At 34.0% G+C, this 71,119-nt stretch overlaps 7 protein-coding genes and 1 pseudogene across 14 annotated transcripts; 5 read left to right on the forward strand and 3 right to left on the reverse strand.

The window, feature by feature from the left end:
* LOC109344052 (endoglucanase 24-like) lies at positions 1,316 to 4,677 on the forward strand. Its single transcript, XM_019582651.1, has 4 exons — positions 1,316 to 1,772; positions 3,042 to 3,341; positions 3,488 to 3,649; positions 3,751 to 4,677. The coding sequence occupies exons 1-4, from the start codon at positions 1,356 to 1,358 to the stop codon at positions 4,354 to 4,356; spliced, it is 1,485 nt and encodes a 494-aa protein (XP_019438196.1). The 5' UTR covers positions 1,316 to 1,355; the 3' UTR covers positions 4,357 to 4,677.
* On the forward strand, positions 8,938 to 17,875 carry LOC109344053 (kinesin-like protein KIN-7E). 3 transcript variants are annotated; one of them, XM_019582654.1, is made up of 15 exons: positions 8,938 to 8,952; positions 9,113 to 9,350; positions 9,559 to 9,648; positions 9,753 to 9,853; positions 9,939 to 10,052; positions 10,138 to 10,219; positions 10,292 to 10,359; positions 10,443 to 10,508; positions 10,598 to 10,722; positions 10,809 to 11,145; positions 11,463 to 11,564; positions 11,683 to 11,824; positions 15,702 to 16,330; positions 16,769 to 17,070; positions 17,270 to 17,875. In XM_019582654.1, the coding sequence occupies exons 2-15, from the start codon at positions 9,131 to 9,133 to the stop codon at positions 17,586 to 17,588; spliced, it is 2,697 nt and encodes an 898-aa protein (XP_019438199.1). In that variant the 5' UTR covers positions 8,938 to 8,952; positions 9,113 to 9,130; the 3' UTR covers positions 17,589 to 17,875. The 3 variants fall into 3 exon arrangements, with proteins under 3 accessions (XP_019438199.1, XP_019438197.1, XP_019438198.1); XM_019582652.1 differs by lacking the exons at positions 8,938 to 8,952; positions 9,113 to 9,350; positions 9,559 to 9,648; ... (7 more) ...; positions 11,463 to 11,564; positions 11,683 to 11,824 and adding exons at positions 12,268 to 12,283; positions 12,444 to 12,681; positions 12,890 to 12,979; ... (7 more) ...; positions 14,794 to 14,895; positions 15,014 to 15,155 and having other exon boundaries at positions 17,270 to 17,588; XM_019582653.1 differs by lacking the exons at positions 8,938 to 8,952; positions 9,113 to 9,350; positions 9,559 to 9,648; ... (7 more) ...; positions 11,463 to 11,564; positions 11,683 to 11,824 and adding exons at positions 12,462 to 12,681; positions 12,890 to 12,979; positions 13,084 to 13,184; ... (6 more) ...; positions 14,794 to 14,895; positions 15,014 to 15,155.
* LOC109344054 (V-type proton ATPase 16 kDa proteolipid subunit-like) lies at positions 21,044 to 22,184 on the reverse strand. Its single transcript, XM_019582655.1, has 2 exons — positions 21,901 to 22,184; positions 21,044 to 21,528 (listed from the first exon to the last, which is right to left on the reverse strand). Exons 1-2 carry the CDS (start codon positions 22,182 to 22,184, stop codon positions 21,396 to 21,398), a joined length of 417 nt encoding a protein of 138 aa, XP_019438200.1. The 3' UTR covers positions 21,044 to 21,395.
* On the reverse strand, positions 29,898 to 38,841 carry LOC109344057 (vacuolar protein sorting-associated protein 51 homolog). 3 transcript variants are annotated; one of them, XR_002107285.1, is made up of 21 exons: positions 38,441 to 38,838; positions 37,932 to 38,071; positions 37,416 to 37,470; positions 37,043 to 37,150; positions 36,318 to 36,416; positions 36,095 to 36,172; positions 35,897 to 35,974; positions 35,350 to 35,454; positions 34,455 to 34,555; positions 34,296 to 34,363; positions 33,796 to 33,869; positions 33,576 to 33,642; positions 33,288 to 33,397; positions 32,866 to 33,135; positions 32,632 to 32,748; positions 32,047 to 32,118; positions 31,899 to 31,949; positions 30,849 to 31,076; positions 30,580 to 30,756; positions 30,081 to 30,262; positions 29,898 to 30,038 (listed from the first exon to the last, which is right to left on the reverse strand). XR_002107285.1 is itself a non-coding variant. In XM_019582659.1 (20 exons), exons 1-20 carry the CDS (start codon positions 38,618 to 38,620, stop codon positions 30,143 to 30,145), a joined length of 2,298 nt encoding a protein of 765 aa, XP_019438204.1. In that variant the 5' UTR covers positions 38,621 to 38,838; the 3' UTR covers positions 29,962 to 30,142. The 3 variants fall into 3 exon arrangements, 2 of the variants coding, with proteins under 2 accessions (XP_019438204.1, XP_019438205.1); XM_019582659.1 differs by having other exon boundaries at positions 29,962 to 30,262; XM_019582660.1 differs by lacking the exons at positions 31,899 to 31,949; positions 32,047 to 32,118 and having other exon boundaries at positions 29,962 to 30,262; positions 38,441 to 38,841.
* Positions 30,523 to 53,331, forward strand: LOC109344058 (protein trichome birefringence-like 6). 2 transcript variants are annotated; one of them, XM_019582663.1, is made up of 8 exons: positions 30,523 to 30,533; positions 31,348 to 31,352; positions 50,350 to 50,700; positions 50,779 to 51,049; positions 51,545 to 51,737; positions 51,834 to 52,024; positions 52,357 to 52,515; positions 53,020 to 53,331. In XM_019582663.1, the coding sequence occupies exons 3-8, from the start codon at positions 50,358 to 50,360 to the stop codon at positions 53,315 to 53,317; spliced, it is 1,455 nt and encodes a 484-aa protein (XP_019438208.1). In that variant the 5' UTR covers positions 30,523 to 30,533; positions 31,348 to 31,352; positions 50,350 to 50,357; the 3' UTR covers positions 53,318 to 53,331. The 2 variants fall into 2 exon arrangements, with proteins under 2 accessions (XP_019438208.1, XP_019438206.1); XM_019582661.1 differs by having other exon boundaries at positions 50,350 to 51,049.
* On the forward strand, positions 41,080 to 47,678 carry LOC109344055 (probable glutamyl endopeptidase, chloroplastic). 3 transcript variants are annotated; one of them, XM_019582656.1, is made up of 11 exons: positions 41,080 to 41,286; positions 42,058 to 43,045; positions 43,879 to 44,007; positions 44,570 to 44,869; positions 44,959 to 45,417; positions 45,559 to 45,624; positions 45,896 to 45,956; positions 46,046 to 46,195; positions 46,350 to 46,487; positions 46,641 to 46,960; positions 47,279 to 47,678. In XM_019582656.1, coding segments are annotated over exons 1-11 (2,727 nt in total). In that variant the 5' UTR covers positions 41,080 to 41,171; the 3' UTR covers positions 47,280 to 47,678. The 3 variants fall into 3 exon arrangements, with proteins under 3 accessions (XP_019438201.1, XP_019438203.1, XP_019438202.1); XM_019582658.1 differs by having other exon boundaries at positions 47,282 to 47,678; XM_019582657.1 differs by having other exon boundaries at positions 47,373 to 47,678.
* On the forward strand, positions 55,221 to 57,123 carry LOC109344059 (annotated as a pseudogene).
* LOC109344060 lies at positions 59,680 to 60,618 on the reverse strand. Its single transcript, XM_019582664.1, has one exon. The coding sequence runs from the start codon at positions 60,548 to 60,550 to the stop codon at positions 59,888 to 59,890; it is 663 nt and encodes a 220-aa protein (XP_019438209.1). The 5' UTR covers positions 60,551 to 60,618; the 3' UTR covers positions 59,680 to 59,887.

The following is a 71,119-nucleotide window of genomic DNA, read 5'->3' on the forward strand; positions in this document are numbered from 1 at the left end:
CAAAAGAAAATACCAACAAGTTTACCTTAATTGAGTTGTTTAAGCCTTTAAACTACTCAACCATATTGTTGATACATTAACTCAGGCTTTCACAGTCATTATGCAGGTCATCAAGGTAAATCATATTTGCCTTTATATTGTGTCATTGGTAATGCAAACTTTTTTTTAAATGTTCCACAAATAAGTAAAGTGTAATGATTTATTACTTATCCTTTGGTTCATATTGTCATAAACTTCTAATTTAATCGGTTAGCATAGAAGTTAACCTTAATCTTTCAATATCTAAATTTTGTAGTTGGTAGCTAAAATTTCAATCTTGCCTCACTTTTAGTCATTTTTGCTATTTCATTCGGCTCATTTCATATCTTTTAATGTTTTAGTTTTTTCATATTACTCAATATTTTAATATTTTTGAAAACTTATACCAATATTTATTGCTTATCTTTTCGTTATGTATTTCTTGATTTCTTTTTAATTTAGTTTTCGATATAAATTAATGAAATTATTTTAATCAAATTTTACGCAAATGATTTGTTAAACAATGTACATAACCTTGAAATGAAGAGTATATTATATAATGATGTGAAAGCATGATATTATCAAATAGAAAAAATCAAACTCAGTTGGATTATCTCTTTCTATATAAAGATACTAATTATAAACACTAAAATACTTGGTGAAGATAAAAGAAAACTTGTATCACACATCACTTGTTTTCAACGATATCTTATTCTTTATCTTGAGTCAATCACATATTTTCATATAAATAAAAAATTTAAAAATAAAACAAAATAAAATATAACAATTTGATTAGTTCAAAAAAAAATAAAAAAAAAATGAAATAATGGTTATAAAACTTTGTTGGGTGACGCAAACACAAGCATGGTGTACTCTCCCCCTTCGTACATGTGACTTCACTGACACTCACTCAATTTAACTGTCGGCGCTTTGAACAAACTCACACATACATACATACTTACATGCTTCCCTCCAAATCTATTCCCTTTTCCTTTTTTAACATCAACTCACATAAATGATTTCATATTATCTAAACAGTGAACTACGTATAGAGACTCATAATTAAAATCTAACTTTAATTTATTAGAATAATTAATGAGGAGGATAATTAAATTAAACTCCACGTTGATACTTGTATGAAGAAACTGAGTTAAGAAATAACTTTTAGAAAAATAAAGTTAGATATTATTTGATATTATTGTCTCATATGTTAGTACTGTGTTTGTTTTATCTCTCAAACTTGGCTTTCAAGTCTCTTAGCCCGTGACACACTCTCTTTATAAATAAATCCTCAATATACAAACCACTCCTCACAGGTAATAATAATAATAATAGTAATGGCATTTCCCAAATTCAATTTAATCTTTTTTTTCTTCTTCTTCTTCCTTTCTATGTTGCTGGTTTCAGCAACCGCACATGATTACAATGAGGCATTGTCGAAGGCGATTCTATTCTTCGAGGGGCAACGTTCGGGTTTTCTACCAGAGGAACAGAGGCAGAAATGGCGACGAAATTCTGGTCTTAGTGATGGTTGGACCTATAACATGGACCTCACCGGCGGTTACTATGACGCCGGAGATAACGTCAAATTCGGTTTTCCGATGGCATTCACGACCACAATGTTGGCGTGGAGTGTGATTGAATTTGGAGATATGATGCCTTCTCAAGAACTTAGGAACACGTTGGTTGCAATTCGTTGGAGTTCTGATTATTTGCTCAAAACCATTTCTCAACCTAACCGCATTTACGTTCAGGTTACTCTTCTTTTTCATTCACTCCTATTCTTTATTAATGGAACACTCTAATTAACAATATGATGAAGTGAGACATCATTTGGGAGAGAGTGATTCTCCTACTCATTTTGATACCAATTTATTTTCAGGTCTCTTGGTTTTCCTTTTATATGCATATTTTTAAAGTGTGATGTCTATTAATTGATTCGATTTACAATCTTTTTTGTATTAATTGAAAGTGAATAATATAATAATTGTATATAAATCTTTGCCCTTGTAATATATAAATATTACATTCATAAATCGGTTGGGATAAATATAGTTATGATGATGGGTTGTATGGAAAAATAAAAGAGAGGAATGGATAGCATGCTTAAACTTTGGACTCGTGTTTTGACTGGTAAACAAAGTCACATGCTCACTCTCTCTTTCGTGACTCTCTTCAATGTTCCCCCTTTTTTTATTACTAGCCTTCAAATACAATACCATCAATAAAATGTAATTTTGCTACATCACGTTCTTTACTTGCTACTTTAATTATTAACATGATGTCATTTCACATTTTCGTTACAAAATAATAATCATCATTCTGATCCAGACATGAAACGCATTTTAATGGTTTTCCTTGAATTTATGCTAACGCATTTTTATGAGTTTGCTTGAAATTAAGTAAATTCCTTTACTCCTTCTGATAACTTGTTTTTATTTTTGAGATTAATGGACCACTACGACATTATCCACACATACATGTATTATATCTGATGAGACCTATCATTGTTCATTGATTAGTTTGTATATCTATATTTATTATTATTCTTTTCCGTAAACTAAAAAATATAGTCAAAATTCGTGACCATGGAGTGAATATAACAGAAGCATGTGATACTTTTTGTTAACTCGTGTCCCATCGATACTGATATTTTTAACAATTTCATGATTTAGTTATTTAATTATGCACTGACAGTCCGTGATTTTCATAAGCATATAATATGTCCTTAATCCGAATGAATATACGTTACAAACGCTCCAAGGATGGCAGTGTATTCACCTTCCACTTAATAAAATGTACTATTTTATTCACACAAAAAAACATTTTGTTCTTATCTAGTACTTGTTTTTACCCCTTCTATTTTCAGTGGTATTTATTATTATTTCTTTATATATGAAAGGAGAAAAATATAATTTTTGTTTGTTTTTATTTTGTAATACTTAACATTTTAGTATTGGAGAGAATTTGTGTGATATCTAATAAATGCAATGGAGGGTGTATAACTGTATATATATATATAGGTGGGTGATCCAATCTCAGACCACAACTGTTGGGAGAGGCCAGAAGACATGGACACAAGCAGGAAAGTGTACGCTGTTGATGCACCAAACCCAGCTTCTGATGTCGCGGGTGAAACCGCGGCGGCTCTAGCAGCTTCATCCATGGCATTCCGGTCATCAGACCCTGGCTATTCAGAGACATTGCTACGAAATGCAGTTAAAGCATTTCAATTTGCTGATAGCTACAGAGGTGCCTATAGCGACAATGCTGATGTTAGAGATGGTGTCTGCCCATTTTATTGTGATTTTGATGGCTATCAGGTATTTATTTGTCAACAACCAAAGCTGCTATATAATATATATACAATAGTAATAGTAATAGTAATATATAGAATCAAGGATAGTTATGCAATTAATGTCTTATTAGATTTTGAAATATAATGTCCATTGTTGCCATATTATTATAGGATGAATTGTTATGGGGAGCTGCATGGCTAAGGAGGGCGACGCATGGTGATGATTTTCTTGATTACATTCAAAGCAATGGTAAAACGTTGGGTGCTGATGACAACATCAATGAATTTGGTTGGGACAACAAGCATGCTGGCCTTAATGTTCTTGTCTCCAAGGTCACTCTCACCATTTAATTTTGTTCATCAATATATATACACATCATCAGCAGAATGGTGCATATTTTTATTTTTCTAACAAAATTTACCAATGATTTTAGGAAGTCTTAGAAGGAAATATAGACTCTCTTGAATCGTACAAGTCCTCAGCAGAGAGCTTCCTATGCACACTTATACCCGAAACATCAAGTTCACACATAGAATACACTCCTGGTGGACTCATATACAGGCCTGGTGGAAGCAATTTACAACATGCAACTGTCATCACTTTCCTTCAGTTGGTGTATGCTAATTACTTGTCTCGCACGTCACAAACCATCAATTGTGGTAATGTCTATGTTAGCGCACAAACACTTCGCCAACGTGCTAAGAAGCAAGTTGATTATATTCTGGGGGATAACCCATTGAATTTATCCTACATGGTTGGCTATGGTAACAATTATCCGCAACGTATTCATCACCGTGGCTCCTCTTTACCTTCCATCAAAGATCATCCTCAGTTTATTGCGTGCAAAGAAGGTTCAGTTTACTTCAATTCGACCGATCCTAATCCTAATGTTCTTGTAGGAGCAATTGTTGGAGGACCCGGAGAAGATGATGTTTATGAGGATGATAGAGCTGATTTTAGAAAGTCTGAGCCTACCACATATATTAATGCACCATTTGTTGGGGTTTTAGCATACTTTGTTGCTAATCCTAATCCTTAACAAGATACTATGCATAAGTATGAAAATATCCGTGTTCCCCTTTTCCTTTGTAAATAAAAGGATATACGAGAAATTAAGTCTCTCATCTTGAGAAAAACAAGAGGGAAGAGGCTTGGTTGTGTTTGAATATATAGGAATACTATTAGAGTCTGGAGTCACCAACACTGCTCCTGAGACTTCAATTACATTATCACTACAACTACAAGGTGTATGTTTATTTCTCGATTTTGTCAAGAAAAGGAGTGAGATTGTCTTGTTGTGATGTTTGTTAACTATCTTACAGTTAGTAATAAAATCTAATTTTGTTGTGTGTTTTCAATTATACTACATTTGTTCAAACATCTCTCAACACGTTGTGTGTCATCATGTAATGTATTCTGACTAAGAGTGGAGGAGCTTTGTGAATTTAAGTATAAAATGAGTAAGAGTACTTCTATATTTGATTACTTAAAGTGTGTTAAGATCTTAATTCAAGATATTTCTTATCCTTCTTATCAGTCAATTGATTTAACTATCCACAATATATAACTAATAATTAGAAGGGAAAAATGATTTTACAGATTGTTCACATATTATACAACAAATATTATGATAAATACAGAGTGGTTCTCAAGTGACATTTCCACACAATTGTACCCTTTTGTTCAATTAAATTAAACATACAGCGAGTTTGGTTTCAGGTCTGGAACTCAGGAACCATGATTTGGGCAAAGCTAGATGATTGAAAACGTTGTCTTCCTTCTTAAAAATCAGACAAAGTGGGTGAGCCTAATGCAAGGTTGATGCATGGTGACCGAGAGGTTATGAGATTAAATTCTGAAAATCGTCTCTTTTCTTATTGGGTAAGGTTATGTAGTCTATCCTCTACATTCCCCATTAGACACTGGGGTGCCTTTCTGCTCATCACTTAAATGAATTAAGATTTAATTGTTATTATTATCTTAAAAAATTGAACCAATTATATATAATACATTATGTTACACCAAAATCTCAATTGATGCACTGGTTTGTTGATAAACACACCTAAGTACAGTGTTGCTTGAACTTATAAACTGTAATAGATCAGATGTACGAGGTACTGAGGTAGCATAATAATGTGCTATAGGTGATTTAATTTAATATTGGCGTAAATGGAAAATGTAGGAAGGATTTATGTAAAAAAGTAGATAGCATTTACTCCTCCTAGTTATATGAGACAATTTGTGTAGCAGTTGGAGAGTGATTAGTATTTCAACCACCAAAAGCCCAACTTTATTTTTCTACCAACTCATATTAATTGGTATCATGAACTTTGACAATATATATATATAGAGATCTGAAATATTTGTTAGCTTCCCTTGGTTGGTGAATGCTGTAGTCATTAATTATGACACTTTATAAAGCATTCTTTGTTATTGTTGTTGAATTAATAGAAACATGTGTTCCCCTTCCCCTCCAAGGTGAGAGGAGTACCAGGCTTGAGCCTAACCTCTTTCCATATCCATCTATTTACCATTACCGCATGTGAAGTGAGGATCCAGCTTCTGTTGTGAGATGCAACATAACCCCACCATAGAGTAATGTCATATCCTCCTACCCACAAGAATACAAGAAAGTGACACATGTAACTTGTAAATCAATCATTAATAGATAAAGGCTGGGCTGCTCTAAGTCTAACATAAGATAATGATACTTTTGAGTTGAGGAACAGAGAAATCCATAAGACCAGGGTATATGGACATTAGCAGTTAACAGTTTCCTACGGAATGGGCTTATGGAAATTTAAAGGCCCAATTAAGACCTACCAAAGACCCAACTTGTTTTTATAATTTTTTTGATCAAACCCATAGTAGTTAAATATTTTCTTCTTTCTTTTTTTGGTAAAATAGGAGGCAAGTCTTTTCTCTTCTTGTGCATTTCACCATTGACACTAGAGAGTAGAGATTCCTTTCTTCTACCTTTAATTGTTATTCCTCTCCTTTTCTTTTCTTTACGAGAAGACTCAAGTTTGAATCATTGAAAAATACAATTGTATTTTGCAGAGTACATGTGTTTTGCAAAGGAAAAAAAGGACAATAACCAAAATCAGAGTTTGTTGGAGGAATTAGTTGATGTCTCCAAATGTGACTATGAGAATCAAACATAATAGTTTAATTGAAAAGCAATCCTTACTTATGTTAGTGTATAAATAAAGGCCAAAAGGGTAATTAATTAAACCACACAAATTAACTTATTACAATGTCTCTAATAAGATATAAGGGAGCATGTAGGCCAAAAAGACTGCAACACCCAATTCACATGGCATTTCAGAAAAAGCATCAAGATATAACATAATTTACCCAAACAAACTTGGAACTCATCTTTTATCAAAGTCTCTTTACTCTCACTATGTCTAACTTTTACTTTTTCTTCAGCATCTCCCAACACTTTTGCATGTGCTATTGTAAGGGTGTTCAATCATTCAATTTTTTTTAATGAGCAGCTTCCACTTTAGAATTTACTATGGATGAATCTAATCCAAATTAATTCTAACAGAGATTTATTTGAATGAGTTTAATAATCTCAACCATTTATTATATCCAATAATCTAATATTAGAGGGGTGAACCCCATCAATCATGGACCCAAACTTAATTGGTAATTAAACTTTGCATTAACATGTTGTTGGAATATATGGTTGCTGGTAGAAGGTCAATTCTTTAAATTACTACACCAACTGAATGAACTATTCGTGCAAAGCGACTAGAAACAAGAACAGCTACAAAATTTATGATAGTATTAAATTTGAAAGTAACTAATGCAACATAATTGGAATATTTTATTAATCTTTTGTACAACATAATTTGAATATTTTATGAATAAACTTTTTCTTCAACGTTTAATCCTTAAAATAGCATTTTAAATAATGATTGAGATGCTATATATGCAGTGAAATTATGAGTATAGTGAATTCTAACCCCAAAATTGATTTGAAGGATTCTCGTATCAACTGTTTGACCTTTTGCATTCTCATATTTTACATTTGTCGGCAGCTACTATCACTTAAATCATGCCACCAATTAGGGATGCCTTCTTTTATTTTCTATATATTGATAGTATAAAAATGAATGATAAATAATATATTGAATGTACTAGTTACAAAAATGAAATATATCGACAATTCTTATAATTCAAATATTTTTCTAGAAGCTAAATTTCAAACCTATCCTTCCATATTTTTATTTAAATTTCACTTTATTAAATGGTAAGAGGATAATTAGGAAGATATAAGATAGAGAATACGAAACTGTGTCTAAATTGGACAGTAATTGACAAAGAGTGAAGAAAAAAAAATTAAACATAATGACAACTCATAAGAAATATTAATTGTGAAAACAATAATAAAAGAGGTGTCTGTATAATGTATATATAGCATTGAATCTTGATTCAACAAAACCAATGAGTTGACAGATGACGAGGCTCTTCACAAAAACTGCAGTACATTTTTATTTATAAATAAAGTAGTTAAGTTAATTTATGTTTTGTTACACTGTTGCTAAGTTATTAAGATGTGATATACGACTTAATTCAATGCCCTGATTACATCTCTATAACACTACTATGCATAAGGCAAACATGAATAATCATATACTCATGGCATATGGAGTAACACAATGTGTGAAATAGCAAATATGTACCCGATAAATAAAGGCGCTTTTGTAATTAGTATCTAATTAATTAATTGCTGCACTGTAAACTGTACTGCACAAGTCTTTTGTAAAAGGAAAAAGACATATTAATGACATTTTTTAGAAAGGGACTGCATTGTTTCCTTAGCTTGATGAGTATATTTGTTAATGATCTTATTTTGTGGACGTAATTAATATTTGCGGTAAGAGATATTATATTGTTCTTGTCCATTTGATGAAGTGGAAGAAAGTTGTTAATAGAATAAGTTTCGGTTTTATATTATATATAGTTTTAGTATGATACAAAAACAAGCGAGTTGTGATGCGTGAGATAATATGTAAAAGAGTTATGTAAATTTGGACGGCAACATTGAACTGTGATTAATTCCAAAGGTTGGTAGATAAGGTGAGAGACCAAAAAGAGGAGCAGATAAATACTCTTTCTTTCTTTCTTTCTTTCTTTCTTTCTTTCTTTCTTTCTTTCCATCTTCCATCTTCCATCTTCCATCACGTGATTCACACCTTTCTTCTTTTCCCTATTTTAACATTCATAGAAATGATTAGCTTTTTTGATGTAAAATTGATAAGGAATTGGCTTAATGCTTATGAGTTCAAATATGAATACAGATGTTAAGGTCTCATTTGTATTAGATAAGAATGGGTTAAATGGTTATAGGAAGTTGAGCATGTGGGGCATACCGCATACCTAAGTTTTTGAATGATTATTTTCAAAGTAAAAAAAGGTATTATTAATGGACTTCAAAAAGAGTGCAAGTTAATTTCAGAGACTCTCATAAGAGGGGCTAGCCGTTGCAACTACCCCAAGGCCCAGACTCAAGGATCTCACAACACACAACACACAACACAAATCTCTCTCTCTCTCTCTCTCTCTCTCTCTCTCTCTCTCACACACACACACACAGTAACCGTAAGATCTATTCTCTTTCAAGGTTAATTCCTTCTTCTTTCTCTTATTGCATATCTATTCATTAATGGATTGTTGTTTTTTAAGGGCTTAGTAATTTTATTTCCTTAACTGCCACGTATTTTACTTTAACTATATATTCCATTCTTAGGAAAGCATTAAATAACATTGTTTTGAAGTTATAGGATATTGAGTTGGAAAAAATGGGTGCTATTGCGGGGGAAGAGGTAGTGAAATGGGAGAAGATGCAAGGAGTGAGTGGTCGTGAAGAGAATATTTTAGTGTTGCTAAGGCTCAGACCTTTGAATGACAAAGAAATCAGTGTCAATGAAGTTCCAGCTTGGGAATGCATCAATCAAACTACAATCTTGTACCGCAACACGCTTCGTGAAGGTTCCACATTTCCAAGTGCTTACACTTTTGGTATGAACATGTTTATGTTTAATTGATCAATTATATTCACAACAATTTGGATCTCCAAATATGGGTTATGGTTTAGTTGATCCATATCATACAGATCTTAACATCAACAAGTTTCAAGTGTAGAAAAGATGGTAGAATTATGCTTTTATCAATGAACATGATTTAAGATAGATCATTACGATATCATTGCTCTGAATTGTGGTTGTAGACAGAGTATTCCGGGGTGACTGTTGCACAAAGCAGGTATATGATGAAGGACCCAAAGAAATTGCTCTTTCAGTTGTTGGTGGAATTAACTGTAAGTACATATTTCAATGTGGGCGATCTCTTATGATCCACATTCCAGTTTCACTCATTCTCCTTAAGGCTTTTACTGATATAAGCATGTATAAATTCTTTCAGCAAGTATTTTCGCTTACGGGCAAACAAGTAGTGGAAAGACATACACAATGAATGGAATAACTGAGTATGCAGCAGCAGATATTTTTGACTATATAAATAGGGTAATTGGACTACGAAATTATTGATTGAACTCTTGTTTATAATTTTACAAGTCTTGCTAATACAAGGTTACTGTTACTTTTTTAGCATGAAGAAAGAGCATTTGTATTGAAGTTCTCGGCAATTGAAATTTACAACGAAATTATTCGGGACCTCCTCAGCTCTGAGAACACTCCACTGAGGCTTCGTGATGATCCTGAGGTGAATGCCTTATATATATACATATATGTGTGTGTATATATATGTGTGTATATTGAATTGTTTCATGATATCTCATCACCGCCAGAAAGGACCTATTTTGGAGAAACTTACGGAGGAGACCCTACGGGACTGGGAGCATTTGAAAGAGCTCATATCTTTTTGTGAAGGTAAAGGAATTTGCGTAATTTTCTTGACATAGGTTGGTGTGTATGCTTACATTGCCTACGATATTCCTGCAGCACAAAGACAGGTAGGAGAGACATACCTTAATGACAGGAGTTCTAGATCTCACCAAATTATCAGACTGGTATTTGTCTTCTCCTTTTTGGCTTAGACCATTGTTAATATATTTTACTTGTAGACTTTGTTAATGGAGTTGTAAGGTTGCAGACAATCGAAAGTTCTGCCAGAGAATTCTTAGGTAAAAGCAATTCAACCACCCTGGCAGCTAGTGTGGTATGTTTACATGTTAAAATTCTTCTTCTTGTTCAGGACATTAAAATTTTAGTAGATTTTATAACAATTTTTGTATTATCTCTCTGCAGAACTTTGTTGATTTGGCTGGGAGTGAGCGTGCATCTCAGGCATTATCAGCTGGGTCCAGATTGAAAGAAGGTTGTCACATAAACCGGAGTTTACTCACTCTTAGCACAGTCATCCGTAAGCTTAGGTAAAAATACATGGGGATTAGACTTAAGCTGTACATGTGTAAAACTAATCAGTTTTTGTTTACTGACATCATGTTCTTGAAAGCAGTAAGGGAAGACAAGGACACATCAATTACAGAGATTCTAAGTTGACACGCATACTGCAGCCGTCCTTAGGTGGCAATGCTAGAACAGCTATCATTTGCACTTTGAGCCCTGCACAAAGTCATGTTGAGCAAACTAGAAATACACTTCTTTTTGCTTGCTGTGCGAAAGAAGTGACCACTAAAGCACAGGTTAATGTAGTGATGTCTGATAAGGCCTTGGTCAATAAACTGCAAAAGGAGGTGGAAAGATTAGAGAGTGAGCTGAGAACTCCTGGCCCTCCTTCCAACAATGGTGATTATGCATCAATGTTGAGAAAGAAAGATCACCAAATAGAAAAGGTCAAAATCTGCTGTTTGAATTCATATGATATTCACTTTGTGTTGATTGTTGTAGACATGTTTAGATAGATTTGGATCTTCAAAGATATTTAGGAATTTTTTATATATTAAACTCTCTTCCTGGTTACTCTGTTAATGAAAATACTTATGCCCAAGCCAGTTTATACATCCAAATAGCTAAGAACGGTAGCGTCTTATTTGGCATTAGATTTCTCATTTCATGTCTTAGTTATAGCTGTATTGTTGTATGCCTTTCAAGCTTGTGCATGTCACCTTTTTGTAATCCTTAGATAATCACACAAGTTTTGATTATTTAGATGGAGAAGGAGATCAGGGAGCTAATCAAGGAACGCGATCTTGCTCAATCCCGGGTTGAGGATTTACTGCTCATGGTTGGAAATTATCAGAAGTCTGGAAAGGTAGCTTATTTTTACTAATTACTGAAAATTCTATAATGTACATAAGACTCTGCCCCTAAATTTTGCGTCCTCTCCGATTACTGTTGTGCCTGCCATTAAGAATCATGTTAATTTGCAGGAAAAGGATGATACCTGGGAAGATGATAATTCAGTGTCAGAATCATCAAGCACTTATCATCCTGGTCATTCTGATGTCCGCATTAGACAATTCAACAATCCTCATTATAATGAAGAAGAAGATAGTGAAAGTACTCCTGAGGGTAAGTCGTTTCACCTCTGCCAATACTAAACTGTTAAGAATCTGAACAACAGAACAAAGTAGAAAAGAAATAGGGAAACATAATTGTGAAGGAAAGGCAGGGAATTATGTATTATTGCAGGAAAACTGAGAAAGATTTACAATAGAAGGTTCTATTGCCACAGAGCAATGCTCCTAATAGAAAGAGATACTCTCTATCCATTCTTAACAGAATTAGCTATTTCACCAAAAGATATCCCCCTCCTTCTCTCTCTTGCCTTTACATAACCGAAAAGGTGTGCATCACATTATCCTCCCTCATTTTGTCTTTTCCTCTCCCCGACCTCAGCATTTGCACATGCCCCCTTTCCCCCCTTCTAGTATAGACTTTCCACACCTTGCTCTCTCTCTCTCTCTCTCTCTCTCTCTCTCTCTCTCACACACACACACACAGTAACCGTAAGATCTATTCTCTTTCAAGGTTAATTCCTTCTTCTTTCTCTTATTGCATATCTATTCATTAATGGATTGTTGTTTTTTAAGGGCTTAGTAATTTTATTTCCTTAACTGCCACGTATTTTACTTTAACTATATATTCCATTCTTAGGAAAGCATTAAATAACATTGTTTTGAAGTTATAGGATATTGAGTTGGAAAAAATGGGTGCTATTGCGGGGGAAGAGGTAGTGAAATGGGAGAAGATGCAAGGAGTGAGTGGTCGTGAAGAGAATATTTTAGTGTTGCTAAGGCTCAGACCTTTGAATGACAAAGAAATCAGTGTCAATGAAGTTCCAGCTTGGGAATGCATCAATCAAACTACAATCTTGTACCGCAACACGCTTCGTGAAGGTTCCACATTTCCAAGTGCTTACACTTTTGGTATGAACATGTTTATGTTTAATTGATCAATTATATTCACAACAATTTGGATCTCCAAATATGGGTTATGGTTTAGTTGATCCATATCATACAGATCTTAACATCAACAAGTTTCAAGTGTAGAAAAGATGGTAGAATTATGCTTTTATCAATGAACATGATTTAAGATAGATCATTACGATATCATTGCTCTGAATTGTGGTTGTAGACAGAGTATTCCGGGGTGACTGTTGCACAAAGCAGGTATATGATGAAGGACCCAAAGAAATTGCTCTTTCAGTTGTTGGTGGAATTAACTGTAAGTACATATTTCAATGTGGGCGATCTCTTATGATCCACATTCCAGTTTCACTCATTCTCCTTAAGGCTTTTACTGATATAAGCATGTATAAATTCTTTCAGCAAGTATTTTCGCTTACGGGCAAACAAGTAGTGGAAAGACATACACAATGAATGGAATAACTGAGTATGCAGCAGCAGATATTTTTGACTATATAAATAGGGTAATTGGACTACGAAATTATTGATTGAACTCTTGTTTATAATTTTACAAGTCTTGCTAATACAAGGTTACTGTTACTTTTTTAGCATGAAGAAAGAGCATTTGTATTGAAGTTCTCGGCAATTGAAATTTACAACGAAATTATTCGGGACCTCCTCAGCTCTGAGAACACTCCACTGAGGCTTCGTGATGATCCTGAGGTGAATGCCTTATATATATACATATATGTGTGTGTATATATATGTGTGTATATTGAATTGTTTCATGATATCTCATCACCGCCAGAAAGGACCTATTTTGGAGAAACTTACGGAGGAGACCCTACGGGACTGGGAGCATTTGAAAGAGCTCATATCTTTTTGTGAAGGTAAAGGAATTTGCGTAATTTTCTTGACATAGGTTGGTGTGTATGCTTACATTGCCTACGATATTCCTGCAGCACAAAGACAGGTAGGAGAGACATACCTTAATGACAGGAGTTCTAGATCTCACCAAATTATCAGACTGGTATTTGTCTTCTCCTTTTTGGCTTAGACCATTGTTAATATATTTTACTTGTAGACTTTGTTAATGGAGTTGTAAGGTTGCAGACAATCGAAAGTTCTGCCAGAGAATTCTTAGGTAAAAGCAATTCAACCACCCTGGCAGCTAGTGTGGTATGTTTACATGTTAAAATTCTTCTTCTTGTTCAGGACATTAAAATTTTAGTAGATTTTATAACAATTTTTGTATTATCTCTCTGCAGAACTTTGTTGATTTGGCTGGGAGTGAGCGTGCATCTCAGGCATTATCAGCTGGGTCCAGATTGAAAGAAGGTTGTCACATAAACCGGAGTTTACTCACTCTTAGCACAGTCATCCGTAAGCTTAGGTAAAAATACATGGGGATTAGACTTAAGCTGTACATGTGTAAAACTAATCAGTTTTTGTTTACTGACATCATGTTCTTGAAAGCAGTAAGGGAAGACAAGGACACATCAATTACAGAGATTCTAAGTTGACACGCATACTGCAGCCGTCCTTAGGTGGCAATGCTAGAACAGCTATCATTTGCACTTTGAGCCCTGCACAAAGTCATGTTGAGCAAACTAGAAATACACTTCTTTTTGCTTGCTGTGCGAAAGAAGTGACCACTAAAGCACAGGTTAATGTAGTGATGTCTGATAAGGCCTTGGTCAATAAACTGCAAAAGGAGGTGGAAAGATTAGAGAGTGAGCTGAGAACTCCTGGCCCTCCTTCCAACAATGGTGATTATGCATCAATGTTGAGAAAGAAAGATCACCAAATAGAAAAGGTCAAAATCTGCTGTTTGAATTCATATGATATTCACTTTGTGTTGATTGTTGTAGACATGTTTAGATAGATTTGGATCTTCAAAGATATTTAGGAATTTTTTATATATTAAACTCTCTTCCTGGTTACTCTGTTAATGAAAATACTTATGCCCAAGCCAGTTTATACATCCAAATAGCTAAGAACGGTAGCGTCTTATTTGGCATTAGATTTCTCATTTCATGTCTTAGTTATAGCTGTATTGTTGTATGCCTTTCAAGCTTGTGCATGTCACCTTTTTGTAATCCTTAGATAATCACACAAGTTTTGATTATTTAGATGGAGAAGGAGATCAGGGAGCTAATCAAGGAACGCGATCTTGCTCAATCCCGGGTTGAGGATTTACTGCTCATGGTTGGAAATTATCAGAAGTCTGGAAAGGTAGCTTATTTTTACTAATTACTGAAAATTCTATAATGTACATAAGACTCTGCCCCTAAATTTTGCGTCCTCTCCGATTACTGTTGTGCCTGCCATTAAGAATCATGTTAATTTGCAGGAAAAGGATGATACCTGGGAAGATGATAATTCAGTGTCAGAATCATCAAGCACTTATCATCCTGGTCATTCTGATGTCCGCATTAGACAATTCAACAATCCTCATTATAATGAAGAAGAAGATAGTGAAAGTACTCCTGAGGGTAAGTCGTTTCACCTCTGCCAATACTAAACTGTTAAGAATCTGAACAACAGAACAAAGTAGAAAAGAAATAGGGAAACATAATTGTGAAGGAAAGGCAGGGAATTATGTATTATTGCAGGAAAACTGAGAAAGATTTACAATAGAAGGTTCTATTGCCACAGAGCAATGCTCCTAATAGAAAGAGATACTCTCTATCCATTCTTAACAGAATTAGCTATTTCACCAAAAGATATCCCCCTCCTTCTCTCTCTTGCCTTTACATAACCGAAAAGGTGTGCATCACATTATCCTCCCTCATTTTGTCTTTTCCTCTCCCCGACCTCAGCATTTGCACATGCCCCCTTTCCCCCCTTCTAGTATAGACTTTCCACACCTTGGGCCTATTTGCATCATGTAGCAATCTGTTTTGGGTGTCACTTGTGCCCACTCCTATGTTTGCAGATCCAACATAAACATTATGATACTCTGATAAAAATAATGCCACTATACAGTAAAACAGCACTGGATCTAGTCATTATTCACCTGTTAACCTTTGCTTGTGCAGAATACCCAGAGGAATACTGCAAAGAAGTTCAATGTGTTGAATTGGAGGAATCTAGTAGAGATGAGTTAGAATATCCTGTTCCATCAACAAGTGACAATGGGGTGTTGGTATTACCATTATCTGGAGAAGAAAATGTAACAAGTCAGGAAATATTGACTCCTGTGGATGAAGAAATGGAAGACAGGCAATTCCAAGCCAATTCAACATACAGTGTGCTGGAGCAGAGACTCAATGATGTACAATTGAGTATTGATTCCTCTGTAGGTTCTTACCCTGATGAGCAATCTCCACAGGCCATATCATCAACAATGTCAAATTTTAGGAATCTTAAATTAACAAGGAGCTGGAGCTGTAGGGAACATTACATGACTGGTTTCAGTACTCCACCCAATGGTTTTGGACAAGGCTTCCTTGGAAAACAGGACAGTTTCCAGAGAAAGTTCCTTCCATTAACTGTTGGTGCTTCGTCAAGATTGTCAATGAATGGTTCTGCATCTTCTGTGGATGATTCAAAATCCAGCAGTATTAGAACATCTGCTAATGAAGACATTACTAGCATCCAAACTTTTGTTGCTGGGATGAAGGAAATGGTCAAACATGAGTATGAGAAGCAGCTCGTTGATGGTCAGGTGCGAATGAATGAATCATTTCAACTGCCTTCTTGAATCTTAAATTTTAAGCAATAAAATGATAGGTCTGTTAATTTTATCTGAAGTCTTAAATTATTCGTATGCTGCTTACTGTTTTCTGAAAAGGGCTAATTATTCAACACTGACCATTTGTCTATACAAATGTGATTATGTTATATTGGGCTACTGTTTACAATTATGGCTTCAGAGTAGGTAGTTTTATTGTGGTCATTTTTGTTATTTTACCCCTTCTCGATATCTTGCATGAAGTTCTTCCTTGTCATTAGCAATAGTGGGAGAATGTTGAACTTCTACTGTATCAAGACATAGTGATACTTGTAGCTACATGAATAAGGTGTAACCTGTAGTTTGTGTTTACTATTCAAGTAATGTTTCATTATAAAACTTGACACGTGATGCTTTTGGCCAAACTTGTAGGATCAGCATATGTTTGGAAAGAATGTAAGAGATGTTGGTGTAAATCCGATGTTAGAGTTAGAGGCACCTCCCATAGAATGGCCTTTGCAATTCAAAAAGTTGCAGGAAGAGATATTTGAACTATGGCAAACCTGCAGTGTATCATTGGTCCACAGAACCTACTTCTTTCTTTTGTTCAGTGGTGATCCAACAGACTCTATTTACATGGAAGTGGAGCTTAGAAGACTATCTTTCCTCAAAGAAACCTTTCTCAATGGAAATCACTCAATGGAGGATGGTCAGATAGTCCCATTAACTTCAAGGTTCTCTCTTTTCTCTGTTACTTGTGTATTTACTACAATAACAACAAAAACAAACGAATCTTTTCTCACTAGGTGTAGTGAGCTACATGGATTAAATGTTGTCACAATCATGTCATTTCATTGCTTGTGCATTATTTTGAGATATGCTATTTGGTCATGTATACCTGATTTTGACATACGATTTTTATGGGGGAAACAGTGTGAAGGCTCTTCGCCGGGAGAGGGAGACACTTATTAAGCTTATGCAGAAAAGGCTATCTAGTGAAGAGAGGAAAAGTGTGTTCAAGAAGTGGGACATTCCATTGGATTCGAAGCGTCGAAGGATGCAGCTGGCTTACCGGCTATGGAGTAACACAGATATGAACCACATCACCGAGAGTGCTGCAATCGTGGCAAAGTTAGTAAAGTTTTCAGAGCAGGGTAAGGCTCTAAAGGGAATGTTTGGGCTTAGTTTCACACCTCAGTGTTCACAAGGGAGATCATATTCTTGGAGAAGTAGAAGAGCGTCTCTCTATTAGGCCCCTACATTTATTATGTACAGAGCTAGCACTAATTTATAGCATGAAATGATTTTCCTGATTTTGTTGTCCCATTAAACACGTCATTATCCATATTATTGAGATTTGATAAAGTTTTACTTTAGTCATCGACTACCTAAACTCCGACCTCATGTAGTTGGACTAAAGAATGATTTTTGTTGTACCACCAAAAAATGTTATTATGTAAGTAGAGTGGTTTGTTCATTTTGACTTGAATTTGTTGGCAGTTCTCGTCACCTAATGAAACAGAGTTGTATACCTTTTTATACTACAGAGTTCAACCGGACTGTGGCATTATTCATTATAACATATGCATATAAAAAATCATTGTTTATTGTCTAGGAATAATTTCAAACTAGTTTAATCCTTGGTCATAATTATATGGGCATTTTTTTCCTTCTTTCTCTATGTAATGCATATGCTGTCTTTTTTGTTTTTATACAATTCCATCTTATAAATTGAATGTATGTTTCTTCTTACACTTCATTGATTATTACATTTTTATCTCACTTTCTAGGTGCTAGAAAAGTATTCAAGTGTATTTCGAAAGGATGAAAATTATAATTTATTTATTTTAAATAACTTTGATACTCTATAAACATGTAACAATAAAATATCGGATATTAACAATAATAAATACAAATACATGAAAATATTGAAGTATCAATGCTTCATTGTTCACAAACAATCAAAAGACTAATTTGATTAGGGATTGAATTCTTAAGAAAGAATGGGTGACTGTACTTTCATTGATCAAATGCAAGGTCTTATATTTCATTGATCAAATGCATGGTCTTATATTTCATTGATCAAATGCAAGGTCTTATATTTAAGTGATCAAATGCAAGGTCTTTTTAATATGGAATTATTAGCAGTTAAGTTAAATCTTAAATCAACACACTTTTAAAATATTAAATATCAACTTTAAGTCGAAGCTTTTAAACAAATTATGTGATAATTTCATACCTATGATTTTTTTAACATGTCAAAAAAAACATCAAGTTTGATTTGTTTAAATAAAATATCAAAGTTGGAGTAGTCATTCTTTTCCTAAGTCAATCATAGGCTTTAATTGCTCGGCTCCTGTCGTCTCATTTATTTTTTATATGTATTTTCAGGGGGAAATATGTATATAAAAAAGATAAAAATAAATAATACAATATATAATATTGAAATTTTAATGTATAAATAACGGAGTTTAACACAAAAAATGGCATCAGTGGGATATCATTGTTCATGATTTAGTGAAGAAGAACCGAATAGGTGAATTAAAAAAATGTCTTGAGTGAATTCAACGGAGTTTAATACAAAAAGTCCCCCTGTTAATTTGCAGCTACGTTATTCAATTGGTTCTGATTACCCAAAATACATTTAGAGCAGAATCAACAACTAATCCTAGCAGAGAAAGCAATCATTGATTTGAATATATCTATGCTATTTTACATAAACTAGCATTCAGGAATGAGGACATAAATAAGTCCAACTTCAAACACTTAAATTTCACATCTAATATTTTCTTCAATGAAGTATTACTATTATTATTGAATGCGAGTAGCTAAATGAAAAGCGCATAAAGTTGAAGGAAATGGAATTGAAAGAGAAGAAGATATAAAATCAAATGAGTTTGAAAGGAAGAGGCCAAGGAGTAGATCTAGGAACTTCAACCTTATCCTTGATGCGTTCAATCATCTTCTCTCTCTTAGGTCGTGAGTTTCCGTATGATCCTTTGAATCTCTTCCCTTTCTTTGTCTTCTTGTCTCCACGTCCGCACAATATTGGTACCGATCCTATTTCAGATGGCGCCGCCACCAACCACCGAGCCGCTACACCACACCGCTGAATCAATCCACCACTCGCCATTCTCTTCGATTCTCTTCTCAACACACTCTCTCTCTCTCTCTCTCTCTCTTAATGACCCGCTTTATTCAAATCCATTTCTTTGGGCCTAACCCAACTTCACTTTTTCCATCCACTAAACTTGCAACTTTATACTTTATATATACCCATCAAAATAAAAACAATATTATTTACTCCAAAATACTCATCAACAAAGCTTATAAAAAATTTATCATAGCAAGAGATGTTTTAATTTGTTATAATTATTTTTATTAATTTAGTGTATTTTGATAAAGGTATTTAATTTCTTATTATACTTTCATTATGTTGGATGCCTCAAATTATATCTAATGCTTTTTTTTTGTTTCAATCATGATAGTAAATTCTCACAATTTAGATAATAGAAAGAAAAAAAGGTGACACATGAGGATATGATTTTTTCTATTTAATTTATAGTTAAGAATATAATGGTTCAATTTAGTTTGATTCAATTTTAGAGATAGATTGCTAGCTCAACCAAATAAAATAATTTGGTTGGTTCCACCACCACTATTGATCTTTCATGGCACAAAAAATAAATTGAATCAAACATGTTCACTTAGTTTGGTTACTAACTTAACTTACGAGAAATTAAACGTCAATAAAATGATTTTTACAAAAATCTAGAAAAGTATATAAGTATAATTTAAAAATCCACTCAATTTAGTGTCATTATGCATAAATTTTAAGAAAATGAAGTTAATTCATTTAATATACATACATATGAAAAATATAATAATCTCTTATATCAAATATTATAAAGTTGTATTTTATTTCTCCTCTTTTTCTCCACTCTCTTATTCACTTCTTTCTCTCTTCTTGTTTTTTTTTTGTCTCTAACCAAATAAAGCATAAATTGTTTGGAGAAGCATGAGGTATTTTTACCTAAATTTATATGTGAATACTTGTTTGTTTTCTTCCATTTTTTTGTTAGTAGTGTTAGTTTTCCATAACAAAATACGAGATAAACAATTCCTACGGCTGTTTGGGAAGAGCCAATGAAGTTTGTAGAGAGCTTGAAAAGGGTTTGAAATGGTTTGATGGGTGAGTCATTGGTTTATTTGATATGTGCATCGCTGGAATATGTAGATATCCCCTCTCTTTTCCTACTTTCTTAATGTCATACTCAACTCCATTCTACTCTCACTCATCGCTGGAATATGACTATTGTTTTTTTGGGAAAGAAAAAAATGATACCTTCCTACAATTATGCGGGAATGTATGCTCTGCAAAACAGGGTGGCTCAATTGAATGAAGCAAAACAGAGAAAATAAACTAACTTGACATTGTGTTTACGTTTAGTGTGTTGAATTTACAACATTGTTTGTGTAGTCACTCTATGAAATACAGAGAGATTGGTGTTTCAATAGATTAAAGAGACAACTATTAAACATATTATTTTAACCTGGTATTCTTCAAAAATTTACATTCTTTTAACTTGGTGGGCCGGATATGTTTTAATTATAAATGAAGTGCCTAAATGGTTTTATTGCCACCCCTAACTGAAACAAATTAAGAAGCTACAAGGTAAGAAGGTAGATAGATGTGGCAAAAAGCTCTCACAGCACAAAAAAGCATCTGTTATCAATATCCAATACGGAAAAAACCCATGATTGCATGTTTTCATTGCTAGCCAAATGTACCAGTTTCAGCATCCAAATAAATAAATAAGCTCAGATGATATGGCAAGATACATTAAATGAGGAAAAAAGAGGAAGCTTAAGTAACTTTATTTCGCAAACAAAAACCTACTTATACAAACAAACACCAGAAATTGACGGATGGAACTATCACACATGTGTTTGTGTTTGTTAAATTCTGCATATGCTGTTCGAACATCACTAACCTCGCAACAACTAAAACAGATTGATGGTCAAAGAATATTTTTGCAGCACCACTCCTATTCCTATCTTAGTCAGCTCTAGATTGACCAGCGCGAGAAGATAGGATAATACCAACAATGAGACCATAAAGGGCAAGAGCTTCAGCAAAGATGAGAATGAGAATCATTCCGACAAAAAGTTTGGGCTGCTGTGCGTTGGCTCTGCAGAAGGACATTCATTCAATACATATTATTGTAACAAGTAAATCCATACATCAAAGCTACAACAAATGCAGGCTTCCAATTAGAACAGTTATGCAATGTAAAGTTGTACTCATTACTCAACAACCAATATATTTATTAATCCACTGAACACCAATAATGAATAACTATAGGTACACCGTCTTCATGCACAAGACATTATAAGTTAGAATGTCATGATGCAATTCAATAGACTATAGAATAAGAGAAAAGAAGAATAATTTTTCTATTGGACCAACAAAAACTATAAACTAAGTTCATGAAAAGTTAGTTTAAAAATATTAGTTCATATGAATAATTCGTCATATATTTACAAAGGTAGAGGGTTTATACCTAACACCAGCATCACCAACAATACCAATAGCCATGCCAGCAGAGAGGCCAGCCAAGCCACAAGCAAGACCAGAGGAGAGATGTGCATAACCATCAAAGAGGTAATAAGATTTGGCCTTTGGGTTGATTCCGGTACTGATAATAACAGCAATAATAAGGCCATAAATACCCAAAACTCCAGCCATAACAACTGGAACAATAGACTTCATCACCAGTTCAGGTCTCATCACACCCATGGAAGCCACACCCACGCCACTCTTTGCGGTGCCATATGCAGCTCCCATACCTACCACCAATTCACGAGATTATTAATGTTAGAAAAGCTAGTAATTCAAAAGTTAGTTGGAACTTACTATAATTAGAAGGTTGTTAAAGTTAGTTAGACAAAAATAGTAAGGTGTATAAATAACTCTCTTTGGTTATTGTTTTAATGAGTTGAATACATATAGTTAAATCTCTCTCTTGTTAATCTCTCTAAAACTTCTTCTCTTAATCCTCTTCATTCCTTTTTCCATTTTCTTGCTGTTTTCTTTCTCTGCTTTAACATTTGGTATCAAGAGCTTTGGTTTGGAGGACAAATCATCACTCTATTCTTTCGCTGCAAACATGGCACAATCAATTGCCAATTTCTCAACAAATTTGCCCGTGCTTGATGGATCGAATTGGTCAAGATGGTGTATCCAGATGAAAGCCATCTTTGGCTACCAAGATGTAGCTGAGATAGTTGAAGATGGTCTCCCAATTCTGGAGGAAGGAGCCACTGAAATTCAGAAGAGTGAATACAAGCAGAACAAGAGGAAAGATTGTAAGGCATTATGCATTATTCACCAAGCAGTAGATAATGCACACTTTGAGAAAATTGCAGGTTCTGCAACTTCTAAAGAAGCCTGGGAAACACTTGAGAAGCACTATGCAGGTGCTGCTCAATTAAAGAAGATAAGGTTACAGACAATGAGGAGAAGGTATGAGCTTATGCAAATGGAGGAAAGTGAGAAAATCTCTGAATTTTTCACAAGAGTGATTACTCACACTAATAGCATGAAATCGTGTGGAGAAATGATGGATGATGCCACAATAGTGGAGAAGATTCTTAGAACAGTGACACCAAGGTTTGATCATGTTGTGGTGGCCATTGAGGAGTCAGGGAAGGTTGAAAGAATGAAGATTGAGGAGCTTCAAGGGTCACTTGAGGCTCATGAACAGAGGATGAATGAAAGAGGAGCAGATAGATCTCCTCACCAAGCCTTGCAGGCTCACACATTCAAGAAGGGACCTCAGTTTGCAAAGAATTTCAACAAGAATCGAGGGAAAGGCTTTGAACAGAGAAATGGCACAAGGAGAACACAGTCTGGTAATGACACCAACACTGAACATGGAGAGTCTTTCAACAGAAGAGATGGAGGAAAACAGGTCAAATCTTGGAAGAAAAAGTTTGACAGAAAAAGAGTTAGGTGCTTCAACTGTGACAAGCTTGGACACTTCTCATCTGAGTGTCAAGCACCTAACAAGAATAATCACTATGGAAGGCAAGAATCAGAAGCAAACCTTGTCAAGGAAGATGATGAGGATTCAGGTGAAATTGCTGTTCAGCTAATGATGACAACAAGCAATTTAAATGCAGGCAGTGATACTTGGTATTTGGATTCTGGATGCTCCAACCATATGACTAGAAATAGAGAATGGTTAGTAAACTTTGATGCAGCAAGAAAAAGTAAGGTGAAATTTGCTGATCACAGAATCATCACTGCTGAAGGAACAGGTGATATCCCTCTTATCATGGCTAATGGCAAGAAAGCATATATCAGTGATGTGCTATATGTACCTAATATGAAGACCAACCTGATAAGTATTGGTCAATTGCATGAAAAGGGCCTCACAATGAAACTCTTGAATGGTTTCATGACAATCTATGATAACCATAAGAGGCAAATCCTGAATGCTCCATTATCTAACAATAGAACATTTCAGGTCAAGCTAGGAGCAAGGAACACTCAATGCCTAAATGCAACAACCAAGGATGATGAAACTTGGTTGTGGCATCTGAGATATGGTCACCTCAACTTCAGAGATCTTGGACTATTGAGGTCAAGGGATATGGTGAGTGGTTTGCCAGAAATCAAGGCTAAGCAACCTGATTGTGAAAACTGCATCACAAGTAAACTGACTAGGACCTCATTCAGCAATTACTCACAAGCAAGAGCCTTAGATATACTTCATGTGGTGTACTCAGATGTGTGTGGGCCTATGGAAGTACCTACCTTGGGAGGAAACAAGTACTTTCTCTCCTTCATAGATGAATTCAGTAGGAAGATGTGGATCTATCTACTTAAGGCAAAAAGTGAGGTGTTCCATCACATGTTCAAATACAAAGTCATGGCAGAAAGACAGTCTGGCAAACAAATCAAGATTCTCAGGACAGATGGGGGGGGTGAATTCACTTCTAGAGAGGTTGAACAACTCTGTGAAGACAGTGGGATAATTCATGAAGTAACCTCTCCATATACTCCACAACACAATGGCTTGGCTGAAAGAAGAAACAGAACTGTGATGAATATGGTAAGGTGCATGCTCAAGTGTAAAGGACTTCCTCACAACCTATGGGGTGAAGCAGTAACAACAGCAACATATGTCCTCAACAGATGTCCTACACAAAGGCTCAACAACATGGTTCCAGAAGAGGTATGGACAGGGAAGAAACCTTCAGTGAAACACTTCAGAGTGTTTGGATCTATATGCTATAGACACATTCCAGATCAGATCAGAAGGAAACTAGATGATAAAGGTGAATTGATGATCTTTATTGGTTACAACTCAACTGGATCCTACAAACTACTCAATCCTGTGACAAAGCAAATAGCTTTCAGCAGGGATGTCAAGTTTGATGAGATGAGCACCTGGAATGACACTCTTAAGAAGATTGAACATAAAGAAGCAGTGATCACAGTGCCTATAGAAGAAGAACATGAGAGCATACAGGCAACAAATACAACCTCAGGTGCAGAAAGTGGTGAATCTAGACCTACAAGAACAAGAAGCAGACCAGCAAGACTCAGTGAATTTGAGTTGCTTGCAGATGATGCAGTTACAGAAGAAGGTGATTTAATCCATTTTGCACTCATGGCTGAAGCTGAACCAATCACCTTCAATCAAGCAATCACAGAAAGTGTCTGGATCAGGGCAATGGAGGAGGAGATCAAGTCCATTGAGAAGAATGAAACATGGGAATTAGCTGACCTACCATCAGATAAGACACCAATTGCAGTGAGGTGGGTGTACAAGGTCAAATATAGGCCTGATGGAAGCATATCCAAACATAAAGCCAGATTGGTAGCAAAAGGGTATATGCAAAGAAAAGGTCAGGATTACTCAGAGGTGTTTGCTCCTGTAGCCAGATTTGAAACTGTGAGATTAATTGTTGCCTTAGCCAGCAGGAACAATTGGAAGTTATGGCAACTTGATGTTAAGAGTGCCTTCCTAAATGGTCCTTTAGAAGAGGTAGTGTATATTACACAACCTCCTGGATTTGAGATACAAGGAAGTGAAGACAAAGTACTAAGGCTGAGAAGAGCATTGTATGGGTTGAAACAGGCACCAAGAGCCTGGAACAAAAGAATTGATTCATTCCTAGTATCAATTGGCTTCATCAAGTGCACTACTGAACATGGAGTCTATGTACATGTGACCACCACAAATGCAGTAATTTTGCTCTGCCTTTATGTAGATGACCTGGTCATTACAGGGAGTTGTGAGAATGAAATTCTCAAACTAAAAGGCAAACTCAAATCTGAATTCGATATGACAGATTTGGGTGAATTAACATACTTTCTGGGCATTGAATTCCTCAAGACAGATAAAGGAATCATCATGCATCAAAGAAGATACATCACAGAAGTCCTAGAGAGGTTCAAAATGCAGAATTGTAATCCAGCAATGACTCCAGTCGAAGGTTCAAGGGTCACTTGAGGCTCATGAACAGAGGATGAATGAAAGAGGAGCAGATAGATCTCCTCACCAAGCCTTGCAGGCTCACACATTCAAGAAGGGACCTCAGTTTGCAAAGAATTTCAACAAGAATCGAGGGAAAGGCTTTGAACAGAGAAATGGCACAAGGAGAACACAGTCTGGTAATGACACCAACACTGAACATGGAGAGTCTTTCAACAGAAGAGATGGAGGAAAACAGGTCAAATCTTGGAAGAAAAAGTTTGACAGAAAAAGAGTTAGGTGCTTCAACTGTGACAAGCTTGGACACTTCTCATCTGAGTGTCAAGCACCTAACAAGAATAATCACTATGGAAGGCAAGAATCAGAAGCAAACCTTGTCAAGGAAGATGATGAGGATTCAGGTGAAATTGCTGTTCAGCTAATGATGACAACAAGCAATTTAAATGCAGGCAGTGATACTTGGTATTTGGATTCTGGATGCTCCAACCATATGACTGGAAATAGAGAATGGTTAGTAAACTTTGATGCAGCAAGAAAAAGTAAGGTGAAATTTGCTGATCACAGAATCATCACTGCTGAAGGAACAGGTGATATCCCTCTTATCATGGCTAATGGCAAGAAAGCATATATCAGTGATGTGCTATATGTACCTAATATGAAGACCAACCTGATAAGTATTGGTCAATTGCATGAAAAGGGCCTCACAATGAAACTCTTGAATGGTTTCATGACAATCTATGATAACCATAAGAGGCAAATCCTGAATGCTCCATTATCTAACAATAGAACATTTCAGGTCAAGCTAGGAGCAAGGAACACTCAATGCCTAAATGCAACAACCAAGGATGATGAAACTTGGTTGTGGCATCTGAGATATGGTCACCTCAACTTCAGAGATCTTGGACTATTGAGGTCAAGGGATATGGTGAGTGGTTTGCCAGAAATCAAGGCTAAGCAACCTGATTGTGAAAACTGCATCACAAGTAAACTGACTAGGACCTCATTCAGCAATTACTCACAAGCAAGAGCCTTAGATATACTTCATGTGGTGTACTCAGATGTGTGTGGGCCTATGGAAGTACCTACCTTGGGAGGAAACAAGTACTTTCTCTCCTTCATAGATGAATTCAGTAGGAAGATGTGGATCTATCTACTTAAGGCAAAAAGTGAGGTGTTCCATCACATGATCAAATACAAAGTCATGGCAGAAAGACAGTCTGGCAAACAAATCAAGATTCTCAGGACAGATGGGGGGGGTGAATTCACTTCTAGAGAGGTTGAACAACTCTGTGAAGACAGTGGGATAATTCATGAAGTAACCTCTCCATATACTCCACAACACAATGGCTTGGCTGAAAGAAGAAACAGAACTGTGATGAATATGGTAAGGTGCATGCTCAAGTGTAAAGGACTTCCTCACAACCTATGGGGTGAAGCAGTAACAACAGCAACATATGTCCTCAACAGATGTCCTACACAAAGGCTCAACAACATGGTTCCAGAAGAGGTATGGACAGGGAAGAAACCTTCAGTGAAACACTTCAGAGTGTTTGGATCTATATGCTATAGACACATTCCAGATCAGATCAGAAGGAAACTAGATGATAAAGGTGAATTGATGATCTTTATTGGTTACAACTCAACTGGATCCTACAAACTACTCAATCCTGTGACAAAGCAAATAGCTTTCAGCAGGGATGTCAAGTTTGATGAGATGAGCACCTGGAATGACACTCTTAAGAAGATTGAACATAAAGAAGCAGTGATCACAGTGCCTATAGAAGAAGAACATGAGAGCATACAGGCAACAAATACAACCTCAGGTGCAGAAAGTGGTGAATCTAGACCTACAAGAACAAGAAGCAGACCAGCAAGACTCAGTGAATTTGAGTTGCTTGCAGATGATGCAGTTACAGAAGAAGGTGATTTAATCCATTTTGCACTCATGGCTGAAGCTGAACCAATCACTTTCAATCAAGCAATCACAGAAAGTGTCTGGATCAGGGCAATGGAGGAGGAGATCAAGTCCATTGAGAAGAATGAAACATGGGAATTAGCTGACCTACCATCAGATAAGACACCAATTGCAGTGAGGTGGGTGTACAAGGTCAAATATAGGCCTGATGGAAGCATATCCAAACATAAAGCCAGATTGGTAGCAAAAGGGTATATGCAAAGAAAAGGTCAGGATTACTCAGAGGTGTTTGCTCCTGTAGCCAGATTTGAAACTGTGAGATTAATTGTTGCCTTAGCCAGCAGGAACAATTGGAAGTTATGGCAACTTGATGTTAAGAGTGCCTTCCTAAATGGTCCTTTAGAAGAGGTAGTGTATATTACACAACCTCCTGGATTTGAGATACAAGGAAGTGAAGACAAAGTACTAAGGCTGAGAAGAGCATTGTATGGGTTGAAACAGGCACCAAGAGCCTGGAACAAAAGAATTGATTCATTCCTAGTATCAATTGGCTTCATCAAGTGCACTACTGAACATGGAGTCTATGTACATGTGACCACCACAAATGCAGTAATTTTGCTCTGCCTTTATGTAGATGACCTGGTCATTACAGGGAGTTGTGAGAATGAAATTCTCAAACTAAAAGGCAAACTCAAATCTGAATTCGATATGACAGATTTGGGTGAATTAGCATACTTTCTGGGCATTGAATTCCTCAAGACAGATAAAGGAATCATCATGCATCAAAGAAGAAACATCACAGAAGTCCTAGAGAGGTTCAAAATGCAGAATTGTAATCCAGCAATGACTCCAGTCGAAGACAACACTGCATCAAATCCTTTACACACCAAGCAACCAGCAGATGCAACAGTTTTCAGACAAATGGTAGGATGCCTCAGGTTTGTATCTCATAGCAGGCCTGATATAGCTTATGGTGCAGGAGTTATAAGCAGAAGTATGGCTAATCCAAATCAAACACACATGACAGCAGCTAAGAGAGTCATGAGGTATCTGAAAGGGACACTCCAATATGGCATTCTGTTTCCCAATGAGGAGGAGAGTAAGCTTCAATTGGTTGGTTTTTCAGACTCTGATTGGTGTGGAGATAAAGAAGATAGGAGGAGCACTTCAGGGTACACATTCTTTGTTCATGGTGCTCCAATCTCATGGAGTTCAAAGAAGCAAGAAGTGGTAGCTTTATCAACATGTGAAGCTGAATACATTGCAGCTTGCAATGCTACCTGTCAAGGTCTATGGCTAACATCACTAATGGCCGAATTGAAGTGTGGTGAAGATCTAAAGATTGAACTAAGAGTAGATAACAAGTCTGCTATAAACTTAGCAAAAAATCCTGTTAATCATGGAAGAAGCAAGCATATTGAAACAAAATTCCACTTCTTAAGGGATCAAGTGAGCAAGAAGAAGGTTGAGTTAATTCATTGCAAAACAGAATTGCAAATTGCAGATGCTATGACAAAACCACTCAAGGGAGAAAGGTTTGCAATGTTGAGATCAATGTTAGGTGTGGTGAAAGTTGGAAGCATTTTGGCTTAAGGAAGGATGCAATATTTCGTGATTTCCATTGATGTATTGTCGAATCAACTTGCAGATTACTTTTGAATGTTTTTGAATTAAGGAAGGATGTTAGAAAAGCTAGTAATTCAAAAGTTAGTTGGAACTTACTATAATTAGAAGGTTGTTAAAGTTAGTTAGACAAAAATAGTAAGGTGTATAAATAACTCTCTTTGGTTATTGTTTTAATGAGTTGAATACATATAGTTAAATCTCTCTCTTGTTAATCTCTCTAAAACCCGATTGGTTATCATACTTGATTTTTTAAGGACTTGTCTCTTCCTAAGCCTGAATCTTATTATGTGGTGGTCTAAGAAATAGAATATTATCTCTCGGTCCAGCACTGAAGCTTAATACAGAAGTTTGGCTAAGAGTTGTTGTGGGCAGAATTCTCTCAGCCTATATCATCCTCAAAGCCAATGGTCCCAGATTGTTATTTGGTAATCTTTTATAAAAGGGTCAATTAGTGATAGAATCTTGTGAGCATGTGATTGATTCTCCTTGTGGTTTTCTATATACAAACAATTAGCATGTATGACCCATTTGACATATGCTGCAAGGGATTTACAAAGTTAAAAAAGTAACTTGTATGCCAAATCCAAAAGTACAAAATGACATACTAAAAAAGAATGCAAGTAGAGTAGAAAAATGTACCAAATGCATGTTTCTCTTTCTGGACAGAAATTTATTTTCAAAAACATAGGAAAATATGGTCACTGAAATCAGATATGAAAGTTCAACATGATCATAGCCTCCACTTCCACAAAATGTTTATGAAGAGATTGCATTTTGTTCCCTAGTTTTTGCCAGCTTTGCTTGAATAAGTTTGTCTAGTATGGGAGGCTCCAATGGAATTGGATCTAGGCACCTCTCTGCAACAGCAACAATCACCTGTGCCAAAAAAATACAAAAAGTTAAAGATGCATGGTACATAGATAATAATGGTCTATGATGGGAAAATCTAGAAATATTTTTTCCACAAAACAATAAAAGTATAACAATATGAATTAGTTTGTGGAGCCTTGGCACAACTCTTGCCGTTATTGTCATGTGACATGGAGATCACAAGTTTGAGTCGTGAAATCGGGCTCTTTTAAATGTCAGATAAGATTGCCTACTATAGATCACATAGTGGGTTCAACGCGAACCCTATACATAGTAGGTTACCCTTTATAAAAACCTTGAACCACAAAGACTATTTTTCCAACCTCATCAAGTAAGAAGTCCATTGCAGCTTCATCTTCAACTATTTCCCTCAATGGAGTCCTCAAGAACTGAATATCCAACTGAAGTTGTTGTAATCCACTCCTATTGAAAGTTTGAAGTCTTACAAATTCTTGTAAACTTTTAAGGCACAATTTAACTATGGTTGTAACCACTGATCCCTGCAATTTGCAAGCAAGTACTTATAAACATTGTTTGCAACCAATTATATAACTTTTAAATCAGCAAAGCAATATGATTTAACTATAAATACCTGTGTATGTTCAACTTTTGTGAAAATTTCAACTTTTTGCTTAAACAATTTGGCTAGATGTGTTTCCAAGAGTTGGCTCCTTGCTTTTTGAGTATTGGATCTACCCATTTTCTCTTCTCTTAAAGAGTTGCTTATTGATGAAGCAGTACTTCCAGTACTAGCAGCCCTGCGGTGCTTTTGTATACCTTGTGGCAAAATCTGCCTCACTTCATTACCAATAACTTCCAGCTAGAACATAAAAAATGATTACTATATTTGCTTCGATTCATATAACGCACGTATTTAAGTTGTCACATGACATTTAATTAACTTTTAATCTTAGTTATCCATATATGGTTTTAGATTTATTCATTCATCTCAGTATCTCACTCTCACACACGTGGGTGGAAGGAGGTGGTGGGGAACCATTCCGGGGGTGTGGGGGTGCGGGGGCATGCCCCTGCGAAACAGTGCGGTGTAGTTGTTAACTGCGCTATGGTTTTTCTAAGTAGAACTAAAGGTATCGTGATGTCCAAGTCACAGTTAGCAGTAGTTTATATAGTTAGAAATTACATCACCCGAAGTGCTAGGTGAAGGCCATGACACATGCCTATAGAAAGGGTGGCCCAGTTCACAAGGCTCCCACATAGTGGGGTCTAGAAAAGATAGATGTACATAGCCTTACCCGCAAGTAGAGAGACATTTAAAGTAGTTACATGACATTTAAGTAACTTTTAATCTTGGTTATCCATATACGGGGTTTTACGTCAATATTCATTCATCTCATTATCTCACTGTCACACACGTGACATGCCTATAAAGAGGGCGATCCAGTTCACGAGACTCCCACTTAATGGAGTCTGGGAAAGGTAGATGTACACAACCTTATCCGCAAGTGGAGAGACTGTTTCCAGGATTTGAACTTATCCTTGATGTATATATAATGCTTTATGGTCATAATATACCAAATAATAAAAGTTAGCTAAAACTAGCTATTCAAGTACAATCATGAAACTATTTAATCCAGTTTCATATGCATAAAGAAAACTGATTCAAAATACAGATACCAACCTCTTGAAGAAATAAGTCAACAAACATATGAACTTCTCTTGGCTCTTTATGCTGTGCAAAGCAAATAAACAACTTCATACTTGAGCTCTTTCAAAGATAAACAAAGAAGTATTTCTATTTTTGAAACAAAGGCACATAATAGAGTTACCTTAACCCAATTAGGTGTGGTAAATCTCTTCTTCAGGAGAAGTGATACTCGCTGAGTTTTCATACTTATGTACTGAAAAGAATCAAATAAAGAATATGTAAATGCTGCTTCACTTATACATTATTTTTTCATAAAAGAAACATTCTTAAACAAAGAGTAAACACAGTGTGTATAGCCCAATCCTGACATACGACATCCCCATCCCATGAATATATTGAGCGTGACACCCATAAGCTTAAATACCCCTGTAGTAGTTTATTCCCCATAAAGGGGAGCCTCCTACGACTCGAACGCATGACCTCAGGGACAAGTAGTCATTATTCCCATGAACCAGCCGTATATTCATGGGTCGGGGGTCGCGTGTCAGGGCTGGAGTGTTATACAGTGGGATTCTTTTCCTTATAGATATTAATATTATGCAGGGAAATATTGTTAAAGCCAATGTACAAAACACAGTGGGATTCTATATAACATACTTTACTACAGGAATAGAGGAATAAGAATAAGAATGAAGAGTAAATTACACACACTGCCTCATACAGTTTGCAATTATAATGAAAAGAAATTATGAACTTCAAAACTTACCTGCTGCAAGAATTTTTCACCAGCTGATCTAAATTTCCAAGAGATCTCTCTAGGAATGAAGGCAGGTCCATATTCATAGCCTATAACACTATCACCAGAAAACGACATTGCGGATTCCTAAACACATTACAAGCAAATTTTTAAGGAACAACTTGGTGATATGAAAAGGAAAAGTAACTAAAGTTTTTAATATGTTCCATGAATCATATCTAACTCTGTCAAGTGGATCACTACCTCAGTGATTTTCGGGATGGCGATTTTCTCTATAAAACTAGACAGTTGTGCCAGCACCAGGACAAGTCCAGCCAAAGCTTTGTCATCTTGCGCTTCTTCCGGAAAACCGTGATTCTGAGTAGATGAAGAACTATTTCTTCCTGAAAGCAAAAGGAACGGATCCTCAAGTTGTCTCAGAAATTCTTGAAACCCTTCTTGAACCCAATCAATAATCAACTCTCTTAGTTTGTCTAGAATCCCTGAGTTGTCATCTAGAATTTTGTGGACATCCTAAAGTGGTAAATAAAAAGAGAGAGATATGTTAAATCTAAATGATACAACATTAACCAGAAACATTAGAAAACTTTAGCAATGACATTTTATGGATTTACATGCATATATATAATCTTATATCCATAGTCTAGTTACTAAAATGTTCATACCACCAAGAAGTTCTTGCCACCTTGGAGAATTGCTTTTGTGCAGGCATCCAAAGAAACTCCCAGTGAGTACTTCTCCACTCCATCCCTTTTCACAACTTTTAAGAGGGAATCTACCAAATAGAAGCTAACTCATACCACAATTGTTAAGATAACTTCATTTAACAATTTCTGTACCAAACTCAAATACGGCGAATATATATTCCGCGCAGTGTAAAGTGTAATCATTCAAGCTTTTAAGATGAAACTAAAAATCAGAAGCATTTCTGCATAGAAAGTCATTTAACTAACCTGAGATATCTTGTAGAAGATAAGAAAATGTACTTGTAATATACAGCTTGATAACAACCTTGGCAGCCTGGAAAATATTTCGGTTTATTTGACGATAATCAATTTTTAAACATGAACTTCATAAGGATTATATTCTGACGAAGAAAAAAGGAAGACAAGAACTTGGAAAGCTACATATACAGGGTAAAATCAAATTGGAGCAGTAACTTCAATGTATGACCTCAAGAGAATGATCGTAGAGAGCAGCTTCACCCGAGACTTTATCCATCAGGAGAACATCATTCCATATAACTCCTGTGCCCATATTAAGTGTGATTACATGTTTAAAGAAACCAAAACTAGATCCAAAATAATTCCACAAACACAAAACAAAACCAAAGGCATGCATTCAATCATCATATACAAGAGATGGAAGACACTGCATACATTCATAAAAGTAAAGACTGATACATAAAATCATGCCTATAACAATCAAAACAGGTTCATCGGATGGTTATCGAAAACATCTAACATCTATATAAAATAATTAATTTCTTTCAGTTAATTTAAGAAACTCAATTAGCAAAAATGCCATGATTGTTCATATGAAAATTAATTTGATATCACACCAGAGGCATAGAAGTCAAAGATCAAAGGTCACATATATGAAGTAGACCAAAAGATAAAAGTTTCGCGATGTCCATAAAATGAGTGGAGTACTAGAAGAACCATACTACTTACGAAGAACACCAAGTAAATCTGCTCCAGAAATCCGTGTCTTTACATACTCCTCAGTAATTACAAAGTGCCTAAAAACAGTTAAAATGTTCGCATATAATGAAAATTTCATGTGTTGGGATGAATTATCAGTACTTCTTGTTGTAGCATGAAGATACTGACTTGGTAACTAAGTCTCTAGCAAGTTTAACTAATTGCTCTTCTGAATCAGGGAATATTACTCGAAATGCACGAATCGCCTCCACAAACTCACAAATGGCTGCCTGTGTTAAGAAATGGAAACAGAAACATATGCTCAATTCATCAGCCTCTTAACCATAAAGGTCAATCAAAATATATGATATATGTAATGTAAAAACTGAAAGCAAAATAATAGCATGAAACAAATAAAAAAAAGAGAAGAAATATTGAGTTGAATTGGAATAGAACATCAAACAAGTATTATACCACTATCCATCTCATAATAATAGATATTTCATTCATCACAACAGCCTAATATCTTGCAAATTATTTGACATAATTAATCACGGATATTAGTGCCCTATCAATCCATTTTCGCAAATAGTATGACAGATTATCTTCTACAAGAATGAATCACCCAACATAGCTATCTCACATTTGTCATAATCAGTGTCATTCATTACTTCACAAAACCATCTATATATTTAGAGACTCATGATTTTAGTTTTGTTCATTGTTTCAGATTGCTAACCGCGTCTAATGGGGCCGCAATATTGTGGTAGTCGCTGCAACCGCATCATATTGCAATAGCGCTGTGACATTGAATCACTGCAATAACTATAATGATCATAACCGCAATTTAAAACACTGATTCTGTTTGTCACCAGTAGGTTTTTTATTGACAGAAATCAGACTTTAGGGAAGAGAAAACTTAGGAGCAAGAGTTGTGTATGTATATATCAAAGTCAGACACACAAGAGTTGTGGTAATTGAACAAACTCCTTAGCCATCAAGGATAAGGTGGTAGAGAAAAAGCATATACTCTCTTTTTGGAAGAGGAAATTAAACAAAAAAATCCTACCCTGACATTACTTACCTCATGATTAGAGGGAGAGGCATTCCCTATTTCTTCAGGGATCAACTGAACATCTTTAAGAGAATGTTCTAACTTCTCCAGTAGCTTTGCTTTCAGATTGTCTACCTGCCAATAAATACAAAACTTCTATCATATATCCATAACTAATAACACCAAAGATGATATAATATTATTTCTTTCCATGGAAAGGGGGAGGCGGAGATAATTAGTCTTGTCAATCCAATAATAACAAGAATCAAGCCTTTATCTTACTAGATAGGGTCGACCGAAAAGACATCACTCGGATTTGAAGCCAGAAATATGTAGTGAAAGGATGCAACCTTACCACCAGGCTATCAGAGCAACATTTTTAGTTGCCAAACAATTTCTAATATCTAGAAACTCCATCAATCAACAATTAGAACAAAATGTTGTTAGGAGTAATGTGTTCATTATTATTGCCGATTGAAAAATGAATCAATGAACAAAACAAAAAAGAGTCTTTTTTATTTACTTGAATCTTTTCCTTAGACTTTATACTATAGAGAAAAATGAAATCAGTACAAACCGGAAAGTTCAACTGCTTGAGTTGGACTGCAGATTCAGCTCTCACTTGCATTGATTCAGAATCTGAAAATACCTTCTCCTGGTTAGAGGAAAACAACGTTAAATTATGATGACAATCTTCTTATCACTGAAACAGGAACTATCAACAAGATTCTGACATCAATGATAAAAAAAACACGAAATCATGAAAGAACCATACCTGTAAGTTTTTAATTATGACCGCTATTGCTTCTTCGGATGCACGCTTACAATCCTGAAATGATGAGTCTCCATATGCCTGATAAAGAGGAACAAGTAAGAAATATATCTCATGTGAGGCCTAGATTTCTTGCATTATATGAAACTTCTTGTGCTTGAATGTGTGGTAAATGTAAAAGTAGCCATTGATTGAATCAATAATAATAATATGAGCTAAATACAACCTTAAAAACTGGCATTGCACCAGTGTAGAACCTAACTGCATCTGCATAGGCCTCAGATTTGATGCACTTGACAAGTCTATCAGGTAGATCATATATGAACTGTTCTTTCACAAGGGTAAAAAGTGTGTAAGTCAAATTGTCAAAAATGTAAATGAATTACCTCCATTTAGCAAATGACATGTTATCCAAAAACATAAACATGGTGGAGAATATGAATCAAGCACTCATCTAAATTATGGACTGCATCACATGATGTGGCCACAATATTATGGTTGCGGTAATCGTCAAAACTGCATTGCGGTGTGACACCGAATCACAATGATGTACCGGCATCGGACCGCATCGAATTCAAAAATATATTTTTTAGTTACAAAATAATTCACATTGCAACATCGTAGTCCACGACCACAATGACCACAATCGCAATAACCATAACTGTGACCACACTCTCAACTGTGCAACCGCAATTTCAAACACTATAACCAAGAATTGAGAAAGAATATGTAAAACTATAGTGATTTTATTTAAATAAGGGGCAATGTATTAGGGTGATAACATAAGAGAAATGCAAAGATAGAACCTGTAAGATATTCAAGAGATCCTACTCCTCTCTCCCTCATATTTATATTCAACTATACATACTTTAAAGTGAGAGCCTCGTACACTGAGCTGTCCTTTTAAGATGCTGAGGTATCTAACAAAATCATGTATCATCGCTTCGATACCTGAATTTTACGAAGAAGATTGCAAGTCCGATGCAGTTTCTCTATATGCTCCCTCTTGTCAAATAAAGAAGTATTAACATTGTCACTCCGTGACTGCACAGACATGATCTGCATTGGAAAAACATGTGACTTCAGAATTACTTTTTTACATTCAACTAGTTAACATATATGCACCTCTTTATGGTTTTTGATAGGAAAAACACATGATTCTAATTAGGCAGATAATTTAGCTTATGATATCATATTCATCTAAATTTGAAGATATTTTTCTTTCTAGTAAACCAGAAACTTAATTGACACCTTAATCCTTTTTGCTAAGTAAAATTTTAAGAGTTTAGTAAAAACATACTGAATAAGTTAATGCTACACTAACCTTCTCAAGAAGATTTTCCATATTTCCCTCCATCCCCAAAATGTTACTTTTCATCCTGTTTGGCAAAAAGAATGTCATTTTTTCACTAAACATAACTACATCAACAAGAAATTGGTTTAGTGGTTAAACAAAGCTAAGCCTCGAGGTATCGTACAAAGCTAAGGGCCGAGGTTTAATCCTCAAGAAGTAGCAATAGTTGTTAGGAGAGACAATCACAATGTTCGGATTAGTACCTCATTCAAAGGATGGGATACCTTAGAGAAACAAAAATTAAAACTACACTAAAGAGGATTAAGTTACTTGTCCCAAGGGTGTCTCGTTCCCTGTCCAGTCTTGGACTATTAAGGTTTTTATCTCGAACCAATCAGATTTTTTTTTTTTCTTTTAAAAATTATCTTTTTATTTATATGACAATATTTGATTCGTCTGAGACAAAGAATAAAATACCATTAGCTACAATCGACAAGGTGGCACAACAAAATTGTTAATTTCCCATTATTTTCATTAAAACTTTACCTCTTTATAGTATCTGTGGCGCATATGAACTTGTTATAATTCTCATACACAAGCATTTGCAGGTCAGTGTCAAGATTCTTTATCTCTGCGGCCATTTGAACATGCTTCTGGAGCAGCCCTTCCAAATTTGACTTATGTGCCTTCATAAGTGATTTCTCAACGTAAATAATAATTCATAAATAGCATTATATTCATTCAATCTATAACATACAAAAACACTATTGATGTATTTAGTGTAATTCATAATAAAGCATGACAAATTATTCCGAGATGAAAACCTTCGCAACGCATGGTTACATGTTTCCCTTGTTTAGTCTACGTACTCCTATGAGATGTACATATATCAGTTTTATTATAATTCTTATAATAATAATATAAAAGTGACTAACAACATGACCGAATACCATGCATCGGAACCATATAATTATGTTGTCACCTATAGTTATTTTACTACTCGGCTTGAGTAGGATTGCCTCGTATCAAAAAAACAAAAGGGATAGAAGAAATACTAGGATATTCATATACTGATCAGGATCAAAAGAGATGGAGTTGATGTCATCGATTGATGTGTATTTGGAGGAAGTGTTGGAAGAGTTAGGAGAGTTTGAAGGGTCTGGAGAGTAAAAACTGGATAATAGTTCTCTCATTCTCTTTGCTTTGTCATCTAATGGCATTTCATGTGTTGCCATATTTTGCTTCTGTTACCTTTTTTTTGGGTCTTTTCTTTTGATATAAGGTGAATGAATGAGTGTGTTTGAGATGAATGAGAGATTTTGATAAATGTGGAATGGAAAGTGAATCTTTGAGGGACTTAGTTTTTGTTTGTCAACCTATTTTGAAGCCTATGAATGCTCTTTGTAGTTACAACACTGTATGAAACTAGGAACAGTTTTAGTTATCTGATGCAAATTCACCGTGAGTGCTGCTCATTAGGCTAATAAATAGATGAGTTTAATTTTTTTTATCTATGCTTGTTAGTATTTTTGTTTGTAGGTGAGACTCCACCTCAATCTCTTTCGCCCTCACCATCACCATAATCATCACTATCAAACCACCTTATGACTCATTTTTTTGTTGATAGTGAGACTCTAACCCACAACTTCTTAACACTCTATTTTTTAAGTCATTTTTTCTTCACCGTTAGACCACTTAGGATTTTCGAATAGATGCATTTATTAAGTGGATTGTATTATACATAGTTACGTATATATTTATATATACTTAATTCATTATCCAATTTATCACTCAATATCTAATTTACTTATGATCAGTTAAAAAGATATATTTAAATTAAAAATTAAGTATTATAAAGATTTGTGTATAATTAATATATGTATATTACTTAAATTATAATTAAATATTAATAATGGATTCATAAATTTTTTATTAGATAGATGAGTTCCCCATAAATTTATCCAAATTTAAAAGCTTAGACGACCCATATAAAACATAACACAAGTTGGTGGACGAAAACGACATATTTTAAATAAATTATTAAATATCAAATTGCCCTATAATCTAATTGAGTTTGAGATGTATTCTGTTATTGAATATTTGAACATAAAAATAATCCATTCCATCATTTATTAACATTGTTATTAATATGATTTTAACACGATTATGAATATGTTTTGACACATTTGGGAAACCATTTACACATGTTTTGATTTAGTGGTGTAACATTTTTTTAGATTTCAGGAGAATCAAAAGGTCAAAAGATTGATTTATGTGAGCGATACTTATTAAAAATAACATTCATACACCTTAAAAGATATTAGTTTATTAATTAAAAAAGGGTCGAGAATACTTTTGATTTCAGCAAAAAAAAATATATTTGGGGAAACATTGGTTGAAGGATGCACCACTTGACTAATTTATAACGATGGAACCTTCACTAAAAGAAAAAATATATATTCTAGTAAGCATGGTACATGTATTAATCATTTATTCTCAATTAAAAATAATATATAAGTAATTTAATGATAATATTGACAATATAAAAAGTTTTACTCCAATAATGCATATATATTAAATTATTGGTAAAACTATTTATGCAACTAATTAATAAATGTTAAATAATGTAAAAAGATTTATGAGCTATGAAAGATATAACTTACTTTAAGTGGTTTCTTATATTAGGGTTTACAAACCTGATTTTATTATGAAAAAAATCTTATTATAAGCATCATTATTATCATTAATATTGGCATCATTATCATTACCATTATCACCACTATTATTAGCACAACACCATTATGTTGTAATGTCTTAATCACTGCCACAATCTCTATCACCACCTTTAGCTATTATCACTATATTCATCATCATTGTATCTCTATCAGCAACACCATTACCACAATTACACCTCCACCACCATCTTGGGGCAATAATTTTTTGTAGAAGTGAGCAGAACTCGATCCTACTCACTTATATAATTTGGCCTAATCATGATTAATCCCGAATATGGTTGGGTTTCATCGGATCTAGGGTTAGGTTCGGATTCAAAAATTAGATCATGTCAATATTAAGGGACAAATGGACGACTAAGGGACAAACACAACCCGCTCAGACCCGGGTCATAATCATTTATTCATCATGTTTGTATATGTGCATATTTAATTGCGTATAGAGTAATAACATTTTTTTGGTGGGAAGTATTGTCACTTATCTGATTTTTTATCATGTACACATGATCAACAATATATACAATATCATTTTATATGTCAAATTAGATATTCATATATTAAATAATATTAAGAGTACTTTATCTAAAAGAGATATGCATTATATTTAATCGAACATAGGTTTAAAAGTTGGCACATTTAATATTTTGTATCAAGTTAACTTCGAGTATAGGGTCAAATAGATTAAAAAAATAGTCTCATCCCTAATTTTTTTTGTAAACTAACTTGTGATATTATACTTTTGAAACTCTTATTTGTTGCTTCTTTTTGTTAGGTAGCTCACAATTCCTATAATATCATATCAAACACACAATGATTTCTCTATCATTATTACTTATTAGTATTATTAATATTTAATACTTTTTTAATTTTATTTATTAATGGTACTTACTTTAGCACATAGGATACATCCACATTGAAAGGAGAAGTTGAAAAATATGAAGAATTAAATATTCTTTCTTATCAATGATTCCACTTCACAAACTATTCCTTCATTTCTCTTTCCCTTTATCATCGTTTCCTTCAACTCCTTCTCTTCAACACTCACTCCTACGTCATGCCTACGTCACGCTTCCGCAATTTACAATCTCTCACTGCTTCTTCTGCTGAAGACACCACTGGCGGACCCTCTAACGACACCGTTTCTTCATACACTTCCACTTATTACGAAGGTTATCTCAACCTTTTCTATTTTTCTTATGTAATATAAAAACTACAAGTGTGTTTTAAATTGCGGTTGTGATTACTGTTTCGGCGCTTCTCATAACCTTAATATATCGACTTATAGTCGCGGACCTGAATTTAAAACCTTAGTTTAGCTTAATACACTTTTAGAGAATAATAACATATTGCTAAAATCTGTTACAGCTAGTGAAACGTTTTATCTAAACATTATTTTCTTTGATCTTATAATGTTTGAATTAATTACATGATCTTGTTTCAGAAATTATACTGACCTATATTTTTAGAGAGATAAATAAATGTTATAAAAGAAAATTCACGAACTTTGGTTGGGCCTGCAAATGAATTTGATAGTGTTTGGTAAACATTGCTAGAATATGTGTTCTATTGATATACTCTATACTAAAAATGAGGACATAATGAGGTTGGGATTGAAGAGAATGGAATAATACTCTGTTCCATTCTGTTTGAGATGGCTCTGGAGCCTTCTCTTTCCATCCCCTCCAAAATCCAATTCGCTAACAGACCTAAATATCAAAGATTAAGTGTCCTGTCGGGCCGATAAAAAAAGTGTCCTGTCGGTTTGTTTAATTTCTGAAACAAGAGATGTTTTGAGTGAAATTATCAAACCTTAGGAGAAGTTAGTGTAATTTTTTCTTTAGATTACAATAGTTCTCAAATCCATATTCGCAACTATTTCTTTGTTGAGATTACTATATTGTTTCTGGCTGCTGGCACTAATTTTGATTGGTTGATGTCAGATGAGGCAAGTTTAGGAGCAGGGTATCGTGTCCCTCCACCGGAGATCAAGGACATTGTTGATGCTCCACCTGTGCCTGCATTGTCATTTTCACCATGTAGAGACAAAATTATTTTTCTCAAGCGAAGAGCTTTACCTCCATTAGCAGAATTAGCAAAACCAGAAGAAAAGCTCGCTGGTTTGCGCATTGATAGAAATTGCAATAGTAGGAGTCGTATGTCATTCTACACCGGTATAGGGATCCACCAAATTCTTCCCGATAGTAAATTAGGGCCAGAGATTGCGGTTACTGGTTTCCCTGATGGCGCAAAGATAAATTTTGTTTCGTGGTCTCCTGATGGTCGGCATTTAGCCTTTAGCATTCGTGTAAATGAGGAGGATAATAATAGCAGTAAACTCGGAGTATGGATTGCAGATGCGGAAACTGGGGAATCCAGGCCTTTATTTCAGTCACCTAATGTATATTTGAATGCAGTTTTTGACAACTATGTTTGGGTAGATAACTCTACATTGTTAGTTTGCACCATTCCATTATCTCGTGGTGCTCCACCGAAGAAACCTTTGGTTCCTGGTGGCCCCAAAATTCAATCTAATGAGCAGAAAACTATTGTTCAAGTACGAACATTCCAGGATTTGCTGAAGGATGAATACGATGAAGATTTATTTGACTACTATACTACCACACAGCTTGTTTTAGTTTCTTTGGATGGTGCAACAAAGGATTTTGGTCTGCCAGCTGTTTATACCTCTATGGACCCTTCCCCAGATCATAAGTACCTTTTGATTAGTTCAATTCACAGGCCATACTCTTTTATTGTACCTCATGGAAGATTTCCGAAAAAGGTAGAGTTGTGGAGTGCTGATGGAAAATTTATCAGGGAGCTTTGTGACTTGCCTGTTGCTGAGAACATTCCAATTGCATTCAATAGTGTGCGAAATGGTATGCGTTCCATTAATTGGAGAGCAGATAAGCCATCAACACTTTACTGGTAAGATCTAAATTTTTATCTTAGATCTTATATTTTCTGTTGGGGCATGTGCATTGGGGACAATGCAGTTTACTATAACTTAATTAACCTTATAATGCATGTATTTTTTATTTAGACATTTTAAATATGCATCCGTAATTGTTTTAATGCTTTCTCTCAAAGTATTTCATTAATCAAGTAAAGTTCATCAACAAGCAAATGGTACTAAGCGTGCAGTTTATAAGAGCTATCATTCAGGTCTATAGGCTATAGCCAAGTATGCCCGTATGCATGCATCCACACACTCAAAAAATATACACTTGAAGGGCACAAACACACCTTGGGTGCATGAACTATAAATGTAAAATTATTTATTGTTGTTGATTCAGAGTTTATAAATTTTAAATCATGTTACATAAGATTATGTTGATTTTGTATCAATAGACCTCCCTTGCAAAAAAACATGGGATGGTGATCTTGTATTATAAATATTTGAGGGACTGTGCTCATGGAAGATCATGTTCAGACATTTCAAATAGATGTTTATGTTCTTTACTTCTTTTATTTTAGTAATGAATTCACGTTGCAGTTCAATGATAGATTGTGCATGGTTGTTTTCTTCAACTGACTTATTAAATTTTATGAATTGTTTTTGGTCTTCTCATCATATGCAATTATCTTAATCAAATGTCTCATCCTCTATTCTCAATCAAACTTAAGATGTCCTTTATTCAAAATAAATGCTAAATGTTTTTCCCTGCATTTCCGTTATTGGTTTTATAGTCAAACTTGTTATCGGTGGATTTGTTTTGCAATTTTTTATCTGTGAAAACTGCTTCATTTGAGGTCTTTAGGGTAGAAACTCAAGATGGTGGTGATGCCAAGGTGGAAGTTTCTCCTCGTGATATAATTTATACACAGCCGGCTGAACCATTAGGAGGGGAACAGCCAGTGATATTTCACAAGCTTGATCTCCGCTATAGGTACGGATACATGCTGCTATTGATATACACTGGTTCCTACTCTTTATATTTATCTACATCTCAGTGGATTCACATTGACATATTTTGATATTATTGGATCCTTTTCTAAATTTAGTTATTCCTTCTCAGTATTTGAAATGTTCGCCAAGTTTTATAGTTAATATAGGTTTCAATGCCAAGTATATTGACCATTTCCGAAGCATCTTTCCTGATGTTGTACTTGCTATTCATCTCTATTTACATGATTCATCATCATGACCAACTATGGTTTGCATGCCGCTGCTGTAATCTGCACTTCTATTATAATCATTTTTGCAAAGAATAGTCTAAGGTGGTAATGTATTTATGCCTATCACATGTCATGAGGATCTCTGTAACAGTTGCTAAGAAAATTCCTTACTGTATTTGTGGTAAACTTCTCTCTTTTCGTCCATGTTCTTGGTGGTGGGGATTGAGCGACAAGTTGGAAACAATAATCTTGTGCAACTAATATTTCCTAAACCTTTATAAAGGAAAACCTAAAATCTTGCTTGATGTCTTGTTTTTTTCTTCATATCTACAGAGGGATTTCTTGGTGCGATGATTCACTGGCTTTGGTGTATGAATCTTGGTATAAAACACGCCGGATAAAAACTTGGGTTATCTCTCCTGGATCTGAAGATGTGACTCCACGCGTCCTATTTGATCGATCTTCAGAAGATGTGTACTCTGATCCTGGCTCTCCCATGCTGCGGAGAACTAAAGCTGGGACCCATGTTATTGCCAACATAAAGAAGGAAAGTGATGAAGGAAGATATATTATACTGAATGGAATTGGTGCTACACCAGAAGGGAACATCCCATTCCTTGATCTGTTTGACATGTAAGTATCTTAAAATCTAAATCACTTTTGCCCTGTATGCTCTCATAGATTCTCATTTATGCTTTGTGGATTAAACCAAATTGTTACAGAAATACAGGTAATAAGGAGCGAATCTGGGAGAGCGAGAAGGAAAAGTATTATGAGACTGTTGTGGCTCTAATGTCCGATCAGGAGGAAGGGGATCTGAATTTAGATCAGCTAAAAATACTGATTTCAAGAGAGTCAAAAACTGAAAACACCCAATACTACCTTGTCCGCTGGCCAGAAAAAAAATTAGTCCAGATTACAAATTTCCCTCATCCATACCCTCGGCTTGCATCCTTGCAGAAAGAGATGATCAGGTATCAGAGAAAAGATGGGGTTCAACTGACCGCTACATTATACCTGCCACCAGGTTACGATCCATCTACAGATGGCCCTTTGCCATGTCTGTTTTGGTCTTACCCTGGAGAGTTTAAGAGCAAAGATGCTGCTGGTCAAGTTCGTGGTTCTCCGAATGAATTTCCTGGGATAGGTCCCACATCAGCCCTTCTTTGGCTGGCCAGGAAGTATGATTTGTCTTTACCCATTCCCTATCTTGTTTGGCTATTTCTTATTTAGCAATATTTAACTTAGTTATTATGTTCTCCAATCAATATTGTTTAGGTTAAATAAGCTGGACTGTTCTTTGATGACTTCAAATTCTGCAGGTTTGCAATTCTATCTGGACCTACTATTCCTATTATTGGTGAGGGTGATGTGGAAGCAAATGATAGGTAAATTCATTGTGATATTATTATAGTGGTTGAATCCTTACCGTTTACATGTCACTAGATAATTGTTCTCGAGCAGCACGAGTTATTTACTCATCTTCATTCTTGTTTCTATTCAAAATGGATTTCAAATATTTTGACTCATTTGCAGGGATTGGTTTCTTTTGTTGATTTCTTCTTCAGCTTGTTCAAACTTTTTTGTGAAGTAATCATGCCACATAATTAATAAAGCTTTTGAGTTTATCCGATTATTAACCAAATTTCTATTAATCAGTTATGTAGAGCAATTAGTTGCAAGTGCAGAGGCTGCAGTGGAGGAAGTTATCCGGCGTGGGGTAAGTTTTTTTTTTTACTTTATGGACTAAATGAAGTTATAAGTATAATAGAAATATGGAGTGAAGCCGTTTTGGATTGTAACATCTAGGTAGCGCATCCAAAGAAAATAGCTGTTGGAGGACATTCCTATGGTGCTTTCATGACTGCCAACCTTCTGGCGCACGCGCCTCATCTTTTCTCTTGTGGAATTGCTCGTTCTGGTGCTTACAACAGAACACTTACTCCTTTTGGTTTTCAGGTACTGCCTATAATGAATTGGTTTTTTCTTCCAATGGCTAACTATTTTCCACAAGTTGTCTTTTCTTCCGTCTTGCAATTTCGTTTTAAACTTCCTCGATGTCCTATTCTTCTTTTAGAAATGCTTATGTCCTGTACTGCATTTCCTTGTGTAGAATGAAGACAGAACTCTTTGGGAGGCTGCTAATACTTATGTAGAGATGAGCCCTTTCATGTCGGCTAATAAAATTAAGAAGCCTATTTTACTTATCCATGGGGAAGAAGACAATAATTCAGGAACATTAACCATGCAGGCAAGAGAGAAATTTCCGCCTCAGTCATTCTATTCTCATTAAACCTATCTTAGTTGATTAACAACTGCAGAATTTTGGAAGAAACAATCTCCTGGAGCCATACTTTAACCATTTGTATAATTTGCTGCTCCTATCCTTTGTCCTTCTGTGCAGTCGGACAGGTTTTTCAACGCTTTAAAGGGTCATGGCGCTCTTAGTCGACTAGTGATTCTGCCTCACGAGAGCCACGGTTATTCTGCCAGAGAAAGCATCATGCATGTCCTTTGGGAAACAGATAGATGGCTGCATAAATACTGCGTTTCAAACAGTTCCGATGACGGTGAGGATCATGATTCTGGCTCGGTCGAAGAAAATGCTAGCAAAGGAACTACACATGCGGAAAGTAAAGTGGTTGCTACTGGTGGAGGTGGCAGCAAAGAGGTGTCTGATCTTGACTATGATGAATTTCATTCTCTGTCAAGATCATCCTTGTGGTATACGCTTCACCCTTCAAAGTTTTAAATCCAAAAAAAATAAAGTGCCTTACACTGGAAGTTGATAATTATTTCTTCAACAGTGATTTATTTGTGAACTTTAAATCTATGTATAGGATTGCACATATTCTTACTATCTGATAATTAGGATGTGATCATGCCTGTTGTTATTTTATTTAAATGTGCTTGAGTTTAACATCCCAAAAAAATAGTATGTACCTTAGACAAAAATAGTAAAACATGTTAATGATATTATGATACTTGCTGCTGATTTTTCCATGTATCTGAAATTTTTACAACGATCTTTTAATCTTACAGAAGATTTCGTCGATCTTTGACTGCGAAGGGCTAGAATTGAAGCATCCATATTATGCATGTGGGAGACAGAGCATCCAGCACATGTGGGAGACAGAGCATCCAGCTAAGAGAACGGGACGTGATCAAATTGACAGGGATCATCATTTACATTACAAGTATGAGATATTAAATGCACTCCATCATGTTATATAGTCCTTTAGAAATGCTTCTATAGCATTGCTGGTGTGGTGGCAAGTTGCCAAATCATTCTTGCATGGTTTTACCAGAATGTTTCATATGTGAATCGTGTTAGGGTTCGTAGCGGCTTAGCCAAATAATTTCGCAAAGCAATTTAAATATATATTTGGGGAATTACGAAACCATACTTGTTCTTCCTATGCAGTTGTTTGGACATTCTTTCCTATCTTGCTCATAGTTGTGGAGTTATGGTTATTATGATTGTATCTGTGATGGATGAAACTCTTAAGCACTTCTTAGTACCTATACAAGCCATAAATTTCCACTTTTTTTGGTATATATAATTCCTTACATTTAGAATTAGGCATAATATTTCACCCCAAAAAACAAGAATTAGGCATATATTAGGATCCTGAGGAAAATAACAAAACATGCTTAGTATTGTGAAGATGGATAGAGATTATCTATCCCGAATGTTGTCACATTCTCTTTCTCGAGCTAATCAGAATGTTACTTTTTCTTTTTCTTTTCATGTGGCAATATCTAATTAGTCTGGGACAGGGAATGACACACTGTCGGGGACAGGTGATCCTTGTCATGTGAAGATAAATATAGCTTGTTAAATGCATAGGCAACCAGTTTGAACTTTGAAGATTTGAAAGTGTATTGATTGGACTAAAAAGAAATTCATTTCCTAGCTTCCATGAGAAGATTCATCAACACTATAAGTTTATTAATGGTTTTATCTTGGTGATTTGGGCATATTCAAATCCAGTTTTCAAGGATTCATGGTAACTTAGGTTTTCTTGGTATTTTCCCATCCATTTCTTGCATGCTTCTTCTTCTAGTTATTGATCCTTCTGTTCACACTCTTCAAAGGTTGATTGAAGAGAACTCCTTTTTTGTTTTAGATAATTCACTTTGTTCTCTAAATCAGCAATCACTTAGATTGTTGCATTTATAAGGTATATCTGGCAAAAATGGATAAAAACAAGTGATATACAAAAAAAAGTAGAAGTTGAAAATTTATGATGAATAAACAAGCTAGCTTATTATATTAGAAGTCTGAAATAAAATTATTCTAACAGCTAGCGAATGAGTGAAAAATAATGTAAAAGGGTGGCTCCATTTAATTTAGAGTGTAATATATGCATTGTTTGTGTAATAAGTCGATACATTATTCATATGTATTTATAATATTTATTTTGAAAAATTGATGATAATTAAATATGAATAGTGGATAATATAATCATTATATAAAAAATAAAATAAAAAACCCTCCATAACCAAATTACATCACTTACTTGTTTTTAGTTAAATAAGTCTATTGTGAGTTTTGAAGGGCTGCTATAAAAATAAAACAAAAACTTTCATAATCAAATAAGGTTATTGGCATACTTTTAATTTAAGAGGAAAAATGATTGTATATAAATTTTTATACTGACCCGACATATACATTACATTGTTAACTTAAATGTCTATTTGATGATTTGTAATTAAAAATGTGGGGTGTGGTTTACTTTAACATTAAAAAATTATAAAATGCATATCGACAAGAGGGTAAAGTTTACTCATGTCATTTTTTAGGGCTATTAGGATATAATAGACAGAGTGTCACATGTGCTATCTAATTTTATATACCACTCATAATATTTTGGTAAATAATATGAATTAAGTATAATCAATTTTTGTATTTTTTGATTAATGAGAATCACATAGAATATAATTAATTTTATATTTTTTGAATAATGAGAATGAGAAGATATGCTCCAGATATATAATAATACAATAATATAAGTATATAAGTAGAATAAAGTTTTATTATGTTCTTGTTGATTCCTAAGTCCTAACTCAACTTTCATCCAATCAGATTCTCACCAAACTTTACATTTGAACATAATAAATTATCCTATTTTATATTACTTATCCTATCCACGAATTAAGTATTAAATTAAATTTATAGTAAAATGCATGGTTGAGTAACATATTTTTACACGTATTAACATTTAGCGAAAAGAACAAGTTTTACTTTCACAAAATTTATTTGATTTCCCTTTTTTGGTGCAGAAACTATTTATTTGTAAAAACTCAAAATGGAAGAAAAAAAACATAAATGAAATTTCCTTTTGTAACCCTACCAGGGAATATGAAAAATATTGTCATTCACCCGGTCCAAGTTTTCCTCACAAAAAATCAGAAACTGCTACTTTGTGTTGCATGTCTTCTTAAGATCCACAATATATCTACATTAATTAATGTCTCTATTATCATAGGGATAAGATATTAAATTATTAATGAACTTATTTAAATTTTCCATTGCTAGTTTCTTTATTCATTATTAACAATTCAGAACATTTATTTTGTGAGTAAATTAAAAAAAACTTATTCCACATGTTATTTATTTATTCTATGAACATCTATTGGTTCAGATCTACTAAAAGTGAATAATTATATTTTTATAGAATGAATTACTAAGATGTGGAATAAATTTACTAAGTTACTCTTATAATTGATTCCCTCCCTCACAAATCTCATATAAATTTATCACCAAGTTTATTTTTTTTGCTACTACAAAGAGTATTCTATCATCTCTTTGTGTAAGAAATTAATTCTTTTGGGGTTCATGATGAGTATCCCTCTTAACAAATGTTGTTATCAGGAATCGAACTATTATCTTTTGATCATTCTAAAAATCTAGCAAGACCTTACATAACTATATCAACATTAATAGTATCAATAAAACTTTGATCAAATAGTATAAGAATTCAATGAATACCAAATAAATAATATCAAAAAATTTATTGGTTGAAATAAAACCTAACATGATGACTCATTTGCTTATCATTTAAGTGTACTAGTATTAGTATGTGACTTACATTGAAGCATGATAGTAGTTTGATGAATGGAGAGACAAAAAAGTTTATCTTTGAAACCCACTACACTTTTGGTATTCTCTTTCACTATATTCTCCTCTACCCTCTTCCTTTCTATCTTCACTATATGGCTTATCAAATCCTCACCTTCACTTCAAAACCAAACTACTCTTCACTTAAACACTTCTTCAATTTCATCATCTTCTTCTATAAATGACACTGACAATGTTAGTTTGAATCTTCAACCTTTAAAGTTTCAATCTTTGACTAGATTCACCAAAAACTTCACTGTCAATGGTGTCAAAATCCCAACTTTGATAGATAACCAACTTTCTGGGCTCCACAATATCCTCACTGGGTCCAAATCTGAAGATTTAACTCACCATGTTGTTGTTGTTGATGTTGATGTTGATGATGGTTCAGGTTTGAATTTCACAGCAATGGAACAAGAGAATGGAACTTCTTCATATGAGAGTAGAGTCAGAAATGAGAAGAACAAGTTGGTAGTTGCTAATGCTGTTTTGAAGAAGATTGAGGAGAAGAAGAGAGTAGAAGAGTGTGATTTGACAAAAGGGTATTGGGTTTTTGATCAAAGTTATCCTCTTTATGACAAAGGTTCATGTCCTTTCATAGATGAAGGTTTTGATTGTGAAGGAAATGGAAGATTGGATAGAAACTACACTAAGTGGAGATGGAAGCCTAAAGGTTGTGACATTCCAAGGTACTCTCAAATTCAATTTTTTTAGAAACTTCTTTTTAACTTAATCTGAACAATGTTTAGTTATACTTGGATTAAGCTTAGGAATTGAATTTTTTTGGTATAACTGAGGGTATCCGAACTAATCCCTTTTGGGATATGTAGATGCTTTTGGGATATGTAGATGCTTCTCCCGAGTCCCAACAAATGTTATTCTCCTGAATTGAATCTTTAACTTTTTGGTCTATCTAGGGGTTTTAGTGAGACTTTACACTACTAGATTAATGCTCGTTGGTAACTGAATTTGAACAATGTTAACAACACACTCTTTTGAATGTGATAGATTTTATGTGGGACCCACTTAATAGAGAGTTAAATCATGTAATTCAGTGGGTCTTACATAAAATATACCAAAGACTGTGATGAAAAGAATGTTTTGCTAGCCTTTTCTGTTGAATTTTACTTCATTTTTGTACTTACTTAGGGATAAAAAGAAAGTAACACTTTTTTTGTCAAAAGGTTCAATGCAACAAAACTGCTGGAGTTGATAAGAGGGAAAAGACTAGTTTTTGTGGGGGATTCAATTAATAGGAATCAATGGGAATCAATGCTATGCATGTTATTTGGCACTATCCGAGATCCAAAGAGAGTATATGAGACACATGGAAGGAGAATTACTAAAGAGAAGGGAAATTATTGTTTCAGATTTCTGGTAATTCCGAAGAACCTTACTTTTTGTTGTTTTAATGTCTATGTCTCGAACTGGTCTGTACTAGAATTTAAACATTTTGTACATCCAATGTTGCAGGATTATCAATGTACAGTTGAGTACTATGTTAGTCATTTCTTAGTTCATGAAAGTAAGGCGAGAATCGGGCAGAAACGAAGACCAACCTTGCGGATCGATGCCATTGATCACGGTTCATCAAGATGGAGAGGAGCTGATATTTTGGTTTTCAATACTGCACATTGGTGGTCACATTACAAAACAAAAGCCGGGTTAGCACTTCTCTTTATCTTACTCATTTGTTATGCCTTGAAACCATTTGCTTAATGTGTGCATCATTCGATGCTAGAATTTTATACTTTTATAACCATTTTTCCTGCGGCCTATTTTTTACGAGACTTGATCCAAAGACTTTCCTTAACGGGAATCTATTTCTTTGCCATCGACTAGAATCAACGGGTGTTACTAGCAAACATGCACATATGCTGCAACATAATTTTTAAAAATGAGCAATTATAGCTTAATTACCAGATCTTCTAATGTCTTATATTTGCAATTTTTTTCTGTTAATACTATTGTTAACAAACTTGTGGTCCTGTAACAGTATTAATTACTACCAAGAAGGAAATTTTGTTCATCCCAGACTAAATGTTTCTACAGCTTTGAGGAAATCTCTAACGACTTGGTCTTCTTGGGTGGACAAACACATAAATCCTAGAAAAACCCAAGTTTTCTTTCGAAGTTCGGCACCATCTCATTTCAGGTTTGCTCTTAATACCCATAAATCCACTTTGTATTAGTTTTAGTAGTTTCCAAAAGGAGAAAATTTGATGGTTGTAGTGGTTTTCTCCAATCAAAATGTAATATGTGTAATAGATGTTACACATGTTATATTTTCATTGATCAAGTGCTACACATGTTTTTCGACTTTTCGACCTTCCTAGTTTGGTCCATCAAAAATTGAAAACTCCAAAATGGTGCCTAAAAAATTCAAATGCTGGTTAAATTAGTCATTTTTAGCATGTTTTACAACACTATTAATTTGACTCTAAAAATGACTAATTTGACACATTTGAAATTTTTGGGATCATTTTCGGTTTTTCAATTTCATGGACCAAACTGGTCGGTTCGAAAAACATGAGGGACTGAAATGAATATTTACTCTATTGAAAAATAGCACGACAAACAACTAGAGAACAACACTTCAAGTTTTGTCCTTCTCAAAATACTTAAGTTTCTGATTAGTGATTTTGATTCTATGCAATAGGGGTGGTAATTGGAATTCAGGAGGACATTGCAGGGAAGCCATTAATCCTCTTAATGAAACCTTAACAACTAGTTACCCTGAGAAGGATATAATGATAGAGGAGATAATAAAGAAGATGAAAACAACAGTGACATTGTTGAACATAACTAGTTTATCACAATATAGAATAGATGCTCATCCATCTATGTATGGAAGAAAAACTCAATCATCTAGCATTCAAGATTGTAGCCATTGGTGCCTCCCAGGGGTTCCAGATACATGGAATGAGCTCTTATATTATCATTTACAAAGTGTATGATTAGGGTAACTTGTTCAACCTTGTTCTTTGCATTTCCATGTTTTTTCTTCTGTAAATGTGTATAGGACTTGTGAAATATTTCTTCACCTTTCTCAATTTACTTATGGACTTCTTTTTAGCATCATTCGGTTGTAGTGAGATTCTTTTATTAAAACATCCTGACCTCCACTAACAAAATGTTGGTCTAATGATATAACGCCTCATTGGATATCTAAATAGACCAAAAGGTTAAATCATTAATTCATATGAACGACATTTGTGGGATGAACTGATGTAATACATGTGTCATGTCCTCTTAATTTTACCCTATATCTACGCATAGGAGTTATGTTTTGTATTTGTGTCCTATATTCATATCTGTGATCGGTATTTCTAACTTTTGATAGTCACAATAAATAAGTCTACGAATATAATATCTACTAGGCTTATATTAACTGCTACGAAAATGTGAAAATACACATTGGTGATTATATATTTGCTATAAAAATAACGTGCAAAATCAGCACGTGTTTGAATTTTCCTTCTTGTTTTGGTCTTAGATTCTCCATTGAAATTGCAATGTGACTTTCCAATGCTAACATATTTGTCAAATAAAAAATCCATTTTGCTGATGGTATAGTCATGGGCACCCTACCAAATCCACTAACTACTATAATGGGGATTAGCTGTCTTACTTTTCTGTGTTTCATTGTGTCTCAGTCCAATAGAAATTTGACATATATTAGAAAAGAAAATTAAACAAAATATAACATAACATTTTTATGTGATTTGGTGAGATATAATTGGCTTGAGACATAAGAACAGGAAAATTTTGGGACAGAAGATCCTGATTCCTAACTACTAATACTAACCCAAACATAAAAGCATTCCATCCATTATTGGATCTTTGCTCATAATTGAGTTATAAAATCTCAAATGCCAACTCTTCCTCTTAAAAAGGAGAGATGAGTTCATCTTATCCATCATTTATAGGGAAATATAATGGTTTATTTAATGAGTAGATTTAAATCATTAGATATCTCTAAAATTGAATCCCTTGTTTTTAATTTAATCCCTTATTTTTAATGTTTTTCAATTGTATTCTTATCAAATAATAGATATTCATTTTTATTGTAATATTCTAAATTAGTAAATTCTCATTAATGATTCTTTTCCAATCGACTGAAATATGCCTTTTGTACCGAAATTTTTTAGCATATCTTCTCATTATTCTCTCATCTTTCCTCTCTTATTTCCCTCTTCATCATCTTTAAATTTAATATATTTTTATTATATTCACTACTATGAAGCTCTAAATTTATGTGAAAATCGTAGGAATGGTTCTCCAGCGATAGTTTTAAATATGCTGTGCAAATCTAACACTACTAGGAGGGAATGGTAATATAGAACCAAATTGAAACCAAAAAACATTAAAAAGAGAGACATTTTCATCCAACAAAAAAGGACACTCCATTACTGCACCAACACAGATTATTTGTCCCATTTCCTATACCGACAATTAAAAAATATAATTTAAATAAAAAGAAAATTCTTAAAAATAAAAACTAACATTTTTATACTCCTTAATGAAATCTGATTCTGATTAATTAGAGATATAGTGACGTTATCTTTTTGGGATAGAGACCGGATTCCTTAGTGCACATCATCAATTGGAAATGAAGATCACTTGTCCTTAATGGTGTTTCATTCTCTGTCCCAAATTAATCACATATTAACATTTGAAAATATTTTAAAAAACAAAAAGTAACATTATGAGTAACATTAGAAGATCTCTATCCATCAATTGGCGGCCAATAATGAAAATACTATATCTTTATTAAATGTGGGTTCCTTCCAACATTACTTATGACAATGTGGGGTTGGTTGCATAGTGGTAGTGATAGTTGTTCATATCTTTGTATTAAATAGATAATGAGTGAAAAGAAAGAGAGAAAGCAACTTAGAGCCTTTGCCATTATTCTATTTACTATTCTCTCTAATCAATCATAACACTCATCTTGATCACTTTACCTATCAAACTTCACATATCTCAAGGTTGCAACAAGAGACAGAAAAAGTGGAATTTATAGCAATGGATAGTAATGCTTCCCCTAAACTTGAGTCAGAAGCATTTTCAGAGCTCAAATCAGATACCCATGCATCCAAGAAAAGGTATACAGTTAACATAGTAATTAGCTTTTTATGCTATTTTTAGTAAACTAATATTGTAGATATTCGACAAAGTTTTAGTTGGTATACAATTATCATAGCAGTTTGTTTTTTATGCTATTTTTGGTAAAGTGATATTATAGATATTCTGCAAAGTTTAGTCCAGATAAAATTGGAACGATACATATACATAAAAGATATTGGATAAAATGTTGGCAAGTTTTATATATGTTGTGCACTTTGCAGGAAAATGGTTGAGAAAAGAGTTGTGAGGGTGAGAGTAGGAGAGAATGTTAGCAAGGTGAAGAATGAAGGGTTGCCTTCTGATTTTTGGTCATGGAGAAAATATGGACAAAAGCCAATTAAAAGGGTCTCCATATCCAAGGTTTACAATTACATTCTTTCTACTATATGATCATCATAGTTAATCTTCGTCCTTTTTCACAATTCTAAAACTGCTTACAGATTCCAAGCACGTAATTATTTCGGTATATTGTAATATCAAGGGTATCCCCTGATTCACCTTTTTGGGTAAGGAACTAATCATTTTGGGTATTGTAGTTGTCCCTCCCAACAAGTGTTGGTCACATAAATCAAACCCTTGACCTATTGATCTTTCTGGGATCTAACAAGGTTTTACACCACTAAGAACAATACTTTTTGGTTGTAATGCAGTATATTTATTCAGCTTGATATACAATCTCAATGAATTTAGTATCTTCCTAAATTATACATCAAGTTTTAACCCATGTATTAGTCCTATCGTGTTTGATGGAAACAAAATGTTCTGCTTTTCGATCGCTTCTATTTTGTTTATAGAATCCACCAAACATAGAACAGAATCAATATATTTCTATATTGTTCTATTTTGATAAGGGGATCCACTTACTTTAAGAGTAAGTTAAAAAGAGTTACTTTACATCTTAATCATTCATTTTAGAACAATCCAATGATTTGAATTAGTGAGTATATTTCAACTATTAGATTGTCCTAGAATGAATGATTAAGATATAGAGTAAGTTTTTTAACATTACTCTTCAAGTAAGTGAATCCCGTACCAAAAACTATCATTGTTTGCTCATGCTTGGTACAATAGTGCAGGGGCTATTACAGGTGCAGCACATGTAAGGGTTGCTCAGCAAAAAAGCAAGTAGAAAGATGCAGAACTGATTCATCAATGCTAATCATCACATACACCTCTAACCATAACCATTCAGCTCAACAACCAAAAGAATCCAAAACTGAAACTAAGGAAAATCTCATGATAAACTCAACAGAGGAAGATCAAGAACATATAGAAGAACAAATGAATCATGATATCAGTATAATCAATGATCAAGCTACTGATGAAGATAACTTTCATTACTTGCAATCTCCAATAGGCTACTTGGAAGATGTTATTATAGACCAAGAAGATCCTTTCAAACTAAACATAGAGAAAAGCCATGATAGAATAGATCCTCTCATAGAGGAAGAGCCTCTTTGTTCTGCACAGTTCAAGAATCTCTCAGCACTCAAGTCAGAAGAACTTGACTTTTTTTATGAGCTTGAGGAACTACCCATGTTTTCTTCTTTCTTACCCTTTACAAGGAGCAATTTTTTAGATGAAATGATTCACATTGCCCCTTGATGCAAGTATTTCTTTTCTTTTTGTTTTATTGAGTAAAAAATGTATCTAACAATAGTATATGAGTTTTATACACTGTTCATGTTTAATTATCACTGACTTGAAAAAAATATATATAATACAAATGAATGATAGATAATATACTGATTGCGTATAAATCTTTTACATTCATATTGTGTAAGATATTACACTCTTGTTTTTTTTTTCTAGGGTTTGCAACCTTTGAAGAATATATGTATGTACAAGTATTCATTTATGACATATCATGATATGTCCACTTCAGTTAGTTTTTCTTATTTGGAATCTTTCTTTTATTTTTATAAGATGATGTTATTGAGGACAAAAATGTGATTCTCAACCATTTAAAGTTCTTAGGTTGAAGTTGAAACATGAAAGACACACTAAGAATTAAGGAAGTGGGATATTGTGGTGTAAAGATAGTGCTCTTCTGTCTTTGCAGCACTCACTAGGAGAAGGTCATTATTTTGTTAGGTGCTTCACTTCATGGAATAGAAAGTGGAATGAGGATCACCTGTTCTAAAATAAGTATATTCTCATGTCCCTAGTCAATGAGATTTCTTCAAGTAATGCAAATATGTTATTTTATGTTTTTAGAATTTTTCTTTTTTTAATGAAATGTTACTTTTTCATTGATCTAGTACAGTAAAATGGAACAGGAATTGGGACAGGTAATATTTGTACACATGAAGTGTTGCTTTCTTTTTGCACTTTTCTTTGCCACACATTTGTTGGATACAAGGGTATACATGCCATTGGTTGAAACTAATGATTTGAGACTAATAACTTGTTAAAATAGTAATATTTAAAAGGACAACAAAACACTAACATGAACTTGGTTTAGCTATACATCTCACAGTTTGTGTCACTCTATACTCTATGTGTCATGAATTTGTGATTGGTCAAAAAGAACTAAACATTACCCACCTGCTAACCCAACACAAACACTGAACACATCAGGTAGGATATGCATCATTGTATCAAAATGTGCAAAAACAAAGATTTAAATATTGAATGTCATACTCTAGAAATTCAAAGGATTACTTAACAAAGAACAAACCTTGTTTGGATCAATAGCATCAAGATAAAGAAGCTGAACAATCAACATAAACTGCTCCACTGCATAGTATTATTCTCTTAATAACAAAACATATTAGTAATAGTTGAAAATTGAAATAACACTAAACTGCATTTGAATACTCAACCTCAAGACCCAAAAAAAATGACCAACATATTAAAAGAGCTGACTAATAATATAATGCAACATTCAAATACAATTTCTCTCATTTTGATAGAGAATTACTAATAATATCATATAACATTCAAATATAATTCTCTCATTTTGGTAGAGAATTACTAACTAGATCTTGCATACTAATTTGTGATTTTTCATGAATTAGTTCCCTATAAGGCAAATTTTCACCTACAATTTAATTTAAAGAAATAACAAAAAAATGAGTGGTAATTAATGATTGTACTTACCTATATGAATAATGTTCTAATATGTATTAGAAAATGATAAAATTTCAAAGGTTAAAACTAATATTTGTTTGGTACTACTGAGAGTATCCTCTCACCTTATGCATAAGAAAATAATCTCTTCGGGGTGTGCGACTGTTCCTCCCAACGAATGTCGCTTTCATAAATCAAGTTAGTTCTCTAAAGTAAACCAATTCACAAAAGAACCATGAATTGGTATAAGAGAACCTATTCACGATTCTCCTACAAGAATGAAAGAATTGTGTTTAAGGGACAAAATCAAAATTTTCATTTATTACTAACTAAATAGGGGGACACGGTTTTCTTAAGGGCAAAGTTGAGGATTTACTCCATAAAAATGGAAAATTGATGGATGATTTATTCTAACTTCCAAAAAAAATGAAGGTAAAAAAACTGGCACAAATAAATTGGGACAATTTATTAAACCCTAAACCTGGTATATCTAAAATAAGATTCAAAAGTTTCCAACTGCAAACCGAAGAGAGTATAACCAATCATTTGCCTTGCTTCTTTCAAGTCATGCCCTCTTAATGTTGTTCCTATACATGTATATTGCTTTGGTTTCAATTATGAGTCACTAATCCTCGATTTGGTTATGTCTTCATAGTATGTGAAGAATAATTAACTATTTCCGTTTTTGTTGAGATTTTATATTATTGATGATTGAGTTATTATTATTTTTATTCATGTAAATTTATTGGCCATTTATTTGCATCTCATGGGAGACTCAAGTTATCCCATATTTTAATATATGACACTTATAAATATTTAATGGTCTAGATTTTTCTTATTTTTAAATTAAAAAATAACAAAATTATGTATCTCTTTACTTTTTAGTACTGGACTCTTCAGGAGAGGAGCCTAATTCCTATTCATACAATTGAAATACCCATATGTTTTGCGAGCAAGAAGTGTTAATATTCTGCAATGCAAATCATGTTCTCTAAATGAACATAATTTAAATTTTTTCAAGAATTGAACCCTTAATATTTTAATATCCTGAGAAGTTGATATAACATCAAATACTTAACAACCTCGACATTTTTTAGATCCATAATGAACACATAAATCATCAAATAAATATGAATTCCTCCTCATTAAGGCTGCTACATTTCATTACATTGTAGCTTAATTAAAAAAATAGTACAGATAACAAAATCAGGGAGGAAATGCTACATAAAAATTAAACAATAAGGATTCAACAATGATCACATTTAATTTACCTTCTCCCATGATCACCAAACATTTCTTAATCATAAACAAAATTGAGTTCCATTTTAGAAACGAAGAGTACTATTAATTATCCCATCCAAAATTGCCATGCAATTTCCACCAAGCTGATAAACAATTAGAGATTCCTCAGCAAAAGGGTTCTCAACTCCAGGAGATTGAGAAATAGCATCCTCACAAGAAGATCTATGTACCAGCACAGAAGAAAACTTGTAATAAGCATCAACCACATTTTGTTGACTCAACAATTCCAAAGCTTCCTTGATAGTATAAACAATATTTTTATATTTTGACTTGCATATCTTAAGTGCAGAAACTGCTTCCTTAGATGGATGAACAAGTAATTGTGCAATGATATTAGAAACCTTCAAGCTTTGGTTAAGGGTAGCCTCAATCTCAGTTTCAAGGGCCACTATAGGGTTAAATTGGCCTTGGAAATATGGGTTAATGGTCTCAGCACAAAGGGCAGGGTTCTCAGTGTTTTTGCAAAAAGAAATGAGCTTAGGGCTAACCCTAATGACTTGTTGTTTAGCTTTGGCTTGTGCATTCTTGAAGATTGCTGAGAGGCCTATAAGGCTACCTGCCCTTGATGCTGTAGGACTTGAGGCACCATATGAAGGGATAACACTTCTAGTTGTGGGCACTGCATTGATGGATAGAAGAAGAGAAGAGATTGATGCAATGATTAGAAGGGTTTTGGTGTAATCCATGTTGTCTCTTCTCTTTGGAAAGTGTGCTATAGAGAGGAGAGACAATGGGTAGGTTGAAAATGAAAATGTGAGAAGATGGGGTTTTATTCTAGAGCATGGGAAATGAATCTAGGGTATATAGTGAAATTAGGATATGTTATGGACAAATTCTATTATGGGTTAAGGGTTCATATTAGATAGTACATTGTAGCCGTAGTTTATTATATTAAAGTTTGGTGTATTTCTGAAAATTAAATGTCACCACACAATATATATATAGGCATCACATGCAAGGTTAGGAATTAACTACATAATTAGAAAAGTAGTAGTTGACTTGGTAAAATTAATGACACAGCACAATATTCATAACCTTTTTATTATCAATTAAAAATAGTTAACATCATCAATATCGAGTAAGGTCGATGCATGAAAAAATAAAAGGCAAAATAACACTTGTTTCTTTTGGTTTAGATGAAATAATAACTGGTACTACCACAATAATGATAATTCTCTCTCATGATAATTCTTTATCATCAATATTATAAATACAAAAGTTAAATATATTAAAATTTGTTGAATAATAACTGGTACTATCACAATAATGATATATGGTTTTTTTTGGTACTATTAAGGATATTCCCTCATCATATGAGTAATGAATTAATCTCTTTTAAAGTATGTCCCTCCCAATAAGTGTTATTCATAAAAATTGAACTATTGCCTTTTAGTCTTTTTGGAAATCTAACTGGATCTTACACTACTAGATTAACATTTTGTTGGTATAATAACACATGGTTATAAGGGCTAAAATAAAATAAAAATCATAATTTAGATTAATTATAAGCAAAAACCACTTTTTATTAAAAATAAAACCTTTGATGATTGTTACTTTGTTTGTCTTCTTCTCATTAACAGCTACTTTATAGAGTAATTATTCCATTTCGTTTTTCAACTTTTATAAAGTAAGTCTCAATAAATTTAAATTATCAATTTAGTCCCCAACAATTTTAATGTGACTTCTTTTTCATCCCTAACTTTTGCACACCTATCCATATTCATTCCTCATTATCTTTGTTTATCCTACCCTACTTGTGATCATCCCTCTTTGTATTCATCTATGCTTGCCTTTGTTCCCAGAATCACAAAACAAGAACACTTTTATTACTGTTTCTTAAGGTATGTGCTTCCGATATATTTATTGCTTTTTTTTTATATTGCATGTGTTTGTTTCCATTTTGCTGTTAGTGTGTATGCATAGATTTTGTTTTTAGAAGGTTATTATGGTCCCGGACATTTAGATTTATTGTTTAATGTTTTTAACTTTTTTTTGCCTTTACATTTGGATGATTACAATAATGTTAGGTCTGTTTTAATATTGTCCTTCTTTGAGTCATTTTTTTGCCACAGAACATTAGATATCATTTATTCTATGGAAATGTCTCAATAAATTGTTCATGTTTATCACTATAATGGTTGTTTTATTAGAGACGATGAAGGAGATTTTCAGTACAAGTATGAATGGATATGGACTTTGTCAACATCATCGATATGAAGACATTGTTCATTGAGTGCATGTATTATGACTACAAAGTTATATACGGGATAAACCCCAAAGATTCTCATTTCAAAATTAATTTAAAGCCAATAAAAAAGGATAAATATATCAATGACATGGTTGCTGCATTTTGGAGCCTAAGAAAGTGAATGAATTTGGTGATTACGAAATACACATATATTTTCAATATCAAGTATTGCATGTTGAACACACTATATTTGTCAGTGATCTCTCATCTGTTGAGGATTCCATTTACAAAGCTCCTCCAATTACTAAAGTTGAAGATGATAGTGATTATGAAATGCTTAGTGTGCTTGATGAAGATGTACTCGGAGAACATGTAGATGAAGAACATGTATCTGAAGAACATGTAGTTGAAGATTTACCTCAGCTTACAACTCAAGTAGCTTAGTTTGCACTTGAACAAGGCCTTGACTTTGCACTTGACTTTGAACCTGAAGAAGTAGTTGACTTTAAAGTTGAAGAAGTTGATGAAGAAGTACCTGACTCTAAGCTGAAGAATTAGCTGAAAATGAAAATGACCTTCTTTAATGATTATTTATGATTCATTTTTTATTTTGTTTAACTCTTTTATTTTGGTCAAATCTTATAATTGATGCAATTTCGTCTATATACATTATATTGACAACTCTTGTTTAACTAATTTGATATTATGATGTCTTCCAATTTTGTGTATATACATTATATCAAATACATGAGAAATAACACATGATTTGGTCAATGTTCAATGTTCAATACATACACATCACTTAAATGTTCAATACATACACATCACTTAAATAACACCATCTTCAAACACTATCTAATTCAAAATAAAAATACATATAACAATAACAGAAAATATAACACAAAACAAACTGGTTACAAACACAACTTTTCTGGACCATTATTTTGACATATTTTTTTGTCATAATTTGAATTTCATTCACATTAGCTTGCAACTCGTTCATGTCCACTCAATTTTCCAATTCCTTCTCAGTCTTCCACCCACATAAAAAAATTGTACAATATTAATTTTCCTCCTACAAAATAATGAAAATGTCACAAAAAGGAAGGGGCAGAAAGAGGAAACCTATAAATATGGGAAATGGTAACCTTGAAATATGGATCACCATAAAACTGTTTCCTTAGGTTCTTTAGAGTTTTTTATGTGAACACAACAACAACAACAACCCTATTATAATGGAAGATTGGAGAAGAAAATCTTCTACATTGCAACCTATTAGCTACAGTGAAGCTACAATGTATGCTCATATCACGTTTGTTATAAGTGCTCACGTCGCCATAACTTTTCAACTTCAAGGGCTTAGAGATTCTTATTACAGGTTATAGGGATTGAAGACTATAAGATTACTATTAGTTGGAAGAAGAAATCCAAAACAATGTTGTTTTGTAAAAGGATTTTCGTTTAAAAAAACAAGTCATTTTCATAAAAAATTGAAAAAAATACATGTCATCCAGTAACTTGTCACACAAGCCAACATGTACAAAAGGCGTCTAGTCATGTTAGTAGTTAATGGCCCATATACCAAATTGATAATGTTAACTAGCGGATATAGACATAAGGACTAACATGGTTCCACATTGAAATTGTTGGTGACTAAATTGATATTTTAAATTTATTATGAACTAACTTGGTAAAGTAAAAAAAAATGAGGGGCAAAATAAGTAATTGCTCTTAAACAAGTCATCATCACACTCATGTTCATCATCCATACTTTATTCTTCTTCGCAAAAACAAATTCAATCAAACCTTTGGTTGACATAAGCTGCTTTTACAGAGATAGATTTGGTTCACACTTCAAACCTTCACCTAGATACTTCAAGTCCTCTATTTGGCATGGAATTAAGCAAAATTGGTCAATGGTCTAGAACAATTCCCTATGCCTAATTGGTGACGGCAAGAGCACTAATTTCTGGAAAGATAATTGGTTAGGGAATCCTTTTGTTGACATTCTTAACATACCTGAGTCCTGTCATTCATCTCTGAATGCTAAGGTGGTGGATTTCATTCAGGATAATAAATGGATCATTCCAAACAGCTTTATGTCCTTATTCCCTCTAGTTTGTAACCAACTTACTAAAACGACAATTACAACCAACAATGACAGAGTCATTTGGCAAAACTCTAGGGATGGTATCCTTTCCTTCAAATATGCTTACTTACATTGCACTCCTACCGCTCCTCAACAAAATTGGTTTAAGAGTATATGGTCAAGGGCCATCCCTCCTTCTAAAACATTCATCACTTGGAGATGGTTTCATAACAAAGTGCCTACTGATGAAAATCTCAATAAGCGTGACTGTCAAACAGTCTCCACGTGCAGTATTTGTAATTGTAATTTGGAATCCTCCAACCACATCTTCCTTTCATGTAAGTTGGATATTCATGTTTGGAATTGGTTAGGTAACATGTTCCATTGCAACTTTAATACTTGATCATTGCAAGCTCTTCTTGGCAATTGCAATCTTGGTTGGAGTCCTCAAGTCAAAGACACTCTTCTATCATGCATCATCCTAACAATCAACCAAATTTGGATCACTAGAAACAAAATGAGATTTCAGGACAGCAGAGTAAACAAATCACTCTATGGTTTAAAATAAGCAGGAAGACAATGGTTCTCCAAACTGTCAGATTCTCTCTTAACCTTAGGATACAACCAATCACACCATGATCACTCCCTCTTCATCAAATGTCATGAGTCCAAATTTACAGCCTTATTAGTATATGTGGATGACCTCATACTAGCTTGCAATAACAAATCAGAAATATATAGTGTCAAAAATTTTCTGGACAACAAATTCAAAATCAAAGATTTAGGAGTTTTAAAGTATTTCTCGGCTCTAGAGGTTGCTAGAACTAAGGATAGACTCACCCTTTGTCAAAGACAGTATGCTCTAGACATACTATCTGATACAGGTTACCTAGGCTCCAAACATGCCCCAACACCCATAATCAAAACCACCAAGTTACATCTCAATGATACAACTTTATATGAGGATCCCCCTTCCTATAGAAGACTTGTAGGCAGACTGCTCTATCTCACCAACAGTAGGCCTGATATAAGCTTTGTTGTCCAACAACTCAGCCAATTCATGGCACAACCTACCACCTTACACCACAAAGTATTAAGTAGGGTCCTTAGATATATTAAGAGTAATCCTGGCCAGGGACTATTCTATCCTACCAATTCCACAATCCAACTTAAAGCCTTTAGTGATTCAGATTGGGTTGCTTGTTTAGATTTTAGGAAATCTATAAGTGGTTATTGCATTTTTCTTGGTAACTCTCTTGTTTCCCGGAAATCAAAGAAACATAATACAATCTCAAGATCATCTTCAGAAGCTGAATATCGTGCTATTACATTAACATCTTGTGAAATTCAATGGCTGACCTACTTGCTCAACAACTTTCAAGTTCCTTTCATTCAGCCGGCTCTATTGTACCGTGACAACAACTCAGCAAGGTATATAGCAGCAAACTCGGTCTTCCATGAGAGAACAAAGCACATAGATATTGACTGTCATGTTATTCGAGAAAGAATTCAATCATAACTCTTGCATCTTCTACCAATCTCAACCACACAACAACTAGCTGACATTCTCACTAAGGCCCTTGATCCATCTCCTTTTCACTACCTATTATCTAAGCTTGGAGTCATAAACATATATCCTCCAGCTTGTGTGTGTGTGGGGGGGGGGGGTATTGCAGACAAAGCCATCAAACAATAAAGAGCAGCACATCAACATGAGCCAAAACAGATGGGCCATGACTAGGCCAATTATCCAGCAAATAACAGACCAACATAATGACAAGGCAACTTATCACATAGTTCAACCAAAGCAAGACCAAATCAGTCCAAGATAGAAGCAGACCAAGACATATGCATCAATGACCAAGATATAGACTTATGCATCAATCTAACTCACCATTCTGGCCAAAGGTGCACATCTACTTTAGTTATTTCTGTTTAACTTTTCTTGCACGTGTTCAACGTGTTAGTTATAATCTTTTAGTTTGTTAAGTTAGTTAGAAAAGACTTATGCCTTCTTTTTGTTCTTTGAGGTGATTCTTGTGTGCTTTCTTGTAACACAAGTATCACGCTTGCTTTGTATAAATATCCTTGTTGGGATCTATCATTGAAATAAGAGAAAAGTCTATGAGGTATATTCAGTAATAAGGAGTTTTCAAATGGGGTGTTTTTGAACATGACAATTTTCATCCAAATTTAATGGCAAAGCTAACATAAGGATTGATTTGCACACTTTAAAAATGATAGGGGTTGAATTACACATTACTTAAACATTCCGGGGTAAAATGAATTTTTCCTAACTAATATTTATTTGAAAGTAAGTAAATAACATATTATTGATTATACTTGTATTAGGATCACATTGGTTTAAAAAAATTTGTAAGTAAACATATGTGTTTTCCTTTATATAATTTATTTGATTTTGTGTGTTTTTTGAAGTGTGAATTTATGTTTATCGTAATAAAAAATAATAATTAGTATTTGAATTAGTTTTTAAAATGGGATAATAAATGGAAAGAAAACAATTATGTGGAAATAATTTGATTACTATGCTAAATAAGTAATATTAGTTATTCCACAATTTTTTAATAAATTATTTTAGTAGAAGGAAAATAATGTGTGGTAAAAATAAACAACTAAGAGTTGTATGGAAGTAAAACAAAACCCAATAGTTTTTTAAGAAAAGAGGCTGGCCTATACTAAAAAATTCATTGCTAGAAATATATTTAAATACATTGAATAAATAAATAATATTCATATGAGAAGATAATACACTATTCAGTATATTTATATGAAATTTGTAAATCACCCCCTTATATCAATATTTAGAGACCCTGATTTACAAAGTCAAATTGTAAAACTAAAAAAAATCTTTCTTAAATTAATAAATATATTATTTTAAGATTAACTTCACCCTTTTGGGTTACTAAACATTTCTTTAAAAGAAATAGTTAATAAAACTCTGTTTATATTGGGTAATGAAATTATTATAATTATTGTATATTTAAATCCATGGCTTTCCTATCATGAGTTAAATGTTATTGTAATTACTATAACGATATAAATTATTAACCTCTAAATTTTTTACTAATTGAAGCAAGTAAAGTGCATTAAAGACCAATATGGACAAGTCTTACTGAAAAACAGATATAAAAGAAATATGAAATAACTATTTTCCACATGTTTTCAATGAGGGTATGATTGACAATGAAAACCGAACTTGTAAACATTCGTCTGAACTCAACCCAAATTTAACAAGGTAAACCAGTTGTGAGTGAGTTCGGATACAGGTTTAAATTTTACCTGAGTTTAATTTTCGGGTTCGAGATTGGTACAAGTGATATCCTACTCTAATCCGTCCCAGACCCACCCCAATTAATATGTGTAAATTTATTAAGGAGTATTGAGTTGCAAATTGAATGCAACAACCACTCTGCACTCTATATTAAGGAATGAAAAAAAATAAAGATTTTGTACCACAATTACATAATGAATAATGGTAGCAGGTGTGGTTTTATGCAGAATGAAAGACTAATACAACCAGTAATACAACCAATATAATATAGTTGAGTTTTGTGGTTCGAGCTTAACACAAGTAGGTGTGAATTTGTGCTAAACATAACCAAGTGTGGTTTTGTGTATTGTGCGTTTTCAATTTTATTTTACTGCTGAATAATTGAATTTTAGTGTACTATTGTAAAATGCCTCATTGTATTTTTGGATTCTATGTTGGGTTCAGGTTACCCGAAACCCAACGGGTTCGGAGATGGTATTGTTAGTTTTAATCCCACAGTAATCGGGTTGGAGATTTGAATTTTGGGTTTGGGGTTGGGTAAGTACAAACTCGACCTCAATTCGCTCCGTTGACATTCCTAAATGAGGGACATGATTTTTTTGTTTTCTGATAGACTACACACAAAAGAGGTTGATCAAATTATTCTTTTATTCATAGAATTTGAGAGTTGAAAGTGAAAGAAGCTTTGAAAATGATGGAGAATGACAAAGCAATTGGACGAGATAATATACTTATTGAAGCATAGAAGGTTATGAGAGAACAAGGTATTCGATGACTCACAATGTTGTTTAATAAGATCATGAGGTCTAAGAATATTCCAGACGATATGAGAAGAAGCACCTTAACCCATATTTATAATAACACTGGTGACATATAGAATTGTGCAAATTATAGGGTATTAAGTGCATAAGTCATAATATGAAGCTATGGCGGAGGGTAATGGAACGAAGGTTGAGACAAGATACGAATATCATATAAAATCAATTTGGTTATATATGAAGGAGGTCGACCTCGATACTATATACTTGTTGTGACGATTGATGGAAAATTATTGAAGGAACTAAAGAGACTTGTGCTAACTGGAAAATTGGTCAATAAAATACCAAATTGGTGTCATAAACAAGTATAAAAAGGTTATCGAATCCTCAAAGACTTGTTTGACACTAGCCTTTGATCTTAATATTGTTACTCTAAATTGGTTTAAAATAGGTTTAGTTTATTTGATTATGCTAATGACGAATTAAACTATTAGATAAAAATAATAGAGTAAAGATGTTGGGATCAAACATTACTACTCAATCTCGGTATACACTTGATTCAACAACACAAATTCATTTAACAATGATTTTTTCACAATGATGGGACCTTAATAGTAATAAAAGCTATATCTTAGTCAATTTGTAGCTCATGAAGAACTATGATACATAACATATATCTCTATGTATAGTAACTATGCTTGTGAAATTGAGTTTTAGTAGTTTATTAATGTAGCTCTTTGTCTAGTAACTACACTAACAAGATAAAGATTTATGAACCACTAACATATCTATATTGCTAGCAATTATGTTAATAAATTTGTGAGTTATTCAATATTTGTATGAATTTGTGTCTAGTAATCATATTAATACATGTATGCATGTGAGAGATTAGTACAAATCTACATCTAGAAATTGAACCAATAAGGTGAGTCCCTAATTTTAGACTTTTGGAACCAAAATTTCTTCATGAGTTCATCAATGAAGTCTAATACCAAAGAGGTTGTCAGTCTCTAAGGAAGCATTAGGCAATATTGACAGCACAAAAAAAATACATAACGAATAAGCATAAATTTGAATCCAAATGTTATACATCAAGTGGGTGTAACATTCAATCTAAATAAGGGATAAGCTTGTCTAACCTTTCCCCTTCATTTTACATCTCATTTTCAGCTAGAACAAACCTAGAAACTAAGATAAATTGGATACATTATGTTTCAAATCGAAAAAGTGCAAGATCTTCTCCAAAACTCCTTTTCAACCCCTTTTTAAGATTTTTTGATTTTTGCATGTTTTGTTGGGCACAGGTACATGCGCTTAACACAATTATTTGTATGGCCTCGACCTTTCAACTTGTCAAATTGCATTGGGTGCAGCATCCGCCCTTGGTGTAGTTGTGTTGGGAATTACTCATGCATTGGTCGCAGGTGCATTGGGCTAGACTTTGGCTATTTTCAGCTACTTTTCACCAATTTGTGCTCCTTTTTGCTATTTTAGACCTAGAATGACACGGAAACTCAAGTGATAGAATTTGTGTAATAAATCGGCTAGGTGCAAGGCATGAATGACATTCTCTTAAATTTTAGAATAAAAAAGTTTTCATTATCCTTATGAATTAAGGTAATTTTCACACATAGCAACTTGCACTTGGTCTTCATTGTTTTAGGAAGGCATGTGGTAAGGTACCTAGAGAGATTTTATGAAATGTTCTAGAGAAGAAAGATGTTCAAATTGTCTATATTTGACCAATCAAGAATATATACAATGGGATCAAGACCAACATAAGAACACAAGACAGAGTCTCAAAAGATTTCCTTATTACCATAAGGCTTCATCAAGGGTCAACATTGAGCCCCTAATTGTTTATATTGGTCTTGGATAGGAGTGAGCATAGGTCGGGTTCGGTTGAGTAAGGTTTGTCTCTTACATGATCCTAAATGTTGGTAGGATTATTTTTTGAACCTGAACTGGTCCCTAAATCGAAGCTAACCTGACTCCAAATGCCAACCAATAAAACCTTTGAACTTAAACTTGACCTTAGGTCCGATTAAATGTAATGCATATCTCTTGTAGATAAAGTCTTCTCAATAATACATATTATTTTGAATATGTAATTTGACATGTGAAATGATATATGTATATATTGTTAATAATATATATATAATAAAAAAAAATTAGAGAATCAATGATATTTTAGATCAGATATGTGTCATTACTATACAAAATTAATAAACCCACATACAAACATGATGAATGGTGACCAAGGTCGGGTAGTATCGAGTCATGTTTGTCCCTTATCCGACCGTAAATATTGAGCGTGTCTAATTTATGAACTTGAACCCGATTCTATACTCGATGAAACCAGACCATATTCGGGTCCAATCATAATGGGGTCAAAAAGAGTGAGTAGATAGAATTTGGTCCTCTTCACCCCTAGTCTTGGATGTGCTCACTAAGTATATCCAAGAACTTGTACCACAATGCATGCTCTTTGTGAATGATATTATCTTAGTGGGAGACTCGAGAGAGAAAAATTAAATGAGAAGTAAGAAATGTGAAGACAAGCTTTAGAAATATATAATTTCCATATAAGTCGAAGTAACACAAAGTGTATGGAGTTCAAGTTTAACAAGAGGCGAACAAACTCTACCGTAGAGATAAATATTGAGATCATATCATATCGGAAGTGAAAAAATTTAGGTGTCTTGGGTCAATCATACAAGACGATGAGAAATTGATAGAGATGTGAATCATATGATTTAAGCGGGTTGGATGAAATGGTGAGGGTGCTTCAGGTGTCCTTTGTGAAAAAACGGTATCACTCAAGCCTTAGGGTAAGTTTTATCGGACATCTATAAGACCTACAATGTTATATGTAACTGAATGTTGTATGATAAAATATCAACAAGGGAATAGACAACATGTAGCAAA

Source organism: Lupinus angustifolius, chromosome LG03, assembly GCF_001865875.1.
Source record: "Lupinus angustifolius cultivar Tanjil chromosome LG03, LupAngTanjil_v1.0, whole genome shotgun sequence".
Taxonomy (NCBI): Eukaryota; Viridiplantae; Streptophyta; class Magnoliopsida; order Fabales; family Fabaceae; genus Lupinus; species Lupinus angustifolius.

Coding starts and splice junctions, on each gene's coding strand:
- LOC109344052 (XM_019582651.1), top strand. CDS start 1,356: ATGGCATTTCCCAAATTCAATTTAATCTTTTTTTTCTTCTTCTTCTTC. Junction 1,773..3,041: donor CTAACCGCATTTACGTTCAG/GTTACTCTTCTT, acceptor ATATATATATAG/GTGGGTGATCCAATCTCAGA. Junction 3,342..3,487: donor GTGATTTTGATGGCTATCAG/GTATTTATTTGT, acceptor ATATTATTATAG/GATGAATTGTTATGGGGAGC.
- LOC109344053 (XM_019582654.1), top strand. CDS start 9,131: ATGGGTGCTATTGCGGGGGAAGAGGTAGTGAAATGGGAGAAGATGCAA. Junction 9,351..9,558: donor TCCAAGTGCTTACACTTTTG/GTATGAACATGT, acceptor TTGTGGTTGTAG/ACAGAGTATTCCGGGGTGAC. Junction 11,565..11,682: donor ATTATCAGAAGTCTGGAAAG/GTAGCTTATTTT, acceptor GTTAATTTGCAG/GAAAAGGATGATACCTGGGA.
- LOC109344054 (XM_019582655.1), bottom strand. CDS start 22,184: ATGGGAGCTGCATATGGCACCGCAAAGAGTGGCGTGGGTGTGGCTTCC. Junction 21,529..21,900: donor GTTGGTGATGCTGGTGTTAG/GTATAAACCCTC, acceptor GTCCTTCTGCAG/AGCCAACGCACAGCAGCCCA.
- LOC109344057 (XM_019582659.1), bottom strand. CDS start 38,620: ATGGCAACACATGAAATGCCATTAGATGACAAAGCAAAGAGAATGAGA. Junction 36,417..37,042: donor ATCTTCTTCGTAAAATTCAG/GTATCGAAGCGA, acceptor GTGAAAGAACAG/TTCATATATGATCTACCTGA. Junction 35,975..36,094: donor TCATAATTAAAAACTTACAG/GTATGGTTCTTT, acceptor TCCTCTAACCAG/GAGAAGGTATTTTCAGATTC.
- LOC109344055 (XM_019582656.1), top strand. CDS start 41,172: ATGCCTACGTCACGCTTCCGCAATTTACAATCTCTCACTGCTTCTTCT. Junction 41,287..42,057: donor CACTTCCACTTATTACGAAG/GTTATCTCAACC, acceptor GGTTGATGTCAG/ATGAGGCAAGTTTAGGAGCA. Junction 44,008..44,569: donor AAGCTTGATCTCCGCTATAG/GTACGGATACAT, acceptor TCATATCTACAG/AGGGATTTCTTGGTGCGATG.
- LOC109344058 (XM_019582661.1), top strand. CDS start 50,358: ATGGAGAGACAAAAAAGTTTATCTTTGAAACCCACTACACTTTTGGTA. Junction 51,050..51,544: donor AAAGGTTGTGACATTCCAAG/GTACTCTCAAAT, acceptor TTTTGTCAAAAG/GTTCAATGCAACAAAACTGC. Junction 51,738..51,833: donor ATTATTGTTTCAGATTTCTG/GTAATTCCGAAG, acceptor CCAATGTTGCAG/GATTATCAATGTACAGTTGA.
- LOC109344060 (XM_019582664.1), bottom strand. CDS start 60,550: ATGGATTACACCAAAACCCTTCTAATCATTGCATCAATCTCTTCTCTT.